Below are 72,089 nucleotides of genomic sequence, written 5' to 3' on the forward strand. Positions count from 1 at the left end.
TGAATCATATCTAAAGATATTATAACAACAATATAACCTATCAATTAGTACAGTGAAGAAAATGTCATAAAAAGATAAAATAATCCAAACATATCATGTATATTGATACATAGACAATTCAATCCATACCTTGAGAGACTCTATTATATTGCAACTTCCATTATAGGGTAACGTTATAACATACCACATAAATGTGTTAGCCTTGGGGCATCGTAAATTTTCCATACAATCATTGAATGGAATTCAAATTCTCTTTGTGCAACTACTGGCATAAAGATATCATACATAGTGGCATTCCATAACTCCACTAACTCATTGATAAGAGGCTCAATATATACATCCATCTCTTTGACCTAGTACTTACCTAATTGATTGAACATAAAATGCATAATTAGTACAAATATGAGTAAATATTTTTTTTTATAAAACATAATTATAAGACATAATTGAATATATATGACTAAATTAAAATATATATACATATAAGAAATAATTATGAAACAAAAAATAAAAATGAGATGTTATTGTGCTAAAAATAATTATTCTAAACAAATTAATACCTGAAACAATCATTGTCAACATTATGTGCTCCCTCTTTATTGACTTCCATGGAGGAATGTTATCATTGATAACAAAAATGGGCCATACCAAGTAAGTAGATATGGCCTCTCCAAATGGATTGACAGTGTCAGCTACTAATGAAATACTATGATTGTGAGGTTCTCTTTTAAACTTTGGCCACTTTTCCTCTATATTCCTAAATGCAGATCCATCTGAAGGCATTCAAAGAACACAATCTTCACTCATATTATTTGCATGGTAATCCATAATTTTTCCACATGTTTGCATCTGAACAATTGTTGCAGATGTGGAATTATGGGAATATAATGAAGAACCTTGCAAGACACGTTTTTTGTTACTTTATCAGTTTGATATCTACTCATCACATTTTGGGAATTTGTCTTTCAACACATTTTCTTTATAATAGAGAATATCATCATTAGGGAATGCATGAATAGCTTGATACAACATTCCAATATAATTCATAATGGCATGTAAATCTCAATACCTATGAGGTAAAACATTTAATGGTGGTAACAAAAATTCACATAATAATCTACAACATAAAAAAATACTATTGGTTAATGTACTAAATAATATTAATCATACATATTGTATCCAAATGTTACAAATTAATGAAATGATGTAGATGAACATACTAACATTAAAAACGACAGAAAAAGTATTTGCTTTATCATGGATATAGTATTAAATGTCACAAAATATATTGCATATCTTAGGAGTTGTGTCAGACATGTGTTTGACAAATCATTCACCACCTTTAATTTGACCAGAAATAATACACCAGAGAGAAGAGATGTTTTTTAGACTTCATAAAGAGGTTTGGTTGCCATCTTAAGTACAGGTAAATAAAAAGAACGACCATCATACTGGTTTTCATCATCATCCATTCCAAAATTATTAAATGTGTCATGGATCAATATATTTGTCCCATCTTCTTCAACTATGTTATTAACATCATTATCATCTTCCATAGGATCTGTTATCCTCCACAACATCCCAAGGCTGAGAAGGAAAATTGAAGGAGGTAACCTCAAACCACTTGCAGTTGTTAGACACACACATGGTAGCAACATAATCTGAAAGAATAAACATGAGAATATATTTTTATTATCAAATGATATACATTTATAGTATGTGTTCTGACCATTGGGTTCCACTTCCCAAGGTCTCTTAGACTCCTTTAGTCTATTCGGCTTCCACACTAACCCTTAGAGGATTAGTTGTCCAACATTCCCCCCCTTAATCCAAAGGGTTATGTATGAATCTAAGAGAGTTGTAATACAAAATGTTCAAAAATGCATGGCAGCACTAGGCTGAATGTGCTCTTTGAAATGTTGGTATAAAGGGTGGTGGTTTAAGGATGACCATCAACACTGGAAGGCTTAGTACAGTTCCCAGAACTCTTCCAAAACTGGAAAGAAGCTGAAGTCTTCTACTAGAGGAATTGCTCCTATTGTTTTGAAGTGGGAAACCTTCAACCATGAAAGGGAGGTCTCACCCCACATAAAAGGGAGAATTTCAACCTGAAAAGGTAAGTCTCAACCTGTGATGGTTTAAGGATGACCAACAACTCTGGAATGCTTAATGCAATTCCTAGAACTCTTCCGAAACTGGCAACAAGATGAAGTCTTCTGCTAGAGGAAGTGTCCCCAATTTTTTTCCTGGAATTCTTCCGAAACTAGCAACAAGCTGAAGTCTCCTGCTAGAGGAAGTGTCCCAGATTACCAACTGAAGGCATGCTCACAGGAATCTTTGTCTCTGGCTACAACTCTAAATCTTGTATGGTAGGTTGTGGCTAAGGTTCGCTTGATGTGACTTTGAAGCTTGTAGATGACCATCATTTCCCCCCCTGTCAGATACAAGGTGAGATGATGGAGAAGACTCAACTGCAAGATTGTTCAATACTTTGGAACAAGTTCTGACATGTGATTGGAGTATCTTCTTGGATGTTGATGCCCATTGCGAAGAACTGATCCATCCAAGATGAATCTTTGTTCTTGCAGGACGTTTGTTTCTTAAGCATCTGTGTGAAGAATGGGTGGTTTTATGATAGTGCTTACATGGATGAAGATAAAAACAGTGATCTTTCAAATGGCCAACTCGGTCACGGTGTTGGGATTCCACAATCTATTGTTGTTGCTATGGAAGAGGAGAAGAATCTGGAACATCTAGATGTGAACTGTCATGAATGAATCCAACACTTTGAAATTGAATGGGCTTTGAGTAGTCTGGAATATGAAAGGACAAGTCCTTTTCATATGTGAGGCCAGTTCTGTGTTTGTTGTGAACAAGATCTTCCCAAGGTCTAATGATGGGCTTGGGAAGTGCAAACTAAACTTTTGCATCTGCATGTACAACTGTTTCTTTATGGTAGTCTATTTCAATCTTCTGAACATAAACAGGTTCAGAATGACTCCTCTATTTTAATTCTTCTTGTTGTAGCTAAGATTCAAGCTGCAAAAAATCAATTTTCTCTTGTGCACTTTGTAGACAGACCTGAATGTCTGTGAGAGAAACTTTGCCAACTTTTAATGCATCATGAGTAGTAGACAATATCAAAGTTTTGAGGAACTCTAATACTTCACTGATTCTGGCCATTTTTTCTTTAATGTCAGGATTACACCTTAAAAACTGATCACAACTACTACTCAATGCATAAAAGTAATACCCACTCACAGTACACAAAAATATCCTTTATAAATGTGCAGCAAATGATTAGTGTGCAAGCACCAATTACAATCCATTACATAAAAATAAGAGTTTACTCATGACCAGCACTATGTTCTCATAATACAACCGACTAAACTTTTCTCCACAAAATATTACTTTTATTTGTCAAAACAGTCTTTGCCTTTATACAGCCCAACAAACTCTTATGCAGTAGTCGAATCAAGGAATCAATGCATATATATGTAGACAAAAATGATAATGAGTTTTAAATACAATGCCACACTGGGGCAGCAACAACTGGAAACTTTCTTGGATCCTTCAAATACTCCTTCAATTTCAAAGCAGAAATGATGGCTATCAAAACTTCAACAACTATAGCACCATGTCATGGACAGGACTTGAATGCTCATATATAAATGCTTTGACTAGGGTACAAACAAATATTCTCTGATCTTGCCACTTCTTCAAAGAAAACAATATGCCCTCATAAATCACACAGAATTTATGGAGAGCTAACAATGCATATGCCATAATACAATATATATAGAGTCAACGATACCTCCAGTATTCCAATAAGAATTATGAACACAACAATGACCCACTTGTAGGAGCTACGCACCAATGAAATGATTATTCCACATGTTCATGCAAGTATGAATGCATAGAGATGAACCGACCAGCTCGTTGCTTTAACACACAGCTTCTCTTGTGCGAGTCTCTCTGCTCTCCATGCCACTGCGAAGCTGTTCTGCGGTGCTTCTAATTCTCCAGACTTTCACATCTATAGCTATTTGATGATATCGATCATGTTGAGGAATTTGCAAGATAAGACAGAAAATATTTCCAATTTGTTAAACACAAATATTTCACACACGGCCTCTATCATATGGTTGATCTTCAAAATATATATCGACCAGAATATAACTCCAATTCCTAGTCAACACATGTTCTTAATAAAAATGATTTAATGTAGGGTCATTCAGTATTCCACCAATGATCAATGCTCCAACATCATCCACAATCTTCCTGTTACCACAAAATCAGTACTAAGGGCTGCAACCAAGTAAGATCTTATGTAACTCTTTCAACCAGACTTTAGACTAGGAATTAGCCTTCCTAGTCAGAGAGGGCTCTCTCACAGACTTTTGATAGAAATCAATCACAACAACAGATGGCTAACTCTTCACACACTTATGAAAATAAAGCTGGTTGGACACACATCAAATTTGGTCTTCATTGGGCTATGGAGTCTCACACATTTAATAAACAAAAGTACAGTCATTTCATAGAAGTCAAGGCTCTTTGCATCAGATGTTCAAACATATTTCACATAAACCACAGCTTGCTAAACATACAGGAAGTCAGAGCATTAAAAATGAATTCTGAGTGATTATGCTATAACAAGGCTGTAAAAGAACATTGAGAGAATACACCACCATCACATTTGAACAAAATAATCCATTGAGAATCTTGAGAAGAAACAACCACTGTTTTACTATTACTGTAATAAGTCTTTACATTGGCCCAAATAAACTCTGTTTTTGTATAAAATATCCAACCCTTTGTACATCAGCTCTTTTGCTATATATAGAGCTCTTTACACAACTTAGATTCCTCTTCTAGGATGAGGAAAATTCGAATTCTACCTGACCTGACACCTAATGACACTCAAAACTAACTATTAAATGCAAAGGACAGCTAACTAGGAGTCCTAGAGACCTAATACAACTAGGAGTGTAACTCCTTATTATGATTACAACAAACTTATCTAAACATTTAAAGCATTCTTTGACACCTAACACTCCATGAGGTCGAATTTTATGAAGCCTCCCACGTGGTCACCCAACTGTTGATGACAAACCCTAGAAATTAGGGAACATGTTTCCCTGTTTTTAGGATTAGTTCCTTGAAAATTGCAGAGCCTTTATCTCTTCATCCATGACACATTTTACGAAACTGAAGGAGGTTTTTATAGCCCATGATTCCTAGAACAAAACCTTCTCCTGGTTTTTGAAAATATTTCTCCAGCTGTCCAGAAACTGTCCTTGAAAAACACATGGCAAACAGGGAAAAATCCGTTTTCTGAAATTAGGGTTTCAATAAAGGCTTATTATCTCCCAACTGAAAACACATAAGAATAAAGTGAGATAGGTTATTGTATCTGGACATGTTATGAAGAGAAACCTCCTTCATAATTCCAAGATAGCCTTTCATGTGACCAAAAACTGATTTTGAAAAACACTACTAAAACCAGTAGACAAAGCTTGACTTTCTGCAGTTTCGTAGCGCAAGTTTAACCATAAATTCCTCCCACCTCAGAACGAATTTGAAGAAAATGAAAGAGGTTTTTGTATTGCAGCATGTTAGGAAGAAAAGCCTCTTTCAGTTTGAAAAATTAAGTTCCCAGCTGCTCAGGAAAGCTTTTAGAAATTGACTAGTAAAAGCAGAAAACAGAGTTTCTTCAGTTGAAACAGGCTGCTACAGGGGTTTCGCAGCGCGCTGCGAAATTACTGATTTCGTAGCGCAAAACAGGGTTTTTACACTGTCTGCGCTACGAAAACGTGGATTCGTAGCTAGTTTCAAAATTTCTCCTTATCCTCCTCAAAGCTCTGTCTTTCTTCTTGACTGTTGGCTGCCTTGTTTCTGTCATTCTTGTACATTGGTGATGGTTGTACTGATGATAATATTTTCCTTTCTTTTGACATTTTCTCCTTTGAAATTTCTTTAGACAAAACAAATTGAAGAAAATACCTTGCTTAATTGAGGAGCTGCCTTGCTTGAATTTGATGAAGATTTCTGCTCTCCTTTTCCTTTGAAATATTTTCAGTGATAAGACTTCCACCAAAAGATTAGCAACGTTTATGGGAACAAAAATATCAGATGTTGTCTGGCTAATCATATTTTACCACTTCCCAGCAAATGATGGCAATGATTTACACATTCAGAACAAGAGACTGATGCGATGGAAAAATAGCATATCAATGAAAGATAAAAATGAGACATCAATTGGCAAACGACTTTGCACAATTAGCTAGGCCTTTTTAGTCAAGCATCAGGTCTCAACCATGGGCTCAGGTCTTGATCCCTCGCCAAAAGAAATTTTGGTTTTTTTGTTGACTAGTGAACTAAATTAAACAAGATGTCCTTGATAAGTTGTCCTTCGTAATCTTTGCAAGTTGTGATTCCTCCTCCTTCTTCCTACATGGAGGCACCAGAAATGAGCTTACACGTGAATGCGCCAATTGACTTTCTGCTTGCTCTAGCTTCTCCGCAAGATCTGAAATTTGACCTGCAACATAATCTCAGTTCCCTAAGAGTGGCGAAGATGAAAGAGTATTCACCCAATATTTATTCCATAAGAGGTCCAAGAGGTGAGAATCAAGGGATGACTTGAAGTATGTAATATCCAGAGCATAATATCGCTTGCAGTGAACACCAAAATCCTCAATGTTATTTAGAGGGATTATTTGATACTCAGAGGCAGGCCCATCAGGAGGTTTGTATCCTTCAGGGTATGTTCGAAAAGCACCAATATCAACTTTTCTAGCAGATACAGTTCTTATGGGGTCTATGACTACTGCTAAGAAAGGTTCCTAAAACTGCTGATTAGAAACCTGTGTATGCACATCAATACCAGAAAGCTAGCAACCAAATTGAGGCTCAACTCAGCCACTCCCGTAGTTATTCTCTGGCACAGTCTTCAAGAAAGGAATTCAAAGCATATTCATACCATATACCATAGCTCCAACACATATAAATGACCCAAGGCATATAAAATTCAACACACAACCCTCATGTACAACATTGATTTTAGATTAACGCAGGATAGAATAATTCCAACACAACATACATACCAATCAACACATGGCTTTGACATATCAATTCGACGCTCTTAATTTGAACATATCATAACCAACACATCATTTTGTAGGACTACTGCACAATAGAACACACATAGAGAAGGTTCAACCCACCACAAGCTCACCATACACCATTACACAGTATCCATGCACCGAACGCAGCATACCATACGACTCCAATTCAATGCAGAGGAGTAATGCAACCAGATTTTGTGGGCTTTGACTTCACCATTCTTCTTTCACAACCAGCATATTCCACATTCAATGCAACACACAATTCAATTACATGGTCTCAGCATATACACCAACAGACAAAGGAGAAATCTAGGTTTGTAACTCCGAATGTTTTCTTTCTTGGGGCTTACAGGGGGTTCTACATCCTAAATTGGATTTATCGCTATTTCACTGAAAAACATTACTTCCAATGGATACCCTGGGTATCTGGGCTTGTGCAGACAGCTCTTTATGTGGATTTCTTTTACTACTATTTCAAAAGCTGGAAAAACAATGGAAGGTTGCGTGTTCGTTTCACGTCAGGTTCACGATGCTTCCGTTGCACATACCATCTCCAATACAGCAGTCAAAAAACCAACCACCAGAGCTGACCACACTTCAAACAGTGATTCAACATTGGAGGAATGTAACATCTGACGGTTTCAGGATGGTGGGTGTGCCAGAAAGGTATAGAGAAATCTGAATGGTACGCAGAATTTTAAGAGAAATGCAGTGATCAGACTATGATTGAATGTAATGCCAAAAGTCTACAGCGATAAGTAAGAGGATAGACAACATCAAAAGAAGTAACGTTCAATGCAGAATACAATAGCGCCCTCAGATAGGTCAATGATAAAAAATGAACGTTGTCTTCTACAAGCGTTTCACTGTAAAAATTGTTATGGATTGTCAAGTGCATTTGGTAGCCAGCAATGGTGGGCAGAGACGTTATTTACAGGCCTGACAAATAGTAGGAAAAAATAAGCGTTATTTATAAGGTTGTAGAAGGATTGAGCGTAGACAATGACCACCGCAGAGAGTTGTTATTGGGTGAGTGTTTGCAGGTTGCAAGTTTGGAAAACTAAGCGTTCTTCAAGGAAGAATTAGGTATTGGCTCTCAAACAGAGAAATGATGGAGGGAAGCAGTTCTGACAAGCAGACAGGGTATGGTAGCATGTTTGATGAGCAGAGGGTAGAACTGATGCTGAGAGAAAGGCCACAAGAAAACAGTGACTCAAATATGAGCAGGGCCAGAATTCGCCCGCTCTGATACCATGTTAGACACACACATGGCAGCAACATAATCTGAAAGATCAAACATGAGAATATATTTTTATTAACAAATGATATACATTTATAGTATGTGTTCTGACCATTGGTTTCCACATCCCAAGGTCTCTTGGACTCCTTTAGTCTATTCGGCTTCCACACTAACCCTTAGAGGATTAGGTGTTCAGCAGCTAGCCCTGCTAAACCAGAGAGGGATCTCTTCATAAACTCGAAGCCAATGATGAATGGAATGGGAAAGGATTTTAGGCTAGATATGTTAGGCTTGGGTAGCACTTTGAAAGTTTTAGGTTTTTATGTTGGATAAGGGATGAAAACTAGGTAGCTAGGTCAAACGATCAAAGGGTTACAACAACAAAGATATAGAGGAGCAAGGTAGCAATGCTTTTGTGATGGCTTTAGGGTTTGTCGATGTAGTGTAGTGTTTGGAAGAAGAACAAGGTCATAATTAGCACGTGCATCATGAATTCATTATGTAAGAAGGAAAATTACACAAAATGATATTCCCATCAAAACAGAGCTTTATGCAACGAATTATGTTTATAAACTTTAAGGAAAACCACTGAAGAAATAACATTTGAAAGGAGAGATGTATATCATTCAAATAAAACTAAAACAGAGAAAACACATCATCACAAACTCACTGCACATGAATTCCTAGATAATAGTTGTAAACTACTCCTTTGATTTCCTTAATAAAGTGTCCAAGTACAAGCTACAAGTGTTCTCTTCTCTAATGTCCAACTTGTTCTATGACTGAGGAAATGATACATATAGACCAAAACAACACCTCCCTGCTCTCACGGGTCAAATCCATGAGTCTAGAAACTACTACATGAGGTGTTCCAACCAAACCCTAATGTCTAGGGAGGTTAAAACAACTCCTCCAATTAAAATTTGACTCAAACCACTCTCATTAATGAAGCCTAACTTTACATAAAACAACTTTAAAAAGACTATTTACCCATCATTACATCATAATTACATCAAGGTTAATCAATTACACCATAAAAATTTGAATCCAACTGATAAAACTGAAGAAAAGTTGTCACAGGAAAAAACGCAATGAAATCAGCCAAAAACACAGCGAGCCTGGAGAAAATGCAATGAATTTGGGAGAACTGGTTTTTGAAGGCCTTCCTGAAGTCCAAATTCTAATCTTGATGTCTCATTGGAAATATGTGGATGTTTGCTACAAGATGGACTCTTCAAGAGCTAAAAAATCTCACTTCTATCCCCTCAAAACTGCATTCTCCCACAAGTACTCTCAAAAGCATACCACGGTCTTCAACAGGGTGGCAAAGAGGTGGTTTTTAGGTGGTTTTTGGGCTTTTTCACCTATCAAAACCTGCTAAACGTATGCTTCCCTCGGGCCAAATGTGATGTATAAACCTTGCAAAATCTAGATATGTAAACAAAAAGTGATTTGGAGCTCCCTAACAAAAGCACAGCATGGAGCATGCTGTGTTTTTGTCTCCATGACTGTGTCAAAATTGCCAAAACATTCTGGGTTTTTTAGAAAATTAGGGCTTAAATATGGAGCCATATCTATCCAACCAGAAGTATTTTTTGGAAACCTGCAAGAGGGTTTTGTTCTGTCGTATGTTAGGAATAAATACCTCCTCCAATTTTCCAAAATAGTTTCAAATTGGTTGAGAATCGAAGTTTTAAGTTGGTCGCTTAAAATTGGAAAGGCGCAGCATGCTCACAAAAAAAACGAAGCAAATAGTTTGGAGAGTGATTTGGAAGCCTTCCATGCGGATTTTTGGGTTTTAAGTGGTATGGTTGGAAATCTAGGAATGTCACCTACACAATAGTGTCATCAAGAACTGAAAACACTTTCTCGAAGACACCTAAAAATTAAATCTCCCAAGACTACTCCAGAAGTGGAACAACTCTCTTGTGATAACTGTATTTTGGGAATTTCCCAAATCATAACACATGTGCATAAACTTAAGGAGGTTTTTGTTTCTTGTTCTATTATTGAAAAAAAAATATTTCACTTTAGTAAAATTCATCTCCATTCGGTCAGAAACATACTTTGAAGAAAAATTGTCCCTATGTACAACAAATGATTTATCTCTTGGAATGATTTCTTGAGAAATGGTGAAGACATTATCTCTTGCATTGAAGTTGTTTTGTATCTATTGATTTGACCCCATTTGTACCTATTTTTCTCAATGGTCTCTAAATCGATAGCTAACGCTAGCTCAATGGAAGTGGAAATTAGGGTTTAGTGCAGGGAAAAACAGGGGATTTGGGCACTTTTAGAAATTGAGTGAAATGGAGGGGTTAGGGGGTCTCTAAATTCTTCATAAAATTTGGTGAGATATGGAAGGATGTTAGGGACTAGGTGAAAGTTCAATTTTAGGGGAAGGATGAGAGGAAGGGATCCAAAAGAGATAAAAAATAGTCATGGGCTAGGAATGTAGGGTCTAGGCTAGGGTTTTGGGAAAAATTGAGTAGATGAGGGATAGGGGTGTGGGAATGTGTCTATGGGGATATATGGAAGGTGTGGGAGGGTAATTAGGATTATTTTTGAGGGTTTTTCTCAATAATTCCACCAAAGAGACTATGAACCCAAGAAAACCCTATAAGAGGGAAATATGATCTTTCCAAGCATGAACTAAAGTGAAACAAGGTATAAGATGACCCACTTACTTGCCAATGATAGTATGGAACATGAAATGATGATTTGGATTTCCTTGGAAGAGAAAAACCCTTTCTTTTGAATGTGGAATGAGCAAATGAACTTGTGTTTTGGTCTTTCATAGCTTGTGGAAATCAACTTCTTCATAATAGTAGGGTGGCCCACCATGTGTTTTCACTTTTTCTTTGAAAACTATGTATCTTTGAAACATTTGAATGCATAGTTAGAGAATTTGACTTATTAAATCATATTTTGAAAGAAATTACACTTTGAAACAAAACCTTTGAGTAAATTCCATATGACTACAGCTTCATTTTCTAGATTTGTGAGTGAAATGACATATTTTGATGACTCTAACCCTAATGACCTAGTGGTGACACTGAGATGAATGAAGACCATGGTGATATGAATGAGATGATGATGATGATTTTTCAGTGATGGCACATCCAACTGAGTGATGGCAGTGACCGGAATAGGAAATTTTTGAAGGGGCGGTAATAAACCTAGACACACTAGCCAATGACCAAATTTTATTCTGAAAACCTAATGAAATAATAAAATGTGACTTGAAACCCTAACACAAACCTTGTAGAGCATATTTGATCATTGGTGACTAGTAAGACTGACAGACACTAACATTGGCTCTAGTTGGGGATGGTGGCTCCTTTAGGAGGTGTCAAGAACACCATAGACGAGGTATCCTTGTCCATTGGGCATGGAGTAAAAAACAAAAAGACCAAACTCAAAACTCAAAAATGACCGAAAAACTTAACTGAATTGATAAACTGAAAAACCGACTTAACTCTAAAATTGACTATCGAATGAAAAACTGACTGAAAAACTGATTTTACAACTTAAAAAAAAATAGTTGATCATAGAAGCCTTAGGGCCTCCACCTTAGGCTTCAAAATTCTGATGATAAATACCATCCTGCTAAAGATTTATATACAGTCATATATAATGATCCCTCTAGTGTAACTCATCCAGAAAATGGCTACTTGAGTCCTACTCACACTTTCCTTGAGTAGGCAGAAAAAACAAAATCTAGGCCACTCCAAGTGTCCACTGAACATGTGTACATGATCCATAAATATATTAAAACTCACCTCCCTTGATGACTGCAGCAACTTGACACAAGGATCCTGAAGCTTGTGAATGACTACATTTTCTTGATGATCAACAATGGGACAAAAATCTTCTTCCTTTTTAGACATTGGTTTCTTTATAAAGTGAAGTTTGTCATTCTCAAGAGAAACAGGTGTAGACTACAAATTTTTGGATGAACTTTGTAACGAGACTCATGCTGAAAAATACAATGAAGCCAACTGCCTGATCAAATTCGTGTCATCTTTGTTTTGAAGCTCATAGTTAACTAATGGTGAAGGACTATAGATAGCATCCACAACATCAGTTATTGGATCAAGGAGAACTTGAGAGGACTGTTGCAACTTGTGATACATTGGTTCCAATGAGGCTACATGATTTTCTATAAACTCTTCATGATCCACACTTTCGGCTTCATTTTCAAACCAAATGTTGCTTGGTAATGGTGATTGTGGAATGAAAAAAGGTTTTATATTACAAGCAACATTGTCAATAGCTTCAGGAGAAGGTTTCCAACTACTGTTAACTTGTTGATTTTCTTCCTTGGTAACCTTATAGTTTTCTCTTATTATTTAGAAAGAAGAGAAACAAAAAGGTAAGGCGCCTTGGTCAAGAATTTCATGGCCATCTCCATGCTCAACATCAAAACTGAAAGAATGTTGATTTATAATCTTAGGAAAGTTTTCTCTCAGTAATTAAAATGAAGTAAAACATAAAGGAAAATACCTTTCACCTAATTTGAAATTTTCTAGATTCTCTTCATTGTTTTCATGATTGATATGCATAGGCTGAGTGCTACATTTGAGCTACTGTAATGAAGCTTCTTCCTCCCAAAAACATGTCGTTGATTTCCTTGTAGAGTCAGCCTCTATTTCAACAACATAATCATCATCATACTGATCATACTTGGGTAACTCATCATTATAAGGAATGACATCAAACATACACATTAGATCAGCAGATTGATCCTCCATGGTTTGATCTACAGATCCATCTTCATGACTTTCCATAAACGAATACAATCACTTTCTAATCTATAGTAACTAAGATTAGCAGCAAAATGGTTAGGGTCGACAACCTCTTCTTCTTCTGCAATATGTGGCACATGGTGTTTTTGAACAATAAGTTCATCTCTCATGATGATCTTTTGCATCATTTCTTCCATTGTGCTTACCAAAATGTCAATATTCACTTCTGAAGATGTTAGATGTTCCTTCTCTATGTTCTCCCTCACTTCTTCTTTCAACTTTGACCTTTTGACCAAAAAATTAGCTTCCACAACTATTGCACTATCCTTCATTTCTTCGAGTGTGGTAGTATTCCTTTCTCTCAATTGAAATGCCATTTCTGGATCAAGGCATTCGGTTAGCGTAAAAGAGATAAACCGAGAGGTGGTTTTATATTAGTAGGCATTGAATGGTATACTTGATTGAATCTAACTAAAAAGTGTTGCATTGTTTCTCCTGGATGTCTTTCCAAATGATTATAGTCTTCTAGAATAAGAAAATAATTTCTCTTGATCACCCATCTATCAAGAAAGACTTTCACAAACTAATGGAAATCGAACATTCTTTCATCTCGTAAGTTCTTGAACCATTTCTTGACTTTTCCTTACAAAGATAAAGAAAAAATACTCATACTGACATGATCTTCTTCAACCTCAAAAGGGTCGAGAAAATTTTCAAAGTTATGAATGTGTTTTTCAGCGGTGACGTTGTCAGATTCTCCATCAAACCTGAGAATATATTTGTAATAATTTTCAGGGAAATCATGGATTATAAGAGATAAGATGAGTGGCTTGTATCTATCTGGAATTTTACAAGGTGTAGGAGCATGTACAGAAGTTGTAGGATTAGTCTTGATATCTTGAAGCTTATCAAGTTGAAGATGGTCAACATAAGTTTTGGAAGAAGGGTCTTGATCAAAACCAAAATTTGTTTTCACAATCTTAAAAGGAAAGGAATCAAATGTGGGTCTGGGATATTTTCTCAAATACAATATACTCTGGAAAACCTTCTTGACATTCTCAGGAAAAGAAAAGAAATAATTTACAACAGAGAACATGAAGTCTTAGATGAAATTCAAACTTGAATACCTAATCTTCCCATATTGTCCCTGCATGTTTCTGTTTTTAAGGTTCATCCTCAAATGGAGTCTTCGAATTAAATTTGAAATTTATTTGGAGTCCCCAGGTGAATAATTTCAACCTCCCTGTGTCTGGCCCATATCCACCATCATCAATCATATTTGATCCTTGTCTTTTTTTCCTAAGGAAGATATTATCTCTCATTTCCACAGAAACGGCACAAAAATTTTATCCTCCACAATATCCCAAGGTTGAGAAGGCAAATCGAAGGAGGTAACCTCAAACCACTTGTAGTTCAGTAGCTAGCCATGCTAAACCAGAGAGGAATCTCTCTATGAATTCACAGCCAATGATGACTGGAATGGAAAATGATTTTAGGCTAGATATGTTAGGCTCGGGTAGGGTTTTCAAAGTTTTAGGTTTTGATACTGGATAAGGGATGAAAACTAGGTTAGAGCTAAGTCAAAGGATCAAAGGGTTATAACAGAAAAGATATAGAGGAGCAAGGTAGAAATGCTTTTGTGATAGATTTAGGGTTTTTTGGTGTAGTGTATTGTTTGGAAGAAGAAAAAGGTCTTAATGAGCATGTGCATCATGGATTCATTAAGTAAGAAGGAAAATTACACAAAATGATATTCCCATCAAAACAGAGCTTTATGCAACGAATTTTGTTTATAAACTTTAAGGAAAACCACTGAAGAAATAAGATATGAAAGGATAGATGTATATCATTCAAATAAAACTAAAACATAGAAAATGCATCATCACAAACTCACTGCAAATAAATTACTAGATAATAGTTACAAACTGCTCCTTTGATTTCTTGAATAAAGTGTCCATGTACAAGCTACGAGTGTTCTCTTCTTTGATGTCCAACCTGTTCTATGACTGAGGAAATGATACATATAGACCAAAACAACACCTCCTTTCTCTCAGGGGTCAAATCCATGAGTCTAGGAACTGCTACATGAGGTGTTCCAACCAAACCCTAATGTCTAGGGAGGTTAAAACAACTCCTCCAATTAAACTTTGACTCAAACCACTCTCATTAATGAAGCCTAAATTTACATAAAAACAACTTTAACAAGACTATTTACCCATCATTACATCATAATTACATCAAGGTTAATCAATTACACCATAAAAAGTCGAATCCAATTGATAAAACTGAAGAAAAGATGTCACAAGAAAAAACGTAGCGAAATCAGCCAATAACGCAATGAGCCTGGAGAAAACGCAGCAAATTTGGGAGAACTGATTTTTGAAGGCCTTATTGAAGTCCAAATTCCGATCTTAATGGCTCATTGGAAAGTTGTGGATGTCTACTACATGATGGATGCTTTAGGAGCTAAAAAAGGTCACTTCTAGCCCCTCAAAATGGTATTCTCCCACAGGTACTCTTAGAAACGCAACGTGGTCTCCAACAAGGTTGTAGAAAGGTGGTTTTTAGGTGGTTTTTGGGCATTTTAACCTATCAAAACTTACTAAAAGTATGCTTCCCTCAAGCCAAATGTGATGTATAAGCCACTCCAATTCCATATATGTAAACAAAAAGTTATTTGGAGCTCCCTAACAAAAGCGCAGTGTGGAGCACGCTGCGTTTTTGTCTCCATGACTGTGTCAAAATTACCAAAACATTCTAGGTTTTTACAAAAATAGGGCTTAAAGATGGAGTCATATCTATCTAACCATGAGGATTTTTGAAAAACCGAGATAGGTTTATGTTATTATATATGTTATTAAGAAAAAATTCCTCCAGGTTTCAAAAAACGTTTCTCATTTGTTCAGAATCAAAGTTTGAAGTTGGTCACTTAAAATTGGAAAAGTGAAACGTACTTGTTCCTTAGAGGGAACATACTCCAACTTGACCTTTTGTTCAAGCACTTGTTCTTGAAGAAAATGGTATTTTATAGGTATGTGCTTGGTCTTTGAATGCATGACAGGATTCTTTGAAATGTTGATTGCACTTGTATTATCACATAAGATGGAGACAGGTGGAGTACAAGTGATTTGAAAATCCTGTAAGGTTTGCATCATCCAAAGGAGTTGTGTGCAACAAGATGCAGCAGCCACATATTCTACTTTAGCTGTAGATAAAGCAATCGAACTTTGTTTCTTGCTGAACCAAGATACTAGTCTGGAATCCATAAAGAATGCACCACCACTTGTGCTTTTTCTGTCATCCACGCTTCCAGCCCAATCTGCATCTGTATAAGCATGAAGAGTGAGATCTGTATCTCTAGGATACCATAGGCCATAGTTTTGAGTTTCTTGAAGATACTTGAAAATTCTCTTTACTGCCTGAAGATGAGTTTCCTTTGGATTCGCTTGAAATCTTCCAACCATTCCCACTGCATGCATGATGTCTGGTTGGGTACCTGTTAAATAGAGCATACTTCCAATCATGGATCTATAGGTTGGTCGATGCACTGCTACTGATTCATCATTTGCACTGAGGCTGCATCTTGTGACCATAGGGTTACATACTGGTTTCGAATCTTCCATGCCATATTTCTTCAAGATCTGCTTGAGGTACTTGGTTTGAGATAAAAAGATATCGCCTTTATTTTTTTGGATTTGTAAACCAAGAAAATATGTTAGTTCTCCAAGCAAAGACACTTAGAATTCCTTCTGCATCACCAAGGCAAAGTTTTGACTCATAGCTTCTTCATTGCTGCCAAAGATAATATCATCTACATACACCATAAGTATTAACAATTTGTCATTTTCAATTTTTATATAAAGATTGATATCTGCTGATCCTTTTGAAAAACCTTGTTGATGAAGGTATTTTTCCAAATGATAGTACCAAGCCCTTGGAGCTTGTTGAAGCCCATAGAGAGCCTTTTTTAGCCTGCATACAAGATTTGGATCATTCCCAAGGATGAAACCATCTGGTTGCTCAATGTACACTTCTTCTTCTAAGTTTCCATTCAAAAAGGCTGATTTCACGTCCATTTGAAATACTTTGAACTTTTGAAATGATCCGGATTTAAACAGGAACGCAATAGATTACAGAGATAACCATAAATACAGAGATGCAATAACCATAAACACATAGGTGCAGTGGAAATAATGCTTCATTTCATTAATGGAAAATACTGAAATATGCTTACAACCAGAAATGGAAAGAAACCAGCTAGGGCGATGGTAGCTTATCTCTGAGAAGAGATGTGCGGCTACATGCCTCTGAACTGTTCTGAACTGTATTACAATGAGGCTCGAAGGCCTATTTATTGTTGAGAAACAATGGAAAACCCTTCACATACCGAAACCTAACCCTAGAAGATGAAACGCCAAATTGTGGGCCCCGTTTGGGTAAATTGGTACATCAATTTCCCGGGGTCGTAACTTTGGCATACGATCTCCGTTTGACGCGTACGATAGCTCGTTAGAAAGATCTATCCGAGTACTACCACTTTGGGAGGCAATATAGGGCTCGGTCGCCCCAGAATTCCAAAAAAACGTTGTTTAGGGCCTCAAAACGGCTCCGGAAGTTCAGGACCCGAAAAACTGCTAAAAATAGTAAACTGTGCTACAATTAAGGAAACTGAAAATGCTGAGAAAGAAACAGTTGTGGGGGTCCAAATGGGTTGGTGGGTGGCCACCAACATCCACCTGGATCATGAAAGCTAGAGAGAGCAAGGAACATTCTGATGGCCTCAAGTCTAGCAACGGGAGCAAAAGTTTCTTCAAAGTCTATTCCTTCTTGTTGAGCATACCCTTTACAAACAAGTCTGGCCTTGTTTCTAATCACTTCCCCATTTTCATTCAACTTGTTTTTGAATATCCATTTTGTCCCTATGACATTCTTATCTGTTGGTCTAGGAACCAACTCCCAAGTGTTATTCTTTTCGATCTGCTCAAGCTCTTCATCCATTGCCTTGACCCAGCATTCATATTTGCATGCCTCTCTTACATTTTGTGGTTCAATGGAGGAGAGCAACGCCAAATAGCTTGAAGCTTCTGCAATTGTTCTTCTCGTTTGTATACTTGCCTCTTTTTGCCCCAAAAATTGAGTTTCTGGATGATTCTTTTGTACATACATGGATGGAGTCTTCTCTTCTAGCCTTCTCTGTTCTTCTGGTGCCTCTTGAGTTTATTCTTCATTATAAGTCTGATTTGATGTTGAAGGATGGTCCTCATCATTTTCAAAATCTTCTGAATTTACTTGCCTAGGAATGTTTCCTTCTTCATCAACCACTACATCAATGCTGTCAACAATTCTTCCAAGTCTTTTATTGTAACACTTATATGCTTTGCTGTGGGGAGAATAACCAAGGAGAATGCCTTCATCTGCTCTAGGTTCAAACTTGCCAAGATTTTCATCATTATATTTAATATAGCATTTGCGTCCAAAAATTTTGAAATGTTTTACCGTAGGAGTCTGACCATACCAAAGCTCATGAGGAGTTTGCGTGCTGTTCACCCGGACATTTGTCTTGTTGAGAATAACAACGATAGCAAATGTAGCTTCACCCCAGAAATTTTCTAGAGTTCCAGACTCATCCATCATAACACGAGCCATTTGTTGAACTGTTATGTTCATCCTTTCCACTACTCCATTTTGCTGAGGAGTCCTTGCAGTAGAGAATTCCCTTCTGATTCCATGTTCTTCACAAAAATCAAAAATTTCATTTGAGCTAAACTCCCCACCTCTATTAGACCTGAGACATTTGATTTTGTGATCTGATTCGTTTTCAACCAAGGCTTTGAAAGATTTGAATTTTTTGAAGGCTTCATCTTTGTGCTTCATAAGTCCTATCCAAACCATCCTGGAGAAGTCGTCAATGAATAATATAAAGTGTTCTTCTCCTCGAGGTGACCTTTTCCTAGATGGACCACATACATCAGTATGGACAAGTTCAAGTGGTCTGCTAGCTGATCCTTCTTTCTCAGGGAAGTTAGTTCTGGTTTTCTTACCAAACTGACATGATTTGCATATTGTATTGTCTGGAATTCTGATGTTTGGAAGACCATGAACTACCTAGTATTTGCATGCTTTCCTTATTTGTGAGAAGCTCAGATGCCCCAATCTCCAGTGCCATAGCCAGTGTTCATCATTCTTACTCAGATAACATTGTTGTTTTCCTTCTTTGAATATGTACAAATTATTTGGAGTTCTTATGCCTTTGATCACTGTTTTTCCTGTATCAAGATCACGAACACTACATCCATTTGATCAAAATATTACCTCTGTTCCTTGATTGCACATCTGACTGACACTCAATAGATTATGCTTTAAGCCATCAACATACGTAACATTTCCTGCTTTGACCTTTTCTTTTAAAAGAATAGAACCTTTACCTTTTATGAGTGCAAGGGTGTCATTTCCAAATGAGACCTTCTTCTCCTTCTCCAAGGCACTATATGATTGAAGTTTCTCTTTATCACCTGTCATATGTTTCGAACATCCACTATCAATGTACCATTGATTTTCCTGCCCTTCTGCATATAAGGCTATACCACATCTTTCTGGTTGTGGTTCTTTCATTCTCCATGTTTTGATATTTGAGGCTTTCTCCTTCTGAGTTGTCTGTCGAAACCTGCTCCTGCATTCAGAATATTCATGACCAAAATTATTACAAATAGAACATTCTATTTCATTTTCAAGAGCAGAAAAGTTATTGTAGGTCCTTTTCATGATCCCAGTCATACTCCTCTATTTTTGAGCCTCTCTAGTCATGATAGTTTTGTAGGCAATGCACTGAGTTGCTTTGTGTCCAAAGTTATGACAAGAGAAACATTGGCCATTGAAGAAATTCCTGCGATTATCAACCCTGCGAATCCAATGATTGTAGTTTTCATTGACATCCATTCTTGAGGCAAATTGAGAATGATTTACCTGTGGTCTGTTGTAGCTTCTGTTTATCCTTGAAGCAGATTGCCCCTAATTAACTTGGTGATGTATGTTCATTCTTGAAGAACAATGTCCCTGATTTACCTGGTGAGCAGCATTGTGCCTTTGTTGTCGATTGTCAATTTGTTCACTTCTCCTTGCTGCATCAAGATAACTTTTGGAGGTGGATGGCTTCTGCGCTGGAGATGCTTCTTCATTATATCCCAGACCTGTCTTTATTAGTGGAGAATGCTGCACTTTGATAATCTCATCTAAAGTTTCAGATCCTTTAACAAATCTAAGATTAAGAGCTTTAGGTTTCTCAATCTCTTTTCTAAGTCCCACAATTGCACATTCTAACTTTTCATGATGATTTTCCCTTTCAGCAAGTTGGACTTGTAGAGTGTCTATAATCACATTCTTCTCTTCTAAACAAATTTTGAGTCTAGAAATCTCTTCATAAAGACCTTCTTCATCTATAGCATCCAAGAAATCATCATCTTCAAAAGCCATTAAAAGTCTATAATGATTATTACCTTGTTCTTCTTCATCACTATTTGAAAGTCCATCACTATCTTCATGAGTGTAATAGCTTTTCTTATTTATATTATGTTTCTTGTTCCATCTAACAGGTTCCTTACCTTTGTCAAGCTTATCTTTATGAGGACACTTGGCAACATAGTGACCGACTCTTCCACAAGAAAAGCATTTGAAAGGTAACTTACCTCTGAATCTTCCAGCACCCCGTTGAAGATTCTTGACAAAATTTGATTCTTCCTCTTCTTCTGACATATGTCCTGACTCATAGTAATCTCCTTTGCCTGAAGCCTTGAATGCAGCTTCTCTCCTGTTTTATGGTCCTCCTTTCCTCATTTCGTAAGCAGTTAGAATTTTGTGCCGCTGTGACATAGTAAGGTTCCGTAGATTCTCCTTTTCTTCTATTGCAGAAACTTTTGATTCAAACTTAGAGGACAAAGATCTTAGAACCTTTTCAACCACAATAGTCTCTTTTATTTCTTCACCCAAGTTTTTCATACAATTAACAATCTCATCTATACGTAGGAAATAGTTAGCCACACTTTCATCATTGTGCATTTTGAGATTTTCATACTGAATTCTAAGGGTTTGAAGTTTTGCACGTTTTACCTGCTCATCTCCTTCATAGCTCAGAACAATCTTGTCCCATATTTCTTTTGCAGATTTATACTGCATAACCTTGATGAATTCTGATTGAGATAGACATCCTAATAGAGTATTGACAGCCTTTGCATTTGTTTCATATTGCTTCTTACCAGCCGGATCTGTAGGAGTTTCTGATGAAAAAGTGTACCCTGTATCTATGATATCCCAGACTTCTGTACCAAGATATTGAAGATAGGTTGTGACTCTTACCTTCCAATAGACGAAGTTTGTCCCATCAAAAATTGGTGTCCTGATCGATGCTTCTCTCTCTTAGTTGCTCATGATGATAAATCTTCCTTCAAGCGATCAAGCTTCTTCTGAAGGACCTGCTCTGATACCAATTGTTGGAAATAATACTGAGAGGGGGGTTGAATCAGTATTATCAAGTCAATTATTTTCTTTTTCAAACCCAGATCATATATGCTACTTCAGTTAGTAAAAACCGCGTATATACGCAACTACAGATAAAGAAACCCGCGTATACCAAGCAGACTTATAATTTAATTTATCTTACAGATGTTAATCATTAATCTGTGTATCAGAATCAAATAGACAGTACCAAAAATAGTGAAACAGAGCAGAAGACAATCACACACAAGAACACAAGATATAAGGAGGAAACCCAATGTGGGTGAAAACCCCCTGCTGCAATTCATCTCTATCTTCCTTTAATTAGAAACTTCTTTTTACAATGATTCTGTACTGGTGCAGTCTTTACCAGTACGCAGGCTTCTACCTACAGAAGGCTACAACCTTCTCTCGTTCTCCAGCCTCTCCTAGAAGGGAGCTACAACCCCCTTAGCTCTTGTACTAGCTGAGATACTAGTACGTAGATGCTGACCTATAGAAGGCTACAACCTTCTTTCTTTCTTTCAGGGACCACGTTTCATTAATTTTCAGACTGGATCCATGAATAACATCAATCAAACATCAAGAATTTTTGCATCAAACAATCTCCTTTTTACCAATCAACACTAAATCAAATAAACGCCTCTCTGACCACTGTACCCAAAACACAGTAATAGTAACCATTCACCAATTTTGACCCCAGAACACTGCAGCAATAACAGAAGTAGCTAAAACATAATTCAAGAGGCGTACACTACTTCAATACCCGAAACCTGCATGTATACGCTTCTGTGTCAAGACCAACCTGCGTATACGCCTCTTTGTTTCACAGAAACAGCGTTTATACGCACCTGCGCTTCACTGAACCTGCATACAAATCTATAAAGGATAATTCATTTTTTCAAACATTCAGTCATTAGTTAACCCATATTATCAGATTTATAGATCAAGTGTGCGTCACATATAACAGATCAAAATCATACAGAGATACCAATATTCAAGTCTTAAGATTTTGACCCATCAATAGAACTTATCCTTCTTGCGCTCAGGTTCCTCCTTCATTCAAATCTAGATCTGCACCATAACCCAATCACCAATATTCCAGATCTAGCACTTTATCAGATATTCAATAATTCTAATGATGTCCTTGCCTCATGATCTCCTTCCTCTTTTATAGTCTTAGGCCTTTCTCAATACCACGGTCCAAAACCATAACAAATCAATACTATGGACCCAATACTTGGGATCAACACTTCTGACGAGATACCATGGACCAAAAATAAGTTCTCCCACATGTACGCGCTTTCCCTTGCGTGAAAGTGCCTGTATACGCATACGCTACTTTGGAATGTCTAACCCACGTGTATACGCGTCTTCCTCAAGGTGAACCTGCATATATATGATTTCCTTCATTCTGAGAGCCTGAACTATGATCTGTCACCAGAGTGAGTTGCCATCAAGGACAACACCTGTGCCATAGCAGCCAAACCTGTGTCATAATGCCAACACCTTCATTTGTTGGATTTATGAATGAAATGACATATTTTGATGACTCTAACCCTAATGACCTATTTGTGACATTGAGCTTAATGAATACCATGGTGATATGAATGAGATGATGATGATGATTTTTCATTGATGGCACATCCAACTGAGTGATGGCAGTAATCGGAACATGAAAATTTTGAAGGAGCAGTAATAAACCTAGACACACTAGCCAGTGACCAAATTTTATTCTGAAAACCTAATGAAATGATAAAATCTAACTTGAAACCCTAACACAAACCTTGTAAGAGCATATTTGATCACCGGTGACTGGCAAGACTAACAGACACTAACATGATCATTAGCTTGATGCACAATATTAATCTCTTCATGTTCTTGAACAAACGCTTGTATTAGAACCACCTCTTCCTCTTTGATAAATGCCCTAGGAGGTCGATACTATACAATTAAAATCAATAAAGTATTATTAGTATATATAGAAAATATTGAAATGTTGATATAACAACAATCTACAATTATAATATATAAGGAAAATGAAGACAATAAAGAAAAAGAGAAATACAACTAATTAGGTGAGACCAAGAAACAAAGACAACAAATATTCAATGATGATATTTTTGTAATTTATCAAGATATTTAAGAATATATTGAAAAAATCTAAGGAATATGTTACGTTTTTTGACATGTAGGTTGAAGTGAGACACTTTCTGAGATATATAATCATGACCATAATAAAAAATATATTGATCTTAGTTTGCATTCATCATTATAATGTCATATTTTGCATAATATGCTTTAAATATTTATTGATAATGTTCCATAAAAACCCGTGATTAACCTCTAAATCCTCTAGGTCTAAACTAACCCCCTAAACATACATTAACCCCCTACCACATTAACCACATTCCCCTAAGCCCTTAAACCCCTAAACCCTTAACCCCTAACCACTAAACCATTAATCATTAATAACCCGATATCATTAGGATGACAACATAGTTCAAACACCTCCCAAAATAATATTATAAAATACATTTACAATAGAAAGATAATACAATTTATTATACAAAGACATACAATCTAAAATACAATATACATATAAACATTTACAAAAACAATCTACAATAAAAAGTCATATAATAAATAACTTACAAATGGATGATATTCATGTTCGCGAGTGTGTGCATAGCCTCTACAATGCTGTTTAGCTAATTTTATTAGAATTCTCCTTGACCTCAAGCCCTTGCAATTTCTGCAAGGGTAATAACATTTTCCATCCTCACTAGAAGCCCTCGGTGTCGATCCTTACACATATCCTTGGTGTCCTTGAGGAATGTCATGTGACTTTTTTTTCGCCAAATTTTTAGTGATGATTTTGTTAAAAAATTAACTTCAAAATAATCCTACAACCTTTCAAAGACATAGTTGCTATATATATATATATATATATATATATATATATATATATATATATATATATATATATATATATATATAATAATATTTTATTTAATTATAATTTTATGTTATATTTATTCTAATTAGTTAAACTGATCAATATAAAGCGGTCCCATATTAGACATTGTGAGTGAAAAAATCCATTAGTGGTGGAATTGAATGTTATCCAATGGTTATTTGTCATTTTGTCCAAAATTGGACAACATATTTTCATATTGGATAGGGCATTGAATATCCGACAATAGAAAAATGCAAATCGGATATTTGACGATAGGAGGGATTATAGGAAACTATAAGATAATCAATGGGATAGGACAATCCCTTGAATATTCTACCCTTAAAGACCTATTGATTCGATGGGTGTCGGGATTTTAGAAAAAAGAAGAAGCAAAAAGATACATTTAACTTCTGACACTTTTTCTGATTTTATCTGTTCCATCTGATTCCACCGTTAGAATTTCCACCCAAATGTGATAATGGTTTCATCTACTCTATCTATAATGTGCATTTGTTTCACTTAGAAACTCTCACAAGCCTAGTCCCACACTCTCAACATCATTTCATTTAAAATCCCTTCACCTCCTATGCCCATTTTCTCTTTGCTCGAAACTCTCATGCACTCCAAAAACCGTAGCAAATGTAGTGAGCTAGATAGCATCAACAATGTTCTCTACATATCCTCAGTTTCTACTTTTTTTAAGTAGTTTTCTCTACATATATCCTCTTAGAACCACCTTTGCGATGTGGAAAATAAGGTATATAATCCCAAGTTATAGTTGTCCAATGGGGAGAGCCCATTCCCATAAAAGAATGCCTAGCTCAAGCGATTGTTGTGGTGGTCAATCAAGGGTTGATCCTACAAGCTTGTTGGTTCACAATATCTATTAGGATTGTAGGTTGGATGACCTTCGAGGCCCATTTAGCGAAATTCGAAGGAAAATGTAGTAGTGGTTTCACTGCTCCATCTATAATGTACATTTGTTTCACTTAGAAACTCTCACAAGCTGAGTCCCACACTCTCAACATCATTTCATTCAAAATCCCTTCACCTACTATGCCCATTTTCTTTCTAATCGACACTCTCATGCACTCCAAAATCCCTAGCAAATGTAGTGAGCTAGATAACATCAACAATGTTCTCTACATATCCTCACTTTCTACATTCGTTTAAGTAGTTTTCTCTACATATATCCTCTTAGAACCACCTTTGTGATGTGGAAATAAGGTATAGAAGCACAAGTTATAATTTTCCAATGAGGAGAGCCCATTCTCATAAAAGAATGCCTAGTTCGAGTGGTTGTTGTGGTGGTCATTCAAGGGTTGATCCTACAAGCTTGTTGTTTCACAATATCAATTAGGATTGTAGGTTGGATAACCTTTGGGGCCCATTTAGTGAAGTTCAAAGGAAAATTTACAACAATAATTTCTTCTGCAATTTCCCATGTCATACTCAAGGAGAGATTATCCTTGGTAGTGTTGATCCCAATAACCTCCAATGAGAACACACATATGTTCCTATCACATGTGAAGGCTACTAGCAATTTAAAATAGGAGACTTCCTCATAGGTGGTCATTCAATAGGTTTTTTTAGCAAAGGTTTTGGATTTTGGAACCTCTCTACTGGCTTGTCCCTCAAGGATTGTGGGGGAAATCAAGGAGGCTATTGGTTCCCCAAGGCTTGCTAGCTAGTAATGCAAATATGTAGTCTTTGAATATGGAGATTTGATAATGGAGCATTTGATGACACAAACAAATCCTTAAAATTTATGTTACCAAATATGCTATTGATCATCTAGCGGTAGCAGGGATATCGATATGCAAATTGTTAGGTTCTTGAGAAAGTAATGAGGCAATTAGATAATAGAAATGATATGTGTACTACTTGTGAGATGGCAAAGGTATGGGCCAATAATTACCTAAAGTAGAATGCACCAAGGGACCAAATTATGATATCTAAATCAACCTTATGACAGGTTTACAAACCCTAATGGACAAATATCTACGAATTACAATAATGTATTAAGCATGCCCACTATGTCTTTTATAGTTGGTGATAGTATTTTTTTGTCTTCATCCTTGTGAGTATTGTAGAAAATGTTTTTCCTTCTCACCTTGTGTATGATAGGAGGGGAATTGCATAAGTGCTTGATCATGAGGATTCTAGTTTGGAAGCCCTACTTATTGAACATGTACAAGCGAGCCCAAGCCACAACTAGAATGAGGGCCTCAAGTTGAGCAAGAGTGCGAGTTGTATCTTGATCATGATTCTGTTTTCGGTCTCCTTGAAACCACCATTTAGTAGAAGATTTACAACTTGTACTAGACATTAGTTTGCAGTCATCTTCAAATCGTCATTCACGAGCACTTCTAATCAGTGGAAGACATCAACTTCTAGCCAATTTGGAAATTTCCCATAAACTATTGAGCCTTAGAGCCAAGTTCCATAGTTTGTGGTTATCTTTAAACCACCATTAGTTTGCAAGCACCTTCAAATTTCCATTTACAAGAAATTTCAGTAAGCAGAAGACATCAACTTCTATCCAAATTTGGAAAAGTTTCAAGAACTATTGAGCATTAGAGAAAAGTTCCAAAGTTGGTGATCAACCTTAAACCACCATTTAGTGGAAGAATTTGGCTTCTACTAGCCATTTGGTTTGTGGTCATCCCAAAACCACTAGATTGAGAGCACACATTCAACCATTAACAATTGTGGTAATCTCTCCTCTTAGACTCACAAACACCCCTTCAAATTAAGGGGGAAATATTAGACACCTAATATGTTTTGGTTATGGTCAAGAATATGAACCATCATCAAGAGTCCAAGAGACCTTGGAATATCAATCCAATAGTCATAAAAATGTATTTATATGTGTATATTTGAAAAATATGTATTCCATGCTTATCTTTATTATTGGTCTATAGTCTAAAAAAATGTGGTGGTTGATTCTTTATATAGAGAATCTGAGAAGGTCAGATCCCTCTTTACTTTATATTTACTTATTCTAGATTGGCTTGAGGAAGGTTGTCGAGAATGGAAAGTAAATAACACTATAGTGCAACTCATCCAAAGGCTTTAGGAAGATCTCAACCCTCCTAAAAGGTACACTAGCGACAAGATACATTGAGGTATAAAGGGCACATTGGCTTGGTAAATAATTTTGCCTTGAAATATGAGTTCTTAGAAGAATTGCAATAATCACCTATAGTGGGTCACTCTCGCATTCATAAAACCTTGAAAGAGCTAAATGTTCATTGGATTTTCTAGCAACTTGTGACATTTGGCAAGGAAATAAGGGTGAGACAGTGAAGTCACCAAGGACATTGCAACCTCTAGTAATCCCAACATATATATGGACTAATATCTTTATGAATTTTATAGTGAGACTCCCAAGATCTAGTAACAAATCAATGATCATAGTAGTAGTTGATTTTCTTTCAAAATATGCTCATCTTTGTGACTTATTGTACTCATTTACCCCCTCTTTAGTTTCTCATGTTATCATGGATCATATTTTTAAGTTACATGGCATACCCACTTCCATTATCTCAAATTATGACCCTATATTCACTAACAATTTTGATATAAGTGATTTAAATTTCAAAGTACCCAAGTTAACATAAACACTATGTATCATCTCAAAATAGATGATCAAAGGTATCACTACATATGGAGCACTCTATGGTTAAGAATAAGGACCCTGGTTAGCAACAAGCACCTCCAAGATTTAAACAATGGATGACACTTTTAACACTAGAGAAGCCATTGCCCACTACCCACACAGATTAGAGGACAAGTTGGTTATGACTAAAAATAAAATGAAACAACACGCTGACCAACGTATCCTTTTTATATCGTTGTGCTGATTTCGATGTTTGCTTCTTCTTTGTATGATTTGCATGCATACTTCCAATGGATCACTGGGATTTTGATGTTACTTTATTTTGCCATTTGACAGCGGCATTGCAAGAATCGAACTCGCGACCTTCTGTACCTGCAGAGAAATTCATGCCCCTGAACGAAATACCAGTCCGATAATTCTTAAGGAATTCAGATATGGACAAGATTTCGTCGTCAGAAGAACCGAAGAAAAGACACTATCAATAATGATAGTCCGAACGTTATATTACACGCACGGAACCGCAAGACTCACGTGATTGTGATTACAGAATAAAGAAATTGGTAACGTCAACAAATTTCTTGACGTATTACTTTTATCAAGTTAGCTGGTTTGCCCGAGTGGTTAAGGGGGAAGACTTAAGATCCCACCACACAAGTGCGCGTGGGTTCGAACCCCACAGCCAGCACTCCATAACATCAAAGTTATTTTATATTAATGCTAGCTTTATAGATTATGAGAGGGTTTTTATAGAAAAGAGTTATAAAGTAAAATATAAATAAAAGTTTAGTGATTTATGATTATTTATAAATTGTGTGGTTGTATTTTCCGGATTCATCGCATCTGTTGAGATCTTACTAAAAACAACAGATGATGAATCCGGAAGATACAACCACACAAAATACAAATCGCAGAAGTCTCAAATCCATATTTATAAATTATACAACCACACAAGATCTTACTAAAAACAATAGATGCGATGAATCCGGAAGATACAACCACACAAAATACAAATCGCAGAAGTCTCAAATCCATATTTATAAATTATACAACCACACAAAATACAAATCGCAGAAGTCTCAAATCCATATTTATAAATTATACAACCACACAAAATACAAATCGCAGAAGTCTCAAATCCATATTTATAAATTATTAGAGGATTATCGAATTTTACATTTTGTTTATATTGTGAAAGAAAATATTTATTCGATTTTTATTTACATTTTCTTGAACTTAAACGTTTAAAGTGTATTTATATTTATATTTATATTAATAATTATTTATTCTAGTTAATTTGGATATTGTTTTCATTTTCGTATGTTTAATTTTGTGTATAGATTATAGTATAAATATGTAGTTTTATTATGTTTTGAATTTGTTTTTGTTAAAATTTGACAATAGAATTGAGGGTGAGATTGCAATGGTCTATTATTTAAAATATTTTTTTAATGTAGAAAGAGATTTAATATTTTCAAAAAATTGAGTCACCACAAATTTTCTACGAGATTTAGGGCAAATGTTGGATGAGAAGATAATGTTAACTTTATAAATTAGTAGAGAGTTTAGATTTAGGACAAGTCGAGTTTTTAAATAAAATTTAGTTATTAAGTTTAAAAGCAATATCCAACCTAGTACAGTAAAGATGTTGTAATGTCATGTTTAAAATTTTGATTTGGTAAAAAAAAATAGAATAAAAAATATAAAATTAATAAGTATATTTATAGTTATATGTATAATTAATTATAATTAATAATTAAATCCATTTTAATTTTAAATCTACAAAGCCCTAATAAAAATCAAATCTCTTGAGATGTAAACCTCGTTTAGAATAAATAGAGATTTGATTACTCTTGGTGCTAATTAGATCTCAAATTAAGATAAAATAAAATTTAAATAAATGTTTTTATATAGAATTTATTTATTCATTACCCACAAGGCATAGAACAGATGGTGATGGGGTGTACTCATAAGTCACTCCTTGATGTGAAGGTCATCCGTGGGCAAAATTCCAGTCATGTTAAGAGTTGGTGTGGTTCGGGCTGGGTGCGATCCCCTCATGATTTTGAGGGCTTAGATGACTCTAGATAACAATTTCTCAAGCCCGAAGTAATCTTTGATGAACTTAGACCGCTTGATAAACAAACGAACAAAAATATATATTTATTCATAATAAAATACATGCAAAAATCAAATATTTAAAACTATATTATATAAAGGACAACGATAATTTATTTAATATACTAGAAATGTTTTTAAAATATACTTTTATAGAAAAAAATTAGAAAGTAAAATATAAATAAACATTTAGTGCAATGTTAAGCTTTTTGTAGTTGGAGTTGTTTGTTTAGGAAGGAAGATCTACAAAGAGTTTTGTTGTCGACAATGGACTTGGTTATTAACGCCAAAACATCTATAACAAAATTCTCATATGTAGATCTTAAACAAGTTTAATGATAAATTACAATCTTGTTTGAAATTGTATCATTAAATTCTTCTAAAAAAATTATTTCATCTATAAATTATACCATGTTTTTATTTGTAAATTAAAATATAAAAATTAATTTTATTATAAGATATTTTGATTTCTTTTTATTAAAATTGGATAAAAAAATAATTAATAAAATTGTGATTTTTTATTATTTAAAATATATAATACATTCAACATTTAAAAAATAAAAATTAAAACTTAGAAATATCGTACAATTCAAACTTATAATTTCAAAAATAACAAACCCAACTCACCAAAAAAAAATTAAAAGCCTTACATAGTTAAACTACACTTAGTATAAACTAATATTTCACCTAACTACCAAAACCACGTCAACTTTAAAAAGCATCATGGATTCGTTGAAATCACACAATGGTTTGTGTGACCCTGCGTCATTTCTACCATGAACTCATGGTCGCATTATTAATGAAAAAAAGATGTGGTGTACAACCATGAATATAAAAAATAAAATATTAGGTTAGATTTAGAGCTTTCTTTTAGTTAGTTTGTTTTTTGTTTTTTGGTAAATAGAACTATGTTCACTTGTTTATCCACTCGCAGGTGTATTGTTCAATGAATTGACTCAACGATTTTATAAATGATATAATATTAAAAATTCAAATATGTAAGGAGGTGAAAGGAGGTATTTAGTACACAAGTTTCACTTATCTAATTTTTACGATGGTTGCTTTTTGTTTTGATTATCTGATTCTTATGGTTGTTTTTTGTTTTGATTGTCCTCTTATGATTGTTCTAGGCATTATTGGGCTCGTCAATCTCATGCATATACTCCCACTATGTCTCATTTTGCATTTATTAATTTCTTATTTCTGGATACATTGAGGATTTCTTCCAACTTCAAATACATTTAGATGGGTCATTTGGATATTTAATGTTTTTTTTTCTTGTTTATCTTTCCTTTTTTTTTTAAGGTATTTCACCCCAATTACAATATCTTATTGGCAACACTTCTTTTATGATTTGATTTGAGGGTAGGAGAAAAAGGGAGGAGATATTAATAGGATAAAAAGGAAGAGTGGGCTTGCATGCAGCGAATTTATTAGATATGTTCAACCATCATAGAAATAGAAGGGTTGAGTAAAAGATTTGAATATGGAACAAAACCCTTCAGAGAATGCTCAAGATGATTGAGGACTAAGGGCATGGGAGAATGAAGGAGGTTTTGATGATGGAGAAGGTGATGAGAAAGGAGACTCTAAGTTTGATGAGTAGGAGGAGGATTTAGGAGCACCATCTCCCAAGTTTGTGCTACAAAATAACTATTCCTAGTTGTGGTCATTAATGTTAAAATTGTTAGGTAGGCTTGCTTTGGTAAAAGAGTCAAATTTGTTCTATGAAACAATGATGGTTTTGGGGCACATGATTTTTCTTGCTCATGGTTTCATGCCTATGGATTGCATGTAATGAAGCATTTAAAATGCTTCGAAAGATTTCATTGTAATGTGCTAGGGAGGTGAGCAGCGAGGGCTCACTTAGCTGCATTTTGGCTAAGGGACTAATGGAATTTTGTTACCTAGTTTTTTGCTTGGATTGGGGGTTTTCTAGGATAAAACCTTTGTATTCATGTGTGTGTTTTCCATTGCATATTTTTAGTTATATTAAGAATTAGTTTGCAAAAATTAATTGTATAGGTGGTGGGCTCCAGTATTGTAGCAATAATGCTACCACTCCTGGAGCTTCCTTCTCTAATTTTATCAACCTGGTAGTTCGTAACAAACTTGGAAGCGACGGTGCTGTATGCACAAGTACTAGCTCTTGTCGCAGCTGTCACTTGGTCAGTTGGCACAAGTCCGCTAGGGCTCAAGCCAACTTCTATATGTTCTCAGAAGAAGCTTTTTAAGCGATGAACGAAAGCTATCTCAAAGGAAATTAACCTACTTTGCAAGAATGAACTGAAAGCCAACAAAACATGGAAACCCTAGTAAACCCTAATTCTACCAGCTTAATCCTTATGATGCAATGGTGGGAATGCAACTTCTAAAAGTGATCCCATTACTTCTATTGAGATGAGATGCATGTGTCTAAACTACTTTCATCTAAGGAGAACATGTTTTTGTATTTTTTCTCAAGTTGTTGGAGTTATTATGACTGTGCTTCTTACTGGGTCTTGACTGTGCAGGGGTAGATCAAGGGGAGGAAGGCTTGGAAAAGGTCAGGAGGACTCTGAGAGGGTCTAAGGGATCCCTAACATCATTCCACAGAAGTTCACAAAGTTCAGATGCCTGGAAACCGTGTTTGCAAGCTTCTACAGGATGTCTGCAGGGGGTTCTACAGGAAGTTCAGGATTTTTACAGGAAGTCCCGTAATTTCTACAGGATGTTCTGCAATCGGAGTTTTGGGTGATGGATGAGTGAATGAGCTGTATGGGTGGATAGGGAGGTAGGAGGGGAGCTTGTGATGGCTTATGGACAGAGAGATGAGATGGAGAGGGGGTGTGTAAAGCTGGTTGGTCTAGAGGAGGGTAGAGGCAATGGAAGGCCGAAAAGATAAAACAACGTGGATAATAGAAGAGTTGGGAGGCAAATGATCTAACTGGGAGATAAGTAGATGGCCTAGGTACAACTTAGAAGGATAAGGAAACGATGGAGTGGTGCTGCGCAGTGTAAATGAAACAAATCACCCCTGTCTTGCGTATAACCGAAATGTCATCAACCTACTCTAACTGTTTTATTAGAAACCAAAGAACAACAATGTCGTTTTTAAGGGAAAATCGTGCATGGTGCTGAAACAAAGAGTTATTGCTCAAGATCTAAATGCATGGACACTTCTACAAACGGAAATATTACGTTAAAGCTTGCATGAACATGTAAAACTGTGTTTTTGGTAGTTGGCACGGTCTGCACTCCCAGTCCCCAAACAGAGGTGAAAGTGAGTGTGCATTCAACCCTTTTTGGAACTCAGATTAACTTCAATCTCCCTACTCTAATCTAAACTACTGAAGCAACTTTGTTCATAACACTAACCTATGTAACCACACCAAGAAATTCGAATCAGCAAACTGTGTTTCCAAGTGCATGTAAAGGAAAAGAAATATAATCCTGAAAGAAAGAAAGGTAACAATACAAAGGAAGGAAGCCTTAGGCTCTCAGGTTGGGCCCAACTCTGAGAGCTTAAGCTCCTTTAAGAACTCAAAGCTGCCTCAAATCTGCCTGCTTATTCATTAAAAGATAATAGTCAAAAGTCTGATAACATGCCAAAAATGGCTTACAAAGAGCAAAACAGGGCTATAGCTCGTAATTCAGAATCTGCAACAAAGTTTCAAAAGTCTTTTTTCGAAGGCTACAGCCTCAACATTTATACATTATGAGGGCCAAGCTGGCCTCCTAAATTAGTGGGGCTTGGCTGACCAACTAAAAGTAAACTGTTGTTCCCTTAGAATCCGTTGGCTGCCTTCTAGCTCGGTGGTGATAGCTGTTGGAGCTCGGAGTTGTGGGTGGAGATCACGAGGAAGGCCATTCAATGCCGTGGACAACCTTCCTACAAAACCTCAATGCCACCTTGGCTGTCTCCTAGCCTTCATCTGCGTGGTTTTTCTCCATTTAATGTCAAAAAACCTGAAATAAACATGTATTAGCCACCTAGGAATAGTGACTGCCCTTCATTCGTACAAATAACATAAATATACTAAAAAATGATGCATAAGTCATGAAAAATGAAGGGTTGAGCAAGGGTACTGAGGCCAAATGAGCCCAAAATGTTACCAAATTTGGGGCTCATCATCACCCCCCAGCTAAAATATTTGCTCATCCTTGAGCAACTAATCCAGCTCCTCATCCTTCATTGCCTTTACTGCCACCCTTACATCCCAAGCCTCTGTAGTAGTGTCCTCCTTGCTGATATGGAACCCAGCCTTTCTGTTCACCTCTTCCCACTGTTCATGATCATCTTTCTCTGTGCTGCCTTCCATCAATCCTAGCAGCAGTGGTGGGCTTAGCTTGAGGCCAATCCAGCTGGCCTGGAGGTTTTGCATGGATTTCTTATAGAAGGCCACCCGTACTAGAGCTTCCCTCATCCGAGTTGGGGTATGATACTCTCTGATTTTCAGACTGTGGGCCAATGTATTCCATCGGCGGGTGCAAGCTTGGACAGAGTTGTCTCCTAACAGTCTCTCCATGTCCTCAAAATGCGCTATGGCCTGGGCCTGCTGATCCATATATCTCAATGAAGCTTGAGGGTCGGTGGACAAGTGCTGGTGTGCCGAGATTAGTGCAACTGGATCCCCTGGTTCTGCTCTAATTAGCAATGGCTCATTCAGCTCTCGGTTCATGACCGCTTTGGCTTCTGCTGCCCTTTTGTCCTCATGGTTCAACCATGAGGCAAATGCCATTAATTGCATATCTCCTAAGGCCGTATTGGGATCCCATGAAATTACATTAGGCAGGGCCAAATTATGGAGGTAGAACTCCGCTAATTTGGCCTTATCCTCTGATGAGCTGGTACTGCATAATTCAGTGAATTGCTGCGGGTCTTGGAGCTGAGAGATACCCTTTTGCGCCAAGGTATTGATTTGAAATTGCAGCCATTGGTCTTTCAGGTACAGGCCATAGGATTTGGCCGGCTGTCTGCATTGTATAGCATCCATGGCCCAACTGGCCATGCAGGCCAATTGTGCCTCTTTCTGCTGCAGCTGTTGTCTGAGAGCTTGCACCTCAATTTGTGCTTGCTGTTCTGCTTCCTGTAGATGCAAGGTTGGCTCCCCAAGACCGGTTTGCAGTTCCTTTTTGCCTTGTTGTTCTGCTATGCTGTCCCTTGAGGGTGTGCCTGTTCCTCTCCTCAGCTCTTGTAGCTGCAGTCTAAGTTTTTCGTTTTCTTCCTGTAGGAACACCCGCTGGCAATTTGCCACGTGTTTAGCCATAGCCAATTCCTTTCTAGCCTCCTTGAGTTGTTCCTCCAAGGGGCCTATGTCTGCCACACCTTTTGATTTGGCTATTTTCATCCACGTGTGGGTTCGTACTCGCTCTTCCTCCAATGAAAAGAACAGTGGCATAGTGAATTTCTGAGGTATAATTTTGTCGGCCTCTAAGAAGTTGTAACATGAACTCAGACTTGGCTGAGGGCTAGGCTCTGGAATATGCTCTTTCTCTACTTCTTTTGGTGGCTCTACTTCGCCCTCCCTCGGTGGTGATGAGGGTGCTTCTCCTTCCATCTTCTTGGTATCCTTAAGCCGGGCTAAGGTTTCCTGTAGAGCATCCTCAACATCCTGTAGCCGGGCTTTTGAGGCCAACTGGTCCAACCTATCCTTCCAAGTAGTTTTCTTCGGGCTCCCCCTCTCATAGGTGACTGATATCTTTGAGGGGGACCTCTCCTTGGGAGAAGTAGGGGCATCCTCTATAGTGATTGGGCTGCTGGATGGAGGCTGTGGCTTTCCCGTTTTTATTCTCACACTTATCCTAGCTTTGAAATATAGAGGGGTCTCCCTCTTTCTCTTCTCCTTTGGCTTAGGAGGTGTACTGAGGGCAGTCAGCACGGCTGCTGCCTCCCTTGCAAGAATGTCAGCTTTCTTCTCCTTGGGTTTCGCTTTCTCAGGGCTTCATGTAGAAGACCCTTTTTCAGTTGATTTCTGGCTTCCTGTAGAAGCTGGTTTTGGTGTTCCTGTAGAAACAGGTGGCACCGTTTTAGTTTGTTTTGCTGAATGTGTTTTACTTTTTGACTTGGTTGCGGCTGCTGTCGAGGTGCCTTTGCTGACGTGGACCTGCTCAGCCTTGTCCACTCTGCTTTGTAACCTTTTCTCTCTGGCCGTCAACATGGGTGTGCCATCCTTCTCTTTGGCACCCTTTTTCTCTTGTTTCTTCTTTTGCTCTTTCTTCTGCTCCATGGTCGTGGTCTTCTGGCCTTTTTCTTTCTTCCCTGTGGGCACTGACTCCTTCTCCTCACTGCTGGATGAACCGAGCTCTTCGGTCAACATCTTTATATCACCATCCTTGGTCAAATTTCTGAAGGCTTCCCATGAGAGAGGAACCTTGTATGTGTGGAGCGCATCCTCCACGAGGAGTTTAATGAGTCCATGGTGGGCTACCTGGTCTGGTGTGCCTTCTTTCAACTTGGTGGCACATTCAATCATAGACTGTAGTAGAAAGTAGGGGATACTTAGTTTGTTTTCTACAGGTAGGTCCATTTGATGCCTTAATTCCATGAGTAACCGAAAATGGTACCCATATACAATGCTAAACCGACCTTCACAGGTGATGTACTTCATAATCTGGAGGCTAACTTCACTCCAAAGTGGCAGTAAGCTGGTTCTACGAACCCCGTTTTTATCTTCTGAGAATTCCTCCTCTGGGGGGGAAGAATTCCTTCTTAGCCTTCTGGCCCAATTTCCTCTCTTCTTTATCCCATGGTAATCCCATTGGCAGCTCAGTAACTCGGCTGATGAATTGTGGGGTGAGTCTGAGACTCAAACCCCTGAAGTTGACGGTGGCCAATGTTTTGGATTTCGGCTTCAGAGCTTGCAAGAACTCCTCTGCCACCTCATCGTCATAGCCCTGCAATTTGTCGTAGAACGACATCCATTGCGCTTGCGTGAACAGCTCCACCACCTCAGGATTCTCTCTTAGCTTTGTTGAGTCGGTTGGTTCCCTTCTGATGAACCCACCCGACATGGTGAAAAACTGCTGTGTTAGCTGGAGATGGCGAGTGCGGAAGAAAATTGGCCTACTGGGATAGAGCATAGAATTACGCCTCTGCCACGCATACAATTCACGAAAACTTATCTCCCGATGAGCCTTAACACGGCTTAATTATAACTCACATCCTGTAGGACGACAATTCATACAAATGGCAGACAATACTTGCAATTTTTTACGACCAGACTGTAGAACGTCGAATCTGCCACCCTCGAAACCAATTGCATGGAAGGTTCAGGCTTACCTTTTTAATCCGCCACCTTTTGACGTGAGGAACCCAATTTCCTGTAGAAGTAGCACACGAATTCTGGAGGATACTGCAGTGGGTCTGCGCCTTCTGTGCTGCTATCAGACGTTCGAACGGCCGAAGGCTTGGAGTGTCGAGCTTCAGAGGAATGCGGATGCTCACTCGACTTCCAAACGGCTGATGATAAATGCGTGGGGTGGCGATCTAGCCGATAGATTTGAATCCGGCGGAATTCGTGGCGCGGGGGTGAGTTGTCCCTGCCAGACCGTTGGATGACGTCGTCTACTCATTCCCCTGCAAATTCCCTGACTGCTGCATCATTCTCCGCAGATCCGCCGCCGCCATTTCTGTTAAAATGTGCTTCTCCCCGACTGGACGGTTCTCACGTGTCGACTACCCGTTCTTTTTCCACAGCCACCATTCTACACATCCGGCTAGACCAGCTGACTAGTTGATGTGGCCAGTTGAATGGCCATGCAACTGCTCAACCCGTTCATTTCATGCTTGCAAACATTTCAAAGTAATATTCATGTAATTCGACGAAAGAAAGGGCGAGGCACTTACCTGTGCGGCCGCGACATGCTTTTCCAGGCTTCAGGACGACGACGACTAGATTTGCTTGCTGCTGTTATTTGCACAGGTCCGGATTTGCTTGCTACTGCTGATGATGAAGCGTATGACTCCGCTGCATGCACCCGCTTTGTTATTGCATGTTGCAGGCGATCGAATGGTGTACACTCTAGTTGGCTAAACTGCTACGGGATTCCTGTAGGATGTCCTGTAACAGTTTGTCCTCCTTGGGTGCATGCTGAATGATGAAGACAGTGGCATCACGATCACGCTCGCAGGGCCCTTGGATAGCTGGGTTGAGTATTGCATGGCATCTTAGCATCTTCTTTCATTTCAGAATTTCTTCCTCGATAATTCACTGATCTGCTTTGATTGTGCAGGTATATTCATTGCATGTCGACAGGGGTGGTAGAAGGAGGTGACAGCAGTGTGTGAGGGAGAAAATAGTAGCTTGCATGCATCCATACCGGACTTTGGTCGTTAGATCTCCTCATACAATTAGTTTTGGGCCGTCCAAAACTTCTACAGGAAGTTTCCTGTAGAAATACAGAACTTCCTGTAGAAAGTCTGTAACTTCCTGTAGAAAGTCTGTAACTTCCTGTAGAAAGTCTGTAACTTCCTGTAGAAGACTAAGCTGTGATGAAATCATGCCCATACCTTGGAGAAGATGAGTGTTCTTTGAGGAGGTGCTGGTAGGGTCTCCTGGCAGCATGATATGGACCCTTGTCTTCAAGTTGCGGGACCTCTTCTTCCTTCATAAACCTGCAACCTGCATGCATTACCACATTGTGAACTTGCTGTCCCTGTTTTTTTTTTTTTTTTTTTTTTTTTTTTTTTTTTTTTTTGTGAAAGACAGCAGGGGTGCCTCAATGAGGTTTTCACCCTTGCCATCTGCCTCAAGCGCCTCGGAAAGGTTTTCACTCAAGGGTCTTTTTTATACTTTTTTCTCTTTTTTGAAAGACAGCAGGGGCGCCTCAATGAGGTTTTCACCCCTACCATCTGCCTTGGGAGCCTCAGAGAGGTTTTCACCCAAGGATCTTTATTTTTTCTCTTTTTTTTTTTTTTTTTTTTTTTTTTTAAGGTCTTCAGGGTATGCCCAAAATAGAGGTAGAACCCTTCTCTATGACCAGCACTGATTTCTCCACAGTTTTAATGAATTCTTGTCTTGAGAGAGGTTTCCTGTAGATTTTCAGTCGATGCCCATTGACAAGCATGGGGATGGCCTCCTCGTCAATGGTCCGAATGAGGACAGATCCATTGTCATGAAATTTCTCCACTGCATATGGCCCCAGCCATCTGGTTCTCAGCTTCCCCTTGAAATCTTTATGCCTGGAATCATACAACAGTGCCCAATCTCCTGGCTGAAATTGCTTGTCATTGAGGTTTTGGTCATGCCACACCTTCCTCTGAAGTTGAACCACTTCTGTGTGAAGAAGGGCCTGCATTCGGTGCTCATCCAATCCATTTAGCTGCAATAACCTTTCTTGTCGGGCATGGCTGAGGTCTAGGTCCAGCTGAGCTGCCATCCTCAAAGTGTTGTATTCAAATTCGATAGACAGCAAAGCTCTCTTCCCATAGACCAGCTCATAAGGTGTGAAGCCGGTTTTGGTCTTCCAAGTGGTGTTGTAAGCCCATGTGGCCTCAACCAGGCGATCTGCCCAATCCTTCCTGCTGCTGCTCACCACCTTAGTCAAGATCCCTTCCAATGCTCTATTGGTGACTTCCACCTGCCCATTTGCTTGAGGGTGATAGGGGGTGGAAGTCCTATGCTTGATTTTGTGATGAGCTAGTAGGTCTTCAATTAAGTTGGATGTGAACTGGATTCCTTGATCGGTGACTAGCTCTCTTGGGTAGCCAAACTTGTAGAAGATGTTTTCCCTTAAGAACTCATCCACCTTTTCTTCTGTTGCTGCTTTGATTGCCTTGGTTTCTGCCCACTTTGTCAAGTAGTCGCTGCACACAATGATGTAAGATCTCTGCCTCGAAGGAGGGTTTATGGGACCCACAAAATCCATACCCCACTTCTCAAATGGCTCAAGAGTCACTTGAGGTTGGAGAGGCATTTCATCCCTTTGAGTTGGTTTCCCCATCCTTTGGCATTGGTCACATTGGCTGATATACCTTCTGACATCTTGATGAAGTGTGGGCCAATAATAGCCTGCCTGCAAGATTTTGAAGGCGGTCCTCTTTGCTGCAAAATGTCCTCCACAAGGTCCATCATGATAAGTGAGGAGGATATCAAAGACTTCCTCCTCCCTTACGCAACGCCTTAAGATCTGATCAGGGCCAAGCTTGAATAGGTTGCCCCTGATCCAAGTGAACGAGGCACTTTTTCTGACGATTCTGCTCTTCTCTCTTGAGGACAGGTGCGGAGGGAACTGTGCGGAAACAAGGTAGTTCGCTATATCAGCAAACCATGGAGAGAGTACTGAAATAGCAAACAGATGTTCATCGGGCATCTGGTCATCCACTGTTCCATCCTCATCTCCAGACAAGTCCAATCTAGATAAAAAGTCAGCAACAACATTTTCTTTACCTGGTTTGTCAACAATGGTTAAATCAAACTGCTGCAACAAAAGTAACCATCTAATAATATGAGAATTCACATCTGGTTTATTCATTAAATTTCTAATTGCAGCATGATCAATATGTACAAATGTTTGATAGCCCGTGATATAATGTCGAAACTTGTTCCGTGCATGGACCACGGCCAAAAATTCTTTCTCGGTTAGAGTGTAATTCAGTTCAGCTTTGGATAAGTTTTTGCTAACAAAGTAAATTGCATATGGAAGTTTTTGTTCAACTTGTCCTAAGGCTGCCCCTATGGCTTTGTTCGAGGCATCAGTGTGGATGTGGAAAGGTAGGGCCCAGTTTGGACCTCTTAAGATTGGGGCAGACACCAACTTGTCCTTTAATTCATTCAGAGCCCTCTGACAATCGTCAGTCCATTTAAACTCCACATCTTTTGCCAAGAGGCCAAACAATGGCGAGGCTAACTTGCTGGAGTCTTTAATGAATCTCATGTAATACCCTGCTAATCCTAAGAAACTCCGAACATCCCTTACCTTTTGAGGAGGTGGAACCTTCTTGATGAGAGCAATTTTGTTAGGATCCACCTGTAACCCTTGGCAAGAAATGGTATGGCCTAGCACGGTCCCTTCAGTCATCAAGAATTCACATTTTTCAGGACTAAGGGATAGGTTCATCTCAATGCATTTGGTTAGGACTTTTCCCAGATTGGACAATGCTTCCTGGAAGTTGGACCCATAAGGGGTGAAGTCATCCATATAGATTTCCACCGCATCATGGACCAGCTCAGAGAAGATGCTCAAGACGGCTCTCTGGAAGGTAGCAGGAGCATTGCATAGCCCAAAGGGAAGAACTCGGTAGGCAAAGGTACCCCAAGGACAAGTGAAGGTGGTCTTATCTTGGTCTTCCGGGCTGATTTGGATTTGGTTGTACCCGCTAAACCCATCTAGGAAAGAGAAGAACTTCTTTCCTGCCAGTCCATCCAACACTTGATCTATGAAAGGTAGAGGAAAATGGTCTTTCTTGGTAGCTTTGTTCAGTTCTCGGTAGTCCACACAGATTCTCCACTTCCCATTTTTCTTGGGAACCAACACCAGAGGGGACACCCAATCGCTATCTGAGATGGGGTAAATGAATCCGACATCCAACAGTTTTTGCAATTCTTCCTTGACAATGTCCTTAAGGGCTAGATTCATCCTCCTCTGGGGTTTCCTAACCGGTTTACAATCCTCTTTGATGTAGATGTGATGGGTACAGACCGAAGGATGGACTCCTTTCATCTCCTTATAGCTCCAAGCAAAAGCATCTAGATGACTGGCCAACAGACTACACAGCTCCTTTTCCTGAGAAGGAGATAGGGAGGAGCTGATCTTTAACGTTCTCTCAGGGCCGAACTCCACATTCTTGACTCTGGGAGTGACAGGGTTGGTCGCACAAAGGTCCACTGAGGTGCTGGCTTGGGCATCCTCCACCAATTCCTCTAAGGACAGTGTACTAGGAGGTGGATTCTGGATCAAGGTCTCAATCAAATCATCCTCGGTTGGGGGGTCTCCCCTAGTGGTGTCTAGGGTGCACAAAGGTGCTGAGTACACCTCATCCTCTTCTCCTTCCTCCAACCAAAGTGGTAAGTCATGCTCTAAGGAGGGTTGGGCAGGAGGGTATAGGACTAGCTGCTTGGACATAGGACCATTTTTGATGGTCATGTTTCCTGCACGGCAACTTATGTAAGCATCTGCGGTGGCTAACCAAGGCCTTCCCAAAATAAGAGGATATCCAGCGAGCTTTTCCTTTGGTTGTAGCACCAAGAAATCTGCAGGGTATTCCCAAGAGTCAACAGAGACCAAGACATCCTTCACAATCCCTTCGGGAGTCATGGTGGAGCGATCTGCTAGTTGTAGGACTGTCGAGGTCTTCCTCAAGGAACCCTGAAGATTGAGTTTGAGCATGGTATCCCTGGTCATCACATTAATGGCAGCCCCCAGATCAATCAAGGTGTGAGGTATAATGGTGCCATTGATGTGGACATCTACTACAGGACTCCCAGGATCTAGATACTTTGGGCAGATGACTTGTCCCAACATGAGGTTAGACAGTTGTCCTATGACATTGATGGTTGAAGCATCCCTCTTTCGCCTGCCTGGGTGTCTGAAACACTTTTCCTTAACCAGTTTGTTGTATATTGGCACATCCTTGATGGCTTGGAGAAGTGGTATTTTCACACACAACTGCTTGAGCTCTCCCAGAAGCTCATCCTCCTCTGGGTTGGGTTGTGTGGTGGCTGTTAGTCTCTCAGGAAAGGGTGGAATAGCCTTTGGTTCACTTTCCTGTTTGTCTTCCTCGTCCTCTGGGGGAGGAGGTTGGCGATCCGGAAGAGTCTTTCCAGATCGCAGATTGATCTCCTGGATCTCCACAGCATAGGTAGGGCATGATGTTTCCCCAGTATATACCTGTTGGGCCTATCTGTTGTTGGGGTTCGGGTTTAGTTGAGCAGGCATTTGAGGTTGCCTTGGAGGAGCAGGAGGTAATGGTTGTGGTTGAACTGGTGGTGGAGGAAAAATGGCGGGAGGAGTATTGTATTGGGGCCTCCACCTCGATTGAGGTGCATTCCACTGACGCTGTGGCTGGGCATGTGAGTGATACGAATGAGTAGTGGGTTGAGTATGGTACTGAGGTGGGTAAGACCATGGAGGAGGCACAGACCAGGAAGGATGAGCAGGGGGACCCCAGGAAGGCATAGGAGTAGATTGGTTGGGGCTGTAATAAGCTTGGGGTGCCCCTTGCATCCCCTGCTGGTAAGGTCTAGGTCCTTGTGGCCTCCTTTGGTTGAGGAAATAGAGAGGTTCGGTGGGGGATTTTGTCCCTTGATACATGGCTTTAAGCCTATGTAAGGTTGGACATTGGTTTGTGGGATGGTCCTCCTCACAAACAAAACATACTTCAACCGAATGTAATGGGCATTCGTTCTTAGGGTGTTTCCTTGTGCACCTAGGGCAGAAGATAGCCAAGGCCCTCTCAGCTTCTTCCTTCTTCTGCTGGATCCTGAATGTATCAAGTTGCATCGCAATGGTCTGTCTCACCTCACTCTTGAGATCCTCTAATTGATTTGCAAACTCATGTTTGGAGAAAGGAATACCAGCTGAGAGGAGGTTTCCTCTACCTCGTTTCCGGGCTGCCCTAGAGTGGTTTCTAAACACAGTCTTTATGTCCTCATAAGGCAGTTGGTAAATATCTCCTCCAGCTAACATATGAAGGGTATCTAGGAGGTCTTCAGGGACTCCTCGGAGCAGGACAAACTTGAGGGATTCAGGGTCAAGTGTGCACCTGGCCCGTTTATAGCTAAGTTGGAACCTTTCCTCATAATCTTCTAAGGACTCATCATTTCCCATGGTCATCTGAAAGATTTCTACCTTGGTTTCCTTGGACCTACAGTAGTCCCAGTACTTGGTATTGAAAGCTTGCTGCATCTGAGCCCAAGTGGTGATACTGTTCCTAGGTAAGCCCATGAACCAGCGTAATGCTGCATCTTTAAGGGTTGAGGGGAAGAGTTTCAGCTTCTGTTCATCTTCAGTATAGTCATAGGTACGACAAAGGACAGCAAACTCAAACAGGAAGGTATCAGGATCTTCAGTAGTCAGTCCATGGAAGTGAGGTAAAGCAGAAGGGCTTATGTTCTTCATTTTCATGTCTCCATTGGTCTCTCGGATGGGGAAGGCACCTTCTATTCTCTCATCTTCTCCCCTATTGTCAGCCATAACTTCAGATGGAATGGTTTCTAACTCTTCTTCTGCTATAGGATCTTCGTATATCTCAGGAGGTTCACCTATAGGTTTTTCTGGATCACTGTCACCAAAGAAGAGAGAAGGGTGACTCAGTGATGTAGTGGGGGTGTTGGGTAAGAATTTGCCTGTTTTATCACGGTTCCTACAAGGCATGAAATGGAAAGACTTTTTGATTGCTTTTGTTTTTTCTGGTACCTGCAAAACTGAAACAGATGGATCTACAACTAACTATTTTGCTGAAAGGAAAATGTAGAATTGAAATGAAAGCAGGAAAGAACTAATCTACTTTGCTCAAATGAAATTGCAGGAATGGAAATGCTAGTCTACGCTTGCAGAATTGAAATGCTAATCTATGCTTGCGGAAATGAAATTGCGGAATTGAAATGCTAATCTATGAAAGCAAGAAATGTCTATGCTACTTTTGCAGAAAGGAAATGAAATAAACTACTTGGCAGAAGGCGAGAGTAGGAAAATAGAAGAAAAGCAACAATTACTAATACTCTGACACTTCCCTGGCAACGGCGCCAAAAATATGGTGGGCTCCAATATTGTAGCAATAATGCTACAACTCCTGGAGCTTCCTTCTCTAATTTTATCAACCCGGTAGTTCGTAACAAACTTGGAAGCGACGGTGCTGTATGCACAAGTACTAGCTATTGTCGCAACTGTCACTTGGTCAGCTGGCACAAGTCCGCTAGGGCTCAAGCCAACTTCTATATGTTCTCAGAAGAAGCTTTTTAAGTGATGAACGAAAGCTATCTCAAAGGAAATTAACCTACTTTGCAAGAATGAACTGAAAGCCAACAAAACATGGAAACCCTAGTAAACCCTAATTCTACCAGCTTAATCCTTATGATGCAATGGTGGGAATGCAACTTCTAAAAGTGATGCCATTACTTCTATTGAGATGAGATGCATGTTTCTGAACTACTTTCATCTGAGGAGAACATGTTTTTGTATTTTTTCTCAAGTTGTTGGAGTTATTATGACTGTGCTTCTTACTGGGTCTTGACTGTGCAGGGGTAGATCAAGGGGAGGAAGGCTTGGAAAAGGTCAGGAGGACTCTGAGAGGGTCTAAGGGATCCCTAACATCATTCCACAGAAGTTCACAAAGTTCAGATGCCTGGCAACCGTGTTTGCAAGCTTCTACAGGATGTCTGCAGGGGGTTATACAGGAAGTTCAGGATTTCTACAGGAAGTCCCGTAATTTCTACAGGATGTTCTGCAATCGGAGTTTTGGGTGATGGATGAGTGAATGAGCTGTATGGGTGGATAGGGAGGTAGGAGGGGAGCTTGTGATGGCTTATGGACAGAGAGATGAGATGGAGAGGGGGTGTGTAAAGCTGGTTGGTCTAGAGGAGGGTAGAGGCAATGGAAGGCCGAAAAGATAAAACAACGTGGATAATAGAAGAGTTGGGAGGCAAATGATCTAACTGGGAGGTAAGTAGATGGCCTAGGTACAACTTAGAAGGATAAGGAAACGATGGAGTGGTGCTGCGCAGTGTAAATGAAACAAATCACCCCTGTCTTGTGTATAACCGAAATGTCATCAACCTACTCTAACTGTTTTATTAGAAACCAAAGAACAACAATGTCGTTTTTAAGGGAAAATCGTGCATGGTGCTGAAACAAAGAGTTATTGCTCAAGATCTAAATGCATGGACACTTCTACAAACGGAAATATTACGTTAAAGCTTGCATGAACATGTAAAACTGTGTTTTTGGTAGTTGGCACGGTCTGCACTCCCAGTCCCCAAACAGAGGTGAAAGTGAGTGTGCATTCAACCCTTTTTGGAACTCAGATTAACTTCAATCTCCCTACTCTAATCTAAACTACTGAAGCAACTTTTTTCATAACACTAACCTATGTAACCACACCAAGAAATTCGAATCAACAAACTGTGTTCCAAGTGCATGTAAAGGAAAAGAAATATAATGCTGAAAGAAAGAAAGGTAACAATACAAAGGAAGGAAGCCTTAGGCTCTCAGGTTGGGCCCAACCCTGAGAGCTTAGGCTCCTTTAAGAACTCAGATCTGCCTCAAATCTGTCTGCTTATTCATTAAAAGATAATAGTCAAAAGTCTGATAACATGCCAAAAATGGCTTACAAAGAGCAAAACAGGGCTATAGCTCGTAATTCAGAATCTGCAACAAAGTTTCAAAAGTCTTTTTTCGAAGGCTACAGCCTCAACATTTATACATTATGAGGGCCAAGCTGGCCTCCTAAATTAGTGGGGCTTGGCTGACCAACTAAAAGTAAATTGCTGTTCCCTTAGAATCCATTGGCTGCCTTCTAGCTCGGTGGTGATAGCTGTTGGAGCTCGGAGTTGTGGGTGGAGATCACGAGGAAGGCCATTCAATGCCATGGACAACCTTCCTACAAAACCTCAATTCCACCTTGGCTGTCTCCTAGCCTTCATCTGCGTGGTTTTGCTCCATTTAATGTCAAAAAACCTGAAATAAACATGTATTAGCCACCTAGGAATAGTGACTGCCCTTCATTCGTACAAATAACATAAATATACTAAAAAATGATGCATAAGTCATGAAAAATGAAGGGTTGAGCAAGGGTAGTGAGGCCAAATGAGCCCAAAATGTTACCAAATTTGGGGCTCATCAATAGGGTTAAAACCTACATAAATATTTGAAAATTTTGAGATGTGGATGAGGGTATTCTTCTAGTTCCAAGCTAAATCATCAAGTCTCTTGAATGTTACAAGAGTTCCGTTGGTTGTTGTAATTGTCCTAATTTTTAGCCAAATTACCCTATCCTAGCCTCTATTTTACAACCTCAATAAGGCCTCTCTGCAAGTATTTTTGGTTTATCTTAATGGCTTTTTGGGAAAATTGATATGTATGCTTATATTAATTAAAAGGTTAAATAGGTCTATGTTTTTCCATGTAACTTATCGTTTACATTACCTTATGGATTGGAAATGCATGATCACTAATTCGAAGTCAAAAGTGGTTGTGGTACAAGATCCCGATATTCCTGCACTTACTTTGGTTCCTGCACCAGATATGGACGATCGTTGATTCGAGAAGATTAACTAAGAGTCCATCTTAGCTGTCAGAGGAAAAGGTGTGCACTTACTTTAGAAGACTTATCCCTGTTTTCTTGTATATGGCTTGGAGCGTTCAAGGGTTCTAAATATAGGGATCAATTACCAACAACTGCATATTTTTGTTATTAGCTTAACACGACTAAGAGTTGATGTAATTTGTATAAATTGAAGTTTGATCAGAATGTAGGGTGGCGATACTGTGGGAAAATTTTGGCTTTTTTATTTTGAGAACTTGTATCACCACAATCCCTCTAGGAGTTGGATCTGTTGCTATATATCATGTACTGAGCAGAGACTTTTATCATTTTAATAAAAGAGGGAAAATTCCAGGTTCATGCATCTATTTTTTCTATTTCCTGTGATGTTAATCCTGCTCTCATAGATTAATCGTTTTCCTTAAAAAGGGAAACGAGTTGGTTGGCTAGGGCCCAACCAACCCAACTTGTTCTCCCATTATTATTGTATTGTGTAATAGGTATATGGATTGATTCTTGTTTGGTGTGAAGGTTTCTTATAAATGATGTGTGTGTGCGATTGAATAGATTAATACTTGTTAGCTACCTATACCAATAGGTTTCATATTTCATGATTGACATTGAAAAGGTCCAAATATGCTCTGCTTTGATGATGCAAAGATCACATATTTCCAAGAGAATACAATCTGTGCTTGTAGCTTGATGTGGACTCAAATTTTGATGGATGGTCCAACAGTCTAATCTGGATCATGCCATGTTTTAAATTTTCAGTTGTAGAATAGAGAAAGAAGTCTGTCCAAACTGTTTAATCTTGGCAGACAAGTAGTTTAGGTAGAGAAGAAAGGTTCCCAACAGCTTAATCTGGGACCTTGGAAGAAATAAGGGTAGGAGTAGATAGAGAAACAAAAGAAAAAGCCAAAGAAAAGAAAAGGCACACAAAGGGTCTGCAAGTCTAAATGCACCCTCCAAGAAGAAACAAAAAATGCTAGGCAAAGTAGCTGGGTAAGTAGATGGGGTTGCAGAAGTGATATTCATTTCAGATTTAACCTTGATGGTCAAGATAAGAAAAGCAAAGCAAAGAAGCATGTCTAACCTCCCTTCTTCCCCTTTTCCCATTTGTTACTAACATCCCCTCATCAGTTGAGATTCATGGAAGGATTTATGGTTTCATGGAGGTTCTTCATCCTTTAAAGGCCACATTTCTTGTCTAAAGATTCTTTTCATTTTGATCTACTCCTTAAGCTAAGTTATTTTCAAATAAACTTAGTGTCATCCCCCCTCTTCCACTCTTTTTCATCCATATTAACCCTAACTCTATTATGTAACTCCCCTATATTACCCTTTCCCTAGTATTATAACACCATGGTGTATAAACCCCAAACATTGTATAAATATCCCTCCCCTTGGCATTATAGCCATATGTCTTCTGTCAGGGACCAAAATGGCATCTGGTCACTTTGTTGAACCTAAGTCTAACCCCCCTCCCTTCTTTTGAATTCATTTGGCCCAGCGAAACCTTCTTTTGCTAAAAGAAAACCTTATAAAAGACCTTGTTTTACCCATACCCGCTTTAATTTGCAAAATAAACAAAAAACCCACTTTTCTCATTTATCCAAAGTATGGGCGCCGGGATATTTTTATATTAAATAAGCATTGAAAAACCTTTATAAATCTGCCTATACCAAGAGTTTCCGCCAAGCACTGATCCCGAAAATAAGTATTTTAATAATCCCGCCCCATTCCGTATTACCCGAGCACATCATTGATCCAACAGCCGTCAGATCAGACCTCATTGATCCGACGGTCCTTATCCATATCGGACCGGCCCCGACGTCCGACAGATACCTTCCGATATCTGTCAGAAGGTGACGTCAGGCGCCCGCCACGCGCCTTCCCCACAGCTCATCGGAGGTACGCCTGACAAATCCCTCTTCCGTATCATAAGCGGTGCGATGGGAAACCACTAACCGCTCCCGGTTTGCGTTTGATCCACCCAGCCAACGTCACCACCACATCATACCCATGTCAGTGCCACCCCGCTGTCGTGTCTGCCACCGCATCATCCCCGTGGACCAATCGCAACGTGCCACGTCACCACATGACGTCATGCTGACGTCATCCGACCTTGACCCCACCCGATGACGTCATGCTGACGTCATCCCAAAAAGGCGCCAAAGTCCCAAAAGTCCATATTTAGGCCAATTTTTGCGTTTTTTCACACTTTTTGCCGCAAGAGCTGTTGCTTTCTCTGCATAATTTTACGTCCAAAGTATACCACCTTTGCTCAAATCAACTCGGAAACGTCCAACGCGCTATTTCCACAGTCATCCGTGACCATTGCTCGCTCTTCACCAGGTATTCTCCATTACAAATTCTTCATATGCCTATTTTGTCTGTGAATTCCCTCAAAAGAGCTTAAACGACAAAGAACTTGCAAAATTCACCGGCGAAATCTTGGTGCCTAGCCCCCATTTACAACTGTGAGCTCGAAAAACACCAGCTGAGCCTTGTTAGCCCATACTTTCACAAAAAACTGCACTTTGTTCGCGCAATCGCGAAACAACTTACTCAAATTGCACCTACCTGTTAAAAAGACAGATTGAGACCACACATTGGTCTTATTTTCACTTTAAACAGTATTTCAATTGCTGCAGCTGTTTCACTCACCCTCTGTTCCATCCAATTCACATTTCTCCCTCAAAGAAAACTCTTTCTGTTGCTCTGCATAGCAACTCTAACCATAATTCTAGGAGAAGTCATGGATCCACCAGTAGCTCCTATAGCGTTGAACGTTGCTCCATTGAATGCCCCTCAGAGAGAGTTAGAATGGCAGCCTCTGGCAGACATGGACTATCAGATTTCAGAGGAAATGCTGATGAGGACCAAGTTCCATATCCACCTGCTCAATGAATTGAAGGCCAAGCATGAGACTGGAACAGATGTGCTGGGTATATGGGAGTCTTTCCTCCCTATTTTCAAACTCCCTCAGGTCAGACAATTCCCTGATTTTATCCATCTGTGTGCTGAAAACTATGACCCCATTCAGAGGGCAGTTCTTGACCCTTCAGGATCAGCTGTGTTTTATATCACCCCAGAAGCTATCAAGGATATGCTTTGCTTCAGGACTGAGAAGAAGCTGGTCCCTCTATCACTTGTAGACCTGATAAATCAAGGAGCCAGAATGATAGATGCTCAGGTCACCAAATTAAACTAGCTATACATTGACTCTGACTCTGTGAAGTATCCTCCTATCAATCAAGTATACCTCAACCAACTGGGCAGAGATCTTGCAGACATGATTAGTCCCATTTTGGGCTACAACTCAATTGATTTTGTTGATCAGACTGTGCTGATAATAATGCTCATGTTTGCCCCTGGCAAGTCTCCTATCTGCTATGACTATGCCACCTATATAGCAGACAAAATACATGAGCAACTAATGAACCTGGCAAGAGAAAGATTGTTCAGATACACCTCTTACATTTACCACTTAATCTTATATCATCAATATCAGAAATTCTCTTTTCCAATCAAAAGAGTGGATGCCCAAGGCAATCCAAGATCAGTGGTCTATTGGTCCTCTGTTTTTCACAGTAGATTTGAGTCTCCTTATACTTATTGTGAGTTCATAGATCTCTTCATCCACCCATCTATGTCCATGATGATGAGCTCACCTCCTCCAAGACTCACTGGTGACATGCAAAGGATCCTGCAGTTATCCAAAACATACAGCATTGGGGACTGGTATTTTTACCAGAACCACACCGTCATCAGGATATATGGGTGTGAATTGCCTCCCTACAAACTACCCAAATATGTGCCTATGAGGTTGTTTGCCCTGGAGTACTTCAGGCAATTTGGCAATGTTGATGTGCTTCACTTTTCAGGCAAAGGCAAGAAAGCACAGTTGAAGGTCAGGAACCAGCTTGGCCACTTTATCTATAACCAAAGGGAGGAAGGTTGGAGAGAAGCAGACAGGATGCTTCAGTCCCTCGGCCTTCAAACCAGTTTCCTTTGGAAACCTTATGACCCCAACCACTTCATCACGATGAGAAGGCTCAAATATAAGCTGTCTGCCTATGATCATGTGAAGATTCCTCATATTGAAAAACATGCAAACCAAGCAAAATGGAGGAGAGGAACCCTAGAAGAGCCTATTACACAAGAAGAGTTGAATCAAAGAGCGGTGAGGAATCTGAAGAAGATGGCTGACCTTGAACTTTGTTCACAGGTGTTTTCCCTTCCAAGCATACAAGTGGGAGCAGCTGCATCCTCCTCTACTGTAAATCAGCAAGCACCCAAAGCCACTGAAGATATATCTAGCAAAGGCAAGGAAAAGGAAATGGAGACCGAACAGCCACCTCATGAGAGGGTGCAGCAACAGCAGCAGCAGGTAGAACAACAACAACAACAGGAATTACAGCAAGAAGAAGGGCAGCATGACAAAGAGCAGCCCCCACAGCAAGAAGGAGCCGTTGAGGCCCCAATTTTCATGGAACAACAGGCACAAAACACGGTGCCTCCTAGGCAAGAAACATCAGTTGATGCATCAATCCTCCAAACTCCACAAAAGGAGGATACTAGCAGAAAAAGGGACAGAGAGACTCCCTTGACCACATCAATAAGTCATGGTGAGAAAAGACAGAGATTAGGTCCTTTCTCTGAAGAGGAAATGCCAACAGGGCAGTCTCTGGGCATGGGCCCACCTAGCAGGGAAGCATCTGCAAGTTCCTTCCAAGAGGAACAGAACAGAACTGTAAGAGGAGAAGTCAGCTCCTCTAGCCAGCAGAGAGAGGGTGAACTGAGCATTAAACAGCAGTTCATAGACATAAAGAAAAGGAATGAGCCCATAAGAATACAGCTGTACAATCATTTGCTGAAGATGGCTCCCACTAACCAGCAGAGACTAATGTCTACCTTTGATGTAAGTGAGGGCAAGATGATCATGAGCCACTTCATGCCAACTACTTTGCAGCCACAGTCCCCTTCAGATTACTTGAGGACCAATCTTGAGGTCCTTGCCAAGGACATCCACCCAATGGATAAAATTGAATTACATAAGCAAACGGGTGAGATGGTGTATGCCTCCTTGGCAGACAAAACATTGGACAATTACAGGCTGGAAAATAGCCTTAACAATACAGCCGCCCAACTTGAGTTGGAAAGGGCATCATCACAGGCTAAGGACAACAGAATTAGGTCCTTAGAAGATATAATTATTGAGATTGGGCATGATCCCAAAGATATCAAGGGCATCCAGGAGATATTGAAGTTAAGGGATGCAGACATGGCTGCCTTGAAGAGAAAGATCAAAATGCCAGCCACAATTCACCCTCAAACAGATGAGGTTGCACAGCAGAGGCATGATAAAGATGCCACCGATTTGCTGGTGTCTCTATATAAGCAGTTAATCCAGACATAAGAAAAGCTGGGAGAATCAGAGGCTGCACAGGCAGCATTACAGGCAGCTTTGAAGCAAAGAGAAGAAGGTCAGACCTCCTAGCCTCCTCCTAAAGTAATAAACCTTGAGGAAACTGCTCCACTCACTGTTCCTCCTCCTCAGCAAGCGGAATAGGCAGCAACATCCACTTCAGCAGCACCACCAGCAACAGAGCAGGCCCCAAGCTTGGACATGCAAAAGCTGAGGAATGAGATCCAGGCCCTGGAAGCTCAAATGACAGAGCTGAATGAGACTAGGGATAAATTGGCCCAAGTGAATGACAGATATGACAAATCCAAGCAGTTGTGGCAGAGAAGGGCAGGGAGGTAAAAGCCCTCAAAGACAGGATCAAAGAGCTAGAAAATGAGCTCAAGTTGGATAAGGTCGTAGTTGGGCTTAAGGCAATGCTATGGGCTAACATTGGCCAGTATATTACTGACCAATGGCAGTACATCGAGACAATCCATGAGCAGTTAGAGCTCATTCCAAAAGCACAGAAGGAAATTCATAGATCAAGGGCTGCTCTAGGCAACATGCCTGAAGTTGCCACCAGAATGATCAATGTGCTTAACAATAGGACAAGCACTCAGTTAGCTTCCATGGGAATTTCAAACAGAACTGAGCACATTCAGTTAATCAAGAGGGTTCTCACACTGAGAAACTTAGTGCAAACATTGGAAAGAAGAACCCAGGATATGCAGACTGAGGTGAACAGGTTTTTGGAGAAGTTTCAGGTGTTAGAAAACAGAGGGCTCCCTAGCTTACTGAACAGCGCAGGGAGACTGTTCACACATGAGCAGTATGCCAAAAGAGTCAATACATTTGCCACAAGCCAAATCAATGAAAAGCCCAGCAGCTCAGAGGAAACAGGGCCAGCCACAGGACAGACTATCTACAACAGAGTAGAATATTTATTTTTTATAATGAATGAAATCAAACACCTGTTTGAAGTGGCTCCCAATTTTTATAAGTATACAGAGGCAGAGGAGACTATGGATGCAATTCTCAGGCATCAACTACCTACACTAGAATGGTGGACCAAGGCCATACAAACTATTTTATAAACAGGGTGCCATTCAACAAATTTTGTTCATGGAAAATGTAAACTGCCATATACAGGACAGTTTAAAAGAATCAGCATGCATTAAAGATTAAAGCTGAGCCAACTCAGCAGAAATTTCGGCCAACGAAGCAAAGTAGGAAGCTACAGGTGTCCAGGCCGAAAAGCTACAGCAGAGCAGCTCCAAAAGCGCATTTCACAGCATTTATGCAGATCACTCCAACCGACTCAGTGGCCTCCAAAGGCCAAAATATCTTCTGACAAGCATAAAGATGCATTTACTTTGTATTCAATGATGTAATAACTTTCTGATCTAAATATCTTGAAAAGTTGGTGAAGATATTCAATTCTGAGATAACTTAGCACTCAGATATTTTGTAACGACCGATAGTATATATTTGCCCCTCGCATAAGCTTGAGGGGTTGTTGTTGATTTCTCCTGAAGAAGTTCTTATGCTGTAATCCTTTCAGAGTTTAATAAAGAAAGTGATGGAATTTCTCGGATTTCTGAAGTGTTGAATGCGTTCTGGTGTCTGTTGAAAACTGCTGGATTCCTGTGTATTTCATAATACAATAAGTTTCTGTAACTCTCCTTGTTATGTATTTTCGATCTGTTAAAATCCATATATGTTTCTAATTTCTAAGTGTTTGACAACAAAGAAAAAGAATAACCTTCAGGACTTATTCATGCAATACCCTGAGTTCAATCTGTGTTGTTAATGAATGTTTTTCTTCGGCTATAATCTTGACAAGTGTAATTCTTAATTGCTGCACTTTCAGAATATATCTTTCACAGTGACCTTTGTTTCAGGAATTCAAGTTTGCTCCTGCGCAACAGGTTTCACTTTCACATCACCAGCTTAATAGAGAATTCTTAATTGCTTTCTGTTGGCTGACCATGCATCACCACTTAAGTTTAAATTTGTTTGTTTGAGATACACAATAGGCCCTGCAGTCTGAACATCATCACTCCTGCATTTCAGAACTCTAGACTCCATTGCCCAATGATATACTATTCTCTGAACACTACATCTTAAGCCCTGAAAGAAATCCTTCAACCAAAACATAAACCAAAACCTGAGCATAATAGCTAGCCTAAAAACACCAACAAAACAGAGACAAATCATAAAGAGAGAGCCCTCTCTGATTACAGTTTGGCTAGGAACTGTGATCCAAAGATTGGTTAGTGGTTACCCCGGTCGTATTCCCTTGGGAGTCATAGGGAACAACCTGGGTGTTAACAATACTTAACGCATAAACATAACAGAGAACAATATAACAAGTATTCTTTTGCATATTTCAGTAAAAAGCATGCATGACGATATTTATAACAACATATAATGAACACAAAAAGATGCACAATACTTCACCAAAACTTCTTCTTTACTAATAAGGACCTTCAATACATTCACTTCTCTAACTTGCACACCCAGCTGCAGGTGGGATATGCACTTAGCTACAGACTCTTCCAAGGCCTCTACGCACTCAGTTGCGGAGCCTTCCTCAAAATACAGACCTAAGACAAAAAATATGATCAATCTGTTAATTCCTTCTGTGCTTAGCTATTGACAAAGTATTAAATCTTCTTTATATAACTTTCCTTACTAGAATACCATGGTCCACATACCATGGATCCGACAAAACAATGGACTAATACCTGATACCCATTACAAAATTAGGGATTTTTACCCATCCAAAAGCCCTTAAACATTTTGATGAATATAACTTTGCCAGCTTTGTGTGCTTTTCTCCTCAAAATGCGGAGTCTTTGACCAAAATTTGGACCACGTTGGGTTGCACCCAACAGGCCCCCAACACCCATGACTCATCTCGAGTCACTCAGCTGTGGTTCCCTTTATTTTCGATACAATTCAATTGTAGACTGCATTGTACTGTTGGACTATATCTGCCATTTGTTTCTCCTCTCGGGGTACCTCCTCCAAAAATACCTCTATGGTTGGGCCAGCAGCCTTGTGTAGTATTTTTGTTTCTCTGAATCATTTGTTGCATACTTCGGTTCAACCTCTGACCCTATATTCACCTTCTTCATCTTCAATGGCTTCATTATATTAGGCATCTCTATCTCATCTCCATTTACTTTGCAATGACCTTCTATTTCTTTGATGTCAATATTGCGAGGATTTTCACCCTCTTTCGTGGTGAGATTATAGCATTCCATTACATTATGTATATGTGCAGCCCAATCAAGTTGCCAGATAACTGAAACTTCATTCTAAAAAAACTTCTCCTTAACTATATTCAGAGCTACATCTATATGTGGACAATCATCTTCAAACCTGAATGTCATTATAAATCCATCAACCATTTATGCCTAGCTAGCTGTACCATGTCAAAGCTCAGTTTCTAGATACCAATTTTGAGATTTGTCTCCAGGGTATGAATGAAGCTATGCACCCATTCTTCTCACGAAATTTCTCCCCAAGCTGCCATACATAGTTGTATGTGGTCTCTAGGACTAGTCTGGCCATCATACTTATCTATGACATCTGTTTCAACTTGACCAAACCTTACCCACATCAACCTTCTTCACTTTTTCCAATATCCTATTTTCTTCTTATGAGTACCCCTCCATCTAGCATGAGTAGCCCTCATTGCTTGATCTAGAGCTAACAATCTCTGATATTCGAATACCTATCTTTCATAATCTCTAAAGAAAGTATTTATATTACCCAAACCATCATACAAAGGTAAATCACATACCTTAGTTGTCATACAACACACTGCTTTTGTGATCCTTGCACATCGCCTTGTAGACACTTCATGCAACATGTTCTATAAGTTTTCCAATTCCTCTTTTGAATCTAAAGTGCAAGAATTATCTTGATCCCAAGTCATTTTTCCATTTGCAGCAGGGTTAATTCATTCTTCTTCTTTTGTTGTTATTTGATAAATGTTGTCTATGTCATCCACGTTGTACTCTTATTTGACAGGTTCATTAGACCTCGCTCCCTCTGATGGATCTAAGGGAATAATAACTCTCATATTATTGCTTTCAAATATTATTTTCCTTTTCTTTAAGTTAATTATAGTAATGTTAGCATATTCCTATTCTAATCCAAGCAATGTGGGATATGGATTACTATCATCCACAATCTCAATCACTTCAAAGTTAGTGGTAGTGTGTACTCCATCAATGTCTACTGTGATACCTAACAATCTTCCTAGAGGGACAATATTATGTTGATTCACCATCTTTAGCTGGATAGTTTACCATTGCAGCTTTGGCTTACCCATGAATTCCCAAGTTTGCTTCGAAAATACATTGGCATCATATCCTAGATTGAAGATAACCTTATCCATGTTGTATTCTCCAATCTGCAATGTAAGCCTCATTTATTTTCCATTTCTCTTCTTGTGTCTATGTATACTATTCATTATGTGCATCTCACTATGCGGTACCTATTTAGAAGTACAAGAGTCTATCAATTCCTGCAATCTCTCCACAACCTTCTGATTTCTCAACAAATTCACGCAAGTCTGCAGAAAAGACTTCAAAATATATGGATCCACATCTTTTGTTGCAACCGTTACTATCTCGCAGTTATCCTCATGAGTCAGCTACGCGGTAGAGGTCGAGGCCCCATCATCCATAAAGCTTCGCCTCGCCTCCTTGAAAACTTGTTTTTCCTTATCTATATCAAAGGAAAGAGCCTTTTCATTATTTTTCCTTATCCATGTAGTTTCAACTTCCTTTTTCCCTTCCACTTTATCATTTCCAGTCGTAGCTCTACTTCTTGTTACAATTCCCATGCACAGTTGATCCTCCCTTAGCTCAACGGTCATCATTTGAATATTTGATGCAGGTTGTTAGTTCCTTTTCTCCTGCTTCTTCGTGATAAGGATGGGGCATTCTTCTATCACATTATTAAAATGTTTATAGTAGTTTTAGTTTGTCATAGGCCTCTAATAGTCTCTTGTGAAGTGTCATGCCTATCGACAGTTATAACAGATGATTTGGCCATGTCTTCGACCATCTCATCATCTTCATCCTTGTCCTTGTCCCCGTCCTCGTCCTTGAAATCCCCCTCGACCAACGTGCTAGCCTGGCTCAACGTGTGTTTTCCTTCAGCTTGCAGTTTATAAGTATCAACAATGCAATCCATCAGTAAGTCATAACTTCGACAATTTTTCTTGTCATGGCCTACTGATCTACAAAAGTTGCAAAATAGTTGCTTTGGAGTCTTCATGTACTTCTATAATAGGTATCAATATTCTAAGAGATGTTGGCCTCTCATTCTACAAATCTCACACCACATCCCTAGGTTTATTGGATTAGGTGCTCCACTTGCCAAATAATTTCTAAATAGAGGGAATTGATCCTTACAATGACTATCTACTTTGCATTTTGTACACCATACTTTTGATCTGGTCTCTTTTCCTTTCTTGAGATCCTGCAACTCCAAGGTCAAATTGGCTAGTTGATTTTGAATCTGTTGTACTCTTGCATGAGCATCCCCAATCGACGAGGCTTCCAGCTTCATTGAAATCTCCAATGCTTCAACTTGAGTCACGATCTTCTACTGTGTCAATGCTAGCCTAATATGTGGTAGTAATGTGGCTATGAACCATTCCTTATGATGTTCTAGAGGTAGGATAAAGCTTATTTGTCCATTAACACCTTGAATCTCTGATCCAACTCCCACAAAGACTCAGTTTCTTCATGTTTGATTTATTTTAGCTTTGTGATGTAGTATGATTCTAATATCAGCTTCTTGAATTCGGAGACCAATGATTCTTAATTTCATCAAATGAAGCAGTAAGATTAGTCGCAAAGAATTTCATATACCATGTTAGCACTCTTTTGCGCAACAACGTGATGAGTTGTGCCTTCTTTACATCATCAATAATGATCTGTCTTGCTGTCCATACTACATCAAATACAAACCAAAACTGATCAGAATCCTTTGATTCCATTGCTTTAAAAATAAGTAGCTTAATATTATCGACCATTTTCCTTCTCGGGGGGCTAGGTGGAGGGGGAGGGGGTGGGGGTGTAGGGGAATTATCGAAATGGGGAATCCCAAAGGTGCCCTAATTTTTCTCAACTCCTAACTTTGACGCGCCATCATGATGGGAGGGGGAATGTCACAGGGGTTGTAGGGTTACTTCTTTCTTCTTCGCTCTCAAATCCTCCTAATAAGGGGTTATAGTTAGTCTCAATAAATTTCTTCAGAATTGTTCTATATCATTGTCCACTTCGTCTAGACATTGGTTCAGGCTTATTTCCTCTTCGTCCAAACGATAATTTGACTGCATTCGAAGAATCCCCTTTTCACACAGTAACGTTTTAATCCAGATATTAAAAGAGTTTAAGAACTTACCTCGCAGTCCTTTGAAAAATCTTCGTTCAACTTCGCTATAAGATACGATCACATCTATTGTGAACTCAGTGATAAATCCTCCCGAAATGCTATCGATCCAGACATCAACAACCATTTATATACTATTATAGATGTTCTTGAGTTTCCGTATCAATTTTGGATTCCACTCCTTAGGTTCATCATGCTTGAAACAAGTCTTATGTTCGGTCAACTGAGATACCCACTCGTACAATTCAATGTGGAACGAACCAAAGAATATTTCATATTGCTCTTCGAAGATATACTTCTACAACCAGACCTTAGCTGGTAATTGAGGGTTTCTATTTTCTTTTTCTGCAAATTATATTTATTTCTATTCAACCCACTCCTAGATTTCTTTCTTTAGCGGATGCCAAAACATATCCATTAAGTAGATCTTGGTCTCAGCAACAGAACCATTTTTTGGTTTAAGGGGTCTTGAGCCAAGTTTAGAGTGTTTTGTGCACCAACAAAACCCTCAACCACTAGCCCTTTTGGCAATGACCTGCAAGAAAATCACAGTCTCAACCAAAACGGTTATGGGAGGTTGAAGAATCAGGTTTATGAAGCTAGAGGGATATCCGCATTGTGGTGCCCATGTGTTCACTTATATCGTATTTATATCTACAACTTAAAATACATGAATAAATTTGCGCTAATGATTAACTTCACAGATTGGTACTTAACGCATAAATATAACAGATAACAATATAACAAGTATTCTTTCACATAATTCAACAAAAAGAATGCATACTGATATTTATAACAATAGATAACAAACACAGAAAGATGCACAATACTTCACCAAATATTCTTCTTTATTAATAAGGACCTTTAGTACTATAGGTTTTAACCCCGTAAAGAAATTACCTGCATACGAATTCTAAAACACATAAAATAAACAATGCGAGAGCATAACACATAAAACACATATATACAGAGATTTTCCCCTAGATCCCAAAACCGAGACTACCAGTTTGATTTTTCATTATGTTTCTTTCAATGTTATAATACATATTTATACATGCCGATGCATCCAATACCATGGAATGAAAACCATCGCATCCAAAAACATGTGCAAAAATCATGCACAAAACCATAGGTGGGCTGCCCAACCTAACATAGGTTCCAAAACCAAAATTTTCCGGGCCGTTGCCCTGAACGCCATAGAGTGGGGTTACCTCCACCCCTCAAACCCCCTGTGACCCCCCCGCTATGCAATCGGCACAATGAAGGGGGGGGCTCCTCCATCGCCCCCCACCCCCCCCCCCCCTCTAACCGCCCGTTTAACTACGTGGGCTAATCATGGAAAGAATATACCACAACCCAACATTCTCCCACTTGTTGTTTTCTTCCCATAGGGGGGCACAAGAGAGCTTAGTCATTTATCCAACCCTGCAATGCCCATTGCTTCTCTACACCAAGAGATCTTCTCAGAGCTCACAGATTTTGTCAATGCATATGCAATATTCTTCAAAGTGTCCACCTTTACTAGAAACACCTTTTTGTCTTCAATCATATCCCTCACAAAGTGATACTGAACATTAATGTGCTTTGTCTTTAAATGATATGTAGGGTTCTTTGCAAAGAAAACTTCACTTTGGCTATCACAGTCTATCCTTATATCTCCCTGTACTAACCCCATACTTGAACACAATCTCTGCAACAAAACTGCTTCCTTGCTTGCATGAGTGGCTGCCATGTATTCTGCCTCTGTAGTTGATAGTGCCACTACAGATTGCTTCTTACTCATCCAACTAATTGCACCTCCAAATAGGTTAAACACATACCCACTTGTAGATCTTCTTTGATCTAGATCTCCAACCCAGTCTACATCAACAAAGCCATGAATATCCAACACTCTGTCCAATCCTAGTCTTCCTTGGTAGCACAAACCATAATCACTAGTGCCACGCAAATACCTGAAAACCTGCTTCACTGTCGTCCAATGCTCCTTTCCTGGTTTTGACATATACTTGCTCAATACTCCCACTGCATGTGTAATGTCTGGTCTAGTACAGACCATTGCATACAGCAGGCTACCGACTGCACTTGCATATGGAACACGGGACATTTCATCTTCCCCTTCTTGTGTCTTGGGACACTGTTCAGCAGATAACTTTACACCTACAGGAATAGGAACCTTCATCGATTTACTATCCTGCATATTAAATCTCTGCAATATTGTCTCGACATACTTCCTCTGGTTTAACCAGAACTTCCTCTTTGCCTGATCTCTTTTAATTTCCACGCCCAAAATATAGTTTGCAGAAGCAAGATATTTCATGTCAAATTTGGAGGACAATTTGGGTCTTCAAATCCTAGATAATTTCTTTGTCATTTCCAACCAGCAACACGTCATCCACATACAAAACCAAATAAATAACACGGTCACCAATTAATTTAAAATACAGACAGTGATTTGCTTCACTTCTGGTGAAGCCAAGTCCCTGTATAAATGTATCAAATTTCTGATACCACATCCTTGTTGACTATTTTAACCCATACAAAGACTTCTTTGACTTGCATACCAGTTCTTTCTTACCCTTCACCGCAAAGCCTTCAGGTTTCTTCATGTATATTTCCTCTTCTAGATCCCCATGAAGAAAGGTTGTCTTCACATCCATCTGTTCTACCTCAAAATCAAAAGCAGTTGCAATAGATAAAAGTAATTTAATAGAAGTTACCTTGGCAACAAGAGAAAAAATATCACCAAAATCAATTCCTGGTACCTGGGAATAACCTTTTGCTACCAACCGAGCTTTGTATTTCTCCACCTTTCCTTTTGTATTTGTCTTCTTCTTGAACACCCATTTGCTGCCAATGGGTTCCTTCCAGCCAACAACTCCACCAGATCCCAAGCCTCATTTTTGTGCAAAGATGCCATTTCATCAACCATGGCCTCTTTCCATAGTTTTCCATCCTCTGAATCTACTGCTTCCTTCAAAGTTCTGGTATCATCATCAGTAATAGATAAAGCAAAATTTGAACAAAAAGCAGATGGACTATACCTTTCTGGCTGCCTTCTTTCTCAAACTGATATTCTCACACTCGGAGTTTGTGGCTCTTCATCTTCTGATTCCTCCTCTGCTGTAGAGTCTTATTCTTCCTCCTTTATCTCAAACTCTATCTTCTCAGGTTCCTTTGGTTAGACTTCATGTTTAATAACATATTTCACCTCTCTGAACACCACATCTCAGCTATACACAACCTTTCTTGTTACTAGGTTCCAAAGCTTATAACCATTTAAACCATCCTTATACCCAATAAAGATGCACTTTTTCAGATTTACTATCCAACTTGGTTTGTTTCTCCTTTGGAAAATGTACATATGCATCACATCCAAATACCATCAGATGTGAAAAAGAGGTTTTCTTACCAGTCCAAACCTCTTGTGGAGTTTTATCCTCCAATGCTGATGAAGGTGATCTGTTGACTAGATAACATGTTGTCTCCACTGCTTCTGCCCAAAATTCATGTCCTAACCAGACACTACTAAGCATGCTTCTTGCCCTTTCCATCAACGTCTTGTTCATTCTTTATACAACTCCATTTTGTTGAGGTGTATATGGAGTATTCTTTTGTCATGCTATACCACACTTCTTACAGAATTCTTTAAATTCCTTACTACAAAACTTTCCACGGATATCTATCCTCAGCACCTTTATCTTCTTCTCTCTCTGGTTTTCCACTAGAGCCTTGAATTCTTTAAACCTGTCAAAGACTTCAAATTTCTTCTTAAGGAAATATATCCATGTATTCCTTGAGAGGTCATCTATAAATGATACATAGTGCACATACTTACCCAGTGATGGAATCTTCATAGGTCTAAACACATCGCTATGCACAAGCACTAACATATGTTTCGCCCTCTTACCACTAGAGGGGAAACTCACCCGATTCTGCTTCCCATATACACAATTTTCACAGAAATCAAAATCTAGAGAGCTATTACTCATACCTTCTACCATACATTTACCATGAAGTATTCGAAGGACCTTCTCTCAAATATGTCCAAGCCTTTGGTGCCACAACATGGTCTTCCCTCTATAGACCACTAGATTTTCTGCTCCACTTTCAGGAACCACAAAACTGTTGCACCCCTCAACAACCGTGCTACCTTGCAGCTTGTACATAGTTCCAATTCAAACTTCCTGCATCAATACCAGTACTCCCCGAACCATCTTGCAGGTATCATTCTCGAACACTATTTTTACACCTGCATCATCCAAGTTGCTTACAAAAATCAGATTTTTGGCCAATGGAGGAATATGCAGAACACCCGAAGTGTTCTAACCCTTCCACCTTGCAACTTCAACTTTACTTTTCCATGACCAACGATTCTAGCCTTCCTATAATCCCCTAAGAAGACATCACCACCATCGTATTTCTCATAATCGCAGAACCACTCTCTATGGGGAGTGAAGTGAAAGGATGCACCTAAGACAATCAACCATGCCTCATGATCTACATGTGTACTTGAAGAAGCCAAGTACACATCCCCACCTTCATCTGAGGTGGTTTTCACCTTTCTAGAAGGAGCATCATCAGATCCCTTTCCTTTATCAAGAGCTTTAGATTTACAGTCTCTTTTGTAGTACCCTTCCTTTCTGCATTTGCAGCACACCACCTTTACAGGTTTTCGTGGAGATTTAGATCTCCCTCTAGATTTAGATCTCCCACTCGATGACTTATTTTTGTTTCTGTTCTGGGACTGTCCTCGTACAGACAAGGCATCACCATTCTGGCTCTCCATATTTTTCCATCTCATCTCCTCTGTCAACAAGGATGAGACTATTTCATCAAACTGCAAGGAAGTTGCATTGCTACCTATTGCAATAACCAGACTATCCCATGAATCTGGTAGAGAACACAACAAACTGACGCACTTATCTTCATATGAAATTTTAATATCAACAGATGCTAACTGACTTACCACAATATTAAATGCATTCAAATGCTCTATCACCAGGTCTCCATCTTTCATCCTCAGGTTATACAACTTTTTTCGCAGGAACAATTTATTCACTAGAGACTTAGATTGGTACAAAGTCCCTAACTTTTCCCACAAAGCCTTCATCGTAGCTTCCCCTGATACATTCAGCAATACTGAATTTGAGACACACAATCATATTGTGCTCTTTTCCTTTTGATCCAACTTCTTCCATTCTTCATCGGACACTCTTGTTGGTTTAGTACCCGGATCTACCGCAATCCACTGATCTTTATCCACCAACAGATCGTCCATCTTGAGCTTCCACAACTCAAAACTCTAACCATTAAATTTCTTGATCTCTATCTTTCCACTGCTCGCCATCTTCTTTCACCACCAGAATCAATCTCGCAGATCTCCCACTGAACAGGGTCGAACATAGGCCCGAGCAAAACCCCTCAACAGCAAAGGTGTCCCCTTGAAGCCAAAACAACTCTGATACCAAATGTAGGTTTTAACCCTGTACAGAAATTACCTACATAAGAATTATAAAACACATAAAATAAACAATGCGAGAGCATAACACATAAAACACACATACACAAATATTTTCCCCTGGATGCCAAAACTGGGACTACCAGCTTGATTTTTTATTATGTTCCTTTCAATGTTATAATACATATTTATACATGCCAAATCATCCAATCCCATGGACTAAAAACCATCGCGTCTAATACCATGGATCGAAAACCATCGCGTCCAAAAACATGTGCAAAAATCATGCACAAAACCATAGGTGGGTCCGCATAACCTAACATAGGTTCCAAAACCAAAATTTTTAGGGGCACTGCCCTGGACCCCATAGAGTGGGGTTACCTGCACCCCTCGAACCCCCTGTGACCCCCCACTACACAATCGGTGAAACAAAGGGGGGGTCTCTGCCCCCCCTCTAACCCCCTAGTTAACTACATGGGATAGTCGTGGAAAGAATATAACACAACCCAACAAGTACATACACTTCTTTGACCTGCACACCCAATTGCAAGTGTTTTCTGCACTTAGCTGCAGACTCTTCCAAGGCCTCCACACACTCAACTGCGGAGCTATCCTCAAAACATAGACCTAAGACAAAAATTATGATCAATCTATTAATTCTTTCTATGATTAGCTATCGACAAAGTATACATCTTCTTTATATAGCTTTCCTTACTACAAGAACATTTTCCACATACCATGGATCTGATAAAAAAATGGGCTAATACCCGATACCCATTATAAAATAAGGGTTTTTGACCCATCCCAAAGCCCTTAAACACTTCACAATGAATAGAACTTCGCCAGCTTCGCACGTTCCGCTCTTCAAAATGTGGAGTCTTTGACAAAAACTTGGACCACGTTGGGTTGCATCCAACAAAGTAGTTCAATAATGAATCCAACTTCAGGAAGAGAGCCCATTAACTTGGATAGGTAAGGGATGGTAAGTCTTTTTAAGTAGCTGAGTGTGGCCACCATTGTAAATCACATGTTGCGGAAATGTTTGTAAAAGTGATGAGGTGTGTAACATCACTTATAAATACAAAATCGTGATATTTTGGCCTTTAATTAGATAGAATGGGGTATGGTTTCTATTTTAAAACCTTGACCATGAGTTTTCTATAAACTCTTAACAAGTATGGTCTTATTTTGAATCTTGCAAATTGAATTAGTAAACAAAGAAGTCAAGTTACGGCTTTGCAATCTGTTCGACTCTTCTCTGCACATGGAATATAAAACCATATCATACATATTTAATGCTTCCATCCTAAGTTTTTCTACCCATATATTATCCATCAAGGATGCACTCTGGAGACTTACAACAACACATATTTCCCCAGGTGAACTACTAGGAAAAATTGCTTCTAGTATTATTCTTGCTCAGTGACTTACATATGCGGTAATGTCCCTGTCACATGATGAAAGAAAATGCCCAAGCTCTGAAGAGGATTTTGGAGGAAGTGGAGCTATAACAGTTTGAAGCCACTTTATAGTTGTCATTGTTGTGCTCACTGGTCATATTGATACATGTGTTGGTTTTATCACTTTAGGCTCCAAAGTACAAAGGTGAAGGAAAGAATATGTGGTATTTCAGATATATTTGTTATGCAGATCAAACTACAATACTGCTATACTTTTGTAGGACCAAAATTCCTTCAATTGGGAGGAATGATCCAAGAGGATCCCTAAAATATCAAGTTTCAAAGTCCTCAAATATCATTAAAATTGGCACCAAGTTGTAGTGTTCGTCGATATGATTCTAGTGGCATAGAGGACACTCAAATTTGAATCTGTATGACTAACGTATTGTAGTTTGAAGTTGATAGGACAAGTAGGAAAGGAGGGCCTACAACATGTTACATGGGACTTGTTAGCACTTCGTAATTCCTCTAGGCTGAGGAGAGGAACCCGAAGGTATCCATAAACCACTTTAAAACTGGAATATATCCCTTCTAGCTTCAAAGAGGGCTCTCTCTATATGAATCTTTAGTCACTTAGATTACTGGTTGTCTTAGGATTTAGGTTAGGTATTGATATGATAGATGAATATGTTTCTAAAAGTTTGATGACATAGTTATAGAAATATCCACTGGGCATGGAGTCTGATTGATGAAAGTGAACAATCACTAGTTATGGAGCAATTTTATGACAAGGGAAAGGTAGTAAAACTTGTGTATCTTTAAATATGTTGTAGCATATGGTATAGGAATTAAGGATCACATCCCATTAAACATAAAGAATCTATCAAGGATGAACTCTAGGCTCGACTTTAGAAGAAAAAATGGACATTATCCAAAAGGAATGAAATAGAGCATCTATCTTGGACGAATTTTGTAATATATAATATTCATTCAAATAATGGATGGAAGAACATGTTCATGAATAAATTAGAAAAGAACACTTAAATACAGAACTAAGAACACTACTAGAAGCTAATGACACAAGAATCCTTGAGAAAAATATCTTTGTACTTTTGTACAGATCACTTGTATTAAAACTCCATAATTTACAATATCAAAGAAAATATCTCTCCTTTTACTCCCCCATCAACCCTTTGCACACTAAAATTCATGAAATATATACAATTATCTCATCCCTGGACTAATGAAGTCGAAATCCATCATTTTCCCAAAGATATGAAGAAGTTACAATGCTTTAGGAATAAAATATTTGGAAGATATGCCCATATCCTACTATTTAGGGTTTGGATTTTGACTAACCAAAAATATGCTAACTGAAGAGAAAATCATTGGATTGGGTATAAAACTATTCAAAATTCATTATCTAAATCAATTTGGAGTAAATTATTCCAAGTTGGGGATCCACTAGGTCGAATTCCAAAAAATTCTAGAACTTTGTCAGCGAATCTGGCTTGGTGAAATTGTGAAAAGTGGGTCTCAAAGTGACACCTATAATTCCAAAAATGTAACACCTATGTAAAACGTGAGAGAGTTTTTTTTTATTTGATCCATGTTTGACAAAAACATATTTTAGTTATCAAAAATTTGCTTCCAGCTATTAGAAAAGCGTGCCAAAAAATAATGATTGAAATAGTAAAAAATACATAATTTTATTCTTTGAAAAATAGACCTCAAAGGTCATGCATATCTCCCAAACCATGACAACTATGTAAAATCTGTTAGCGTTCGAATTTGCCTCAGGCTGAGGAAGGCAAAACTCGAGGCAACATCAAACCAAGCTCAGCCTCGTAGCTAGCCCTACGAGGATAGGAGAGGGCTCTCTCCGGTTAATCTCGGAAAAAGGTAATCAAAAAGGCTCGAGATGACTGAATTGATGACTAATTTTAGGCTAGGTATGAATTACAAGGATTATGGAATTTATTTTTTGAAATTTTGTTGAATTCAAGGGAAAGGCAATTTTGGGTGCGGGGATGAGGCACAACTTTTGCAGAGGTCTACTTGGGGCAATATAGGCGATTGTTTTGATGCCTTTAAAGTGAGTGAATGAATAGTCCTGACAGGTGAGGAGCTAAGGAGAGCAAGGAAGTCTCAAGGATTCTCCTTAAACTGAAGAAAACATGGAGAATTAAACAAACTTAAAGGCAGAGCATAGAAAATTTATGGATTCTACCTTAACACTTCATTTGTTTAATTGCAGAAGATTAAATAAGGAAAATGGTACACATACACAACTTACAAGTACTGAGAAAAACACACCATCAACACATAAGGCCACATGAATCCCAAATAGTGCTGCAAAACCCTGGTCTATCCTTTGCCAAAATTGCAGATAAAATATGTACAATAGTGTCTCAAGCTATTCCCAAGAGTCCAACCCTGAAAATGACTAAGAAAATACATAATATAGGCAAGCTAACACATTCCCTTTCCTCTAGGGGTCAAGCTCATCATCCTAGGAGCTGTTTCAACCAATTTTAAACAAAGTACTACAATCTAGGCAGTCAAAACAACTTGCCTCTATAAGCTAGGAAACCAATTCATTCATTAAAATTTTGCTATTTTATAAATGAATCATCTAGAATAGGTAAATAAGTGTCAAGTCAACATAAATTTCCATTAATTACATCAAGGAGGGTGAAAAATCCCATCACAAGTCAAAACTGGTCAAACTGGCTTCGTTTCCTGAGCTGAAGATAAAAATTTTGCAAAAAATCCTGATGCATAGCGCGCCTGAGCCCTATGCGTAGTGCGCCTTTCCACCTGCTTTTGGGGCACTTCCCGGCATACAAATTGAGCTCAGGTTGGCTTGTTGGAAATCCCTGGATGTCTACTTTCCAACCCAAGTGGAATTTTCCAATTTGATGTCCATTTGCTCCTCCAAAAGTGCATTCTCCCAAGGCTGCTACCTGTGTGTCCAAAAAGGGGCAGTGAGGTCATTTTTTGCATGTTTTTTGACCTTTTGGGGACCCAAACCTTGATGAAATGCCTTGGCAGTGGCTGAGAAGGTATATTTCATCATGAAAAATCCAAAAATACAAACCTTTCGTGATTTGGACCTCCCAATTTTAAGGGTAGCGCGTGGCGCACTACGCATTGAGCCCAAAAACCTGTTTTTTACACAAAAATTTCAAAATTGACAAAATTTTCCCCAAACTTGTTGAAATTTGGGCTGGGGGTCCCCAATCAAGTACTATGCTCAATCAAAGAGGCTTCAGCCAAAATCCGAAGACGATCAAGCTCCTTTTTTCATTTTTGCTTCTTGACCATTTTCCTCAATTTTGCCTTAAGACTCCTAATTCGCGCCTTGCAAACTAGGTTCCGGACCTTGTAATGCATAACCATGTGTATCAATAATGCATGATCTCTATCGGCCCTTTTCAGCCGTTCCTCCAAGTAGATGTTGACCCTCTCGAGATTAGCATCTCGATCCTCATTTACCTGTTTCTCTAGAGAGGTGAACTCAATTTCCCTATGTTGGGCAGCTTGGCGATTCTCACGGATGTTCTGCAGCTCTATGATCATGTGCTGGTCCTCAAGCTATTTATTCCGCTACTCTAGATACCTGATATATTGGGTCTTCTCTGATTCTGAAGCTGTTTCATCATGAATAGTAACAAAACCGGATGGCTCGCCTGAAGGTCCCTCCTCATGCTTGGGCTTCTTGCCCTTATCTTGTACCTGCGGTGCTACTGTCGAAAGCGAGGCCCCTTCCACACAAGGTGGAGATAACACTCGCTGTGTCGATGAAGTCAACGAGACCCCTTCCACCCCGGGTGGAGATAGTACTCATCATGTAGATGCAAATAATTCCCTGTGACCTCGCAGATATGTCACATATGGAGGAGCACTTATATGCTCAATCTCGGGAATGTCTGGCTGGTGTGAAGGTCCTCCCTCATCATGAACTATCTCGGGAGGTGGCTGTAATGGTGCAAAGTAATCACGGGAGATGAAATCTTCCCAAGTAATGCCCTGCTATGCCAACTGATGCATCACTACAATTTTGATCAATGCATAATGATAGATGCTCTTATGCTGATGTGCTAGGCTTTTCCTTTGTACTAAAGGCACCATCCTCTCTATGTTGCGACACATGAAAAATGGAATGTTCATCATACGTACCCTGGTAAAATGCATCAACAAACGGACATGGTACACATAGATACGTGAGAATCTTCCCTCACAACTGAAATATCGAATGATGAGTTTCATCAATGGTGCATACTCATCCCTTATGAATCTGAAAGGAAAAACTGCAGTCAAGTGTCTTACACATCCGGGCTTAATATATGGCTCATAGTGAAATCTGTCTAACTATTGGCGTTTACTCCATTCCTCCCCTACATTTGGTATCCCAGTGGCCAGAGCAATAATCTTGGGTGACACTCCGGCAAGGTTTACATGACCATCCTGCAAATTTAGAACAAATAAACGGACTAGTTCCCGAGGATGTTGGATTTGTGATATCCGCTCACAGTATTCAAAACATGATTGATACCGAAAACAGTCCATTGCAAGTGGACAAGCTTGCAATTGAGCCAAAGAAGTAGGCTCCTCCCTGACATGCCGACCACCTTTGCCACCTTTGTGATACCTCCTTGGCACACTTACCTCTGGTGTAGAATCACTATCATAATCCTTCTCATAAGCTGACTCGGTCTCTGACTTGTTCTTTAAAAACAAGGTAGCTCGAATATATATATGCTGATATACAACTGTGTGCAAAATTGACTACAGACTTTTTCTTTTCCTCAAAATGTTGTGACCAAGGGGACACAAATATACAAGGGAATTGTTGGGAAAGGGGAAACATTAGGGAAATGGGGACAATGGAAATTAAACAAGGAATTTAGGGAAGGGAAGGGACATGAAAATCTTTAAGTTTTAGGGTTTGGGATGAGGTAGGGTAGGAAAAATATGTTTGTAGTAGAAGGGAGGGGTTAGGATTTGAGGGAGAATAGTGTAGGGTTTTATGAGGAATTATTGGGGAAAATATTGGTGAATATAGGGGGTGGGAAACACAGGAAATGGGAAAACCTTGGCACCATTTATTTTTGAAAACCCTACAGCAATCTTGGCATTTAAATCCTTTCAGCAAACTAATGGAAAAGGAGGGTTTTTACACTTGGTTTTTCATGGGAAATATAGCATGATTTCTTTACATAAATCTTTCAAAACCAAGAACGAGCCGTGGATAAAAGCCTACCTGTGATTTGATGCGTGAGAAGAGGTGTTTGAGTGTGTTTCAGGCAAATTTCAATGCGTAGCGCGCCTCACCCAACGCGTCGCGCGCTCCTGACGTGCCTCACCCGTGTAAAATTGCACTGAGAATTGTTGCCTGATGCGTAGCGCGCCACTGGTGCGTAGCGTGCCACTGGTGCGTAGCGCGCCACTGGTGCGTAGCGCGCCCAACCTGATGCGTAGCGCGCCCTGGAAACGGCCCGATTTGCCCACAAACTCACAAAATCGCCTTAGAACAATGCTCTTTACTCTTGGAATGTGGAATGGGTTGCAAATGAGGAGAAATATCTTCATATAGACTCCTTGTTGATTTTTTCTTAACCCAAAACCCATTTTCTTATGTTTGGTTGTTGACACTTTTTGAAAATTATAGGCTTTGACCTTTTTGGTTTCCCCTTTAAAATTGGTTGAAATACTGATTTTCACTGATAATTTTTTGCAGGGATAGCTTTGATATGCTCTGGCAAAGGAGACCAAGGCTGCACTTGAACGATTGAAGAACTGAAAATTTTGACAATTTTTACAAAAAAGAGATGGCGACTTATCTTCAAAACATAGTTTTGGAGAGAAGTCCTAATTCAGCTGTACAGTGATGAAAATTATTGAAGTGATGATCT

General features: G+C 39.1%; 1 pseudogene; it reads right to left on the reverse strand.

The window, feature by feature from the left end:
- Positions 1-6,307: 6,307 nt before the first annotated feature.
- LOC149199099 (COP9 signalosome complex subunit 5 pseudogene) lies at positions 6,308-58,107 on the reverse strand (annotated as a pseudogene).
- Between the last annotated feature and the right edge of the window lie 13,982 nt (positions 58,108-72,089).

This window comes from Pinus tabuliformis, chromosome 2_1 (assembly GCF_031772625.1).
Source record: "Pinus tabuliformis cultivar Carrire ecotype Pingquan chromosome 2_1, CPIR1, whole genome shotgun sequence".
NCBI classification, from domain to species: domain Eukaryota; kingdom Viridiplantae; phylum Streptophyta; class Pinopsida; order Pinales; family Pinaceae; genus Pinus; species Pinus tabuliformis.